We start from the raw sequence: 60,948 nt of genomic DNA, 5'->3' as shown, positions 1-60,948 counted from the left end.
TCTGGGGCATTGTTCAATGCCACAATATATTTGTTGATATTTTGTTTGGAAGATCTGTCTATTTTTGACAGTGGGTGTTGAAGTCCAATACTATAATTGTGTTGCTGTCAATATCTTTCTTGAAGTCCTCTCACATTTTCTTTATGTATTTGGGTGCTCCTATGTTGGGTGCACATATATTTACAATGTTTATGTCATCTTGATGGATTCTCCCCTTGAGTATTATGAAGTTACCTTCTGGGTGTCTCTTTATGGCCCATTTTTGGAACTCTATTTTGTCTGATATAAGTATTTCTACCCCGGCTTCTTTTTCTTCTTTGTTTGCTTGGAAAATTTATTTCCAGTCTTTCACTTTTAGCCTGTGTATAGCTTTTGTCCTGAGGTGGGTCTCTTGTAGGCAAGATATGTGTGGTCATGCTTTCTTATCCATTCAGCTATTCTATGTCTTTTCATTGGAGCATTTAGTCCATTTAGGTTTAAGGTTATTATTGATAGGTACTTATTCATTCCCATTTTCATACCTGTGTTCCTCTCTGTTTCTCTCCCTTCCTCCCTTTCCTTAAAGCAGTCCCTTTAGCATTTCTTGCAGAGCTGGTTTGGTGGAGGTGTATTCTTTTAGACTTCTTTTGTCTGGGAAGCTCCTCATTTCCCTTCTATCTTGCTTGAGAGCCTTGCTGGGCAAAGTAGCCTTGTTTGCAGACCTCTGGTTCTCATTACTTGGAATATTTCTTGCCATTCTCATCTGGCTTGGAGCATTTCCATTGAGAAGTCAGCTGCTAATTTTATCAGGGCTCCCTTGTATGTTACTTCCTGTTTGTCTCTTGCTGCTTTTAAGATTCTCTCTTTGGTTTGGAATTTTTCCATTTTAATTATGATGTGTCTTGAAGTGGGCTTCTTTGAGTTCCTCTTCACTGGGACTCTCTGTGTTTCCTGGATTTTTGTGACTTTTTCTCTCATCAAATTAGGGAATTATTCCATTATTGCTTTTTCAAGTAGGTTTTCTATCCCTTGCTCTTCTTCTTCTCCTTCTGGTATCCCTTTTGTACGAACATTATTATGCTTCGTATTGTCTTGTATTTCTCTTAATCCCTCTTCATTCTCTCTGAGCCTCTTTTCTTTTTCTTGCTATTTTTTTCCTAGTTTGTCCTTCAGCTCACTGATCCTATTTTCTGCTTTATCACCCTGCTTTTGATTCCTTCTACTGTGTTCTTTAGTTCAGAAATTGTATTCTTCATTTCCTCTTGGTCCTTGTTGATAGTTTCTATTTCCTTTTTCATGCTGATATAGTCTTCAGTGAGTTCATTGTAGCTTCCCTGTAGTTCCTGGTGGCTCATTGTGAGCTCATTGAGCTTTCTGACAATCATTCCTTTGAACACAATATGTGATAGTTGTGTTGCCCCTATTTTATTTAGCATTCTTTCTGAGGCTTCCTCCTTTCCTTTCACTTGGGGATTGTTCCTTTGTCTCAGCATTTTTTCTGAGACTCTTCTTCTTAGCCTCAACTTCTTAAATTCATCTGTTTTAGCTCCCTGGGTTTGTGGTGTGAACTTCTGTGGTAGAATACCAGTGAGTTTCAGTGGTGCAGTTTCCTTGATATCCTGAGCTCAGTGGTCTTGGGCTGTCATTTAAGTAGGCTCTGTGTTTGTCTTTGGGTTTTGGTTGTTGTTGGGTCTTTCTTTGGTGGTTCCTGCCCACCAGCTGGTTAAGTGAGGGTCACTCTGTCCACCACCTATTGTATTTTGTTGTGCTGGCGAGGGCAGGTTTTGTTGAAGCTGATTCTTCCATGTGTATAAGGTTTTGAGGATTCTTTCTTGCTCTGGTTCAGTTGTTTGTACTGGGTACTGTCTCTACCGTTTAGTTGTATTTCCAGATAGGTCCTGGATTGAGGTTTGTGTGGTTTCCACTCCCTCCTTCACCTTCTTCTGTTATCTGTTAGTGGTTCCTTTGTTGTTGGGTTTCCTCTTCCAGTGGGTATCCTGGTGTTCACTGTTTCCACCTGCACTTTTTTTTGTGATCCGTTGGAGGGGGAAGGCAAAACGGTTTAAGACAGCAAGAGAGTATTCTATGATATTTACAGTAGCAGCCAGAAGAGAAGAGATAGGAGATCCTTTGGCTATGTATAGTGTTAACTGTGATCTTCCACCCAGCTAGCTGATTTTTAGAAAGGGTGGAAAGAAGATAAGACCCTTGTTGTGGAAGGAAGGATTGTGAGTTGGATCTAGAAGGCAGGGAGGTTGTGGGAGGTGAGATTCTGAGGTAAGGTGAGAGTAAAGGATAGTAAATAGATGTAGTGTGAGAGAGAATAGAGTTAACCACTACAGTAATAAAGTTCAGGAAATTTTAAAGTGGGCTAAGATCTGGGAGGGGTGTTGTGAAGTATTTACAATTGCATGGAACAGCTACTATTTACAATAGTATTAGAACAACAATCATATGACAGAATCTATGTGATCTGGATAATGAGAATAGGGAGTGTAGGACCTTGAGTAGTGTGCTAATGGGACACAGGTGAGGTGAAGGACAGTACATTAGCAATACACTATGCAAGAGGTATCAGGGGAAACCTGTCAGGTGATACAATATAGCCAGCTTAGCAAAGCAGACTATGCAAAAAGAAGAGGAATACAAAAATAGTATTAAGAAAAAGATGTAAGAATAATGGAAAAATAATAATAATACAAATATGCAATAACTTGTAGGTTCTCTGTAATAGCAGAGTCAAATTTGTCTCACTGTCTTGGCTGTTGGGATGCCCCCTCTTTGGATCCAACTCTGGTCTTTTCACAGATCCTGGTTTTTGTCTCACTTGTGGGTATTTAAAAAAGAAAAAAGCAAAAAAAAGAAACAGAAGAAGGAAGGAAAGAGAGATAAAGTTTGAAAGAAAGGGAGAATGAATAAAACAAGAAAGAAGGAAAGGGAGGATAAAGGAATTGAGAGATAAAAAATAATAAAAAGTAAAAAATAAAAAATGCTTTTAAAAAAGCCTCTTACTGATTTCAAACTGGCCATATGTTTTTTTCTTGTCTTGCTGGCTGCAGCAGGCTGAGGTGCTTTTCTCCCTTCCTGATAGCATTCAGTCAGCCTGGACATTCTCCCCAGGACTACCCTGGGTCTCTCCCCTGGGCCTTCAGTGTGGGATCCAGGCCTTCCTCAGAGAGCTGTCTCCCAGGGTTTTGGGAACGTGTGCTCAGCCAGGCCTCCTCTAGTCCCACATCTTAGGGCATACCCTCTTCCCAGGGCTATGGGTTTGTACAGGGCTTTCTTGGAGCTCTGCCTGGCTGGGTGGGGAGTAGGCCAGAGCGATTGCTGCAGCAGAATTCCCCAAACAGTGTCTCTTTTTTCACTTTTTCTTTTTGAGAAATTCCTCTTACTGAAGCCTGGCACTCCATACAGAGGCCTGGCCTCTCACACAGTCCAATTCTCCAGCCAGACTGGGAACTATTGGGGTCAGGACTTGTCATGGCCCAACTCTCAACTCTCCCCGTCTGGCACCCACAGGCTCAGTGGGTGTTCACAGTCCCTGTATGTCTGCCACTTAGTCCTTATTCCTCTCTCCGTGACTTCAAGCAACTGGGTCTCTCCTGGTGCTGCTCAAACCTTGTTAGCCAGGGAGGAAGCAGTTGACCCAGCTCTCTCCCAAGAACCCAGTGGGCGCCTGGCCTGGGGCTGCAGCCGCTCTGGTCCCTGAGCTGGTCCCTGGGACCTTATTATCCTGAAATACTCTCCCTGCCATCTGGTTTTTCAATGTCCGCTACAATTTTTGGTCCCCTATTTTCATATATGGTGGGGTCTGTTGGCTGTTTGCTCTGTTCCTCCATAGATCAGCTAGGTTTTTCTCCCATGTGTAGGGGAAAGTGGACTCTGCACCCTCCTACCTCGCTGTCATCTTCCTCTCTCTCCTAAGTCTTCTTTAGATGTTCTTTAAAAATTGACCAGTGAAGCCCTGCGGTCCTGAACTCTTCTTTGTAGGACGTTTTTGACTAATAACTCAATCTGTTTACTTGTTATGTGCCTAGTCAGATGCTCAGATCCTTCTTGAGTCAGTTTGTGTCTTTCTAGGAACTTTCTATTTCATCTAGATTTTCTAATTTGTCAGCATACAACTATTCATGGTATTTTCTTATAATTATTTTTATTTCTGTAAGATTGGTAGTGATGTTCACTCTTTCATTATTGATTTTATTAATTTAAGTTTTCTCTCTTTTTATCTTGGTCAATCTAGCTGAAGATTTTCCAATTTTGTTGATATTTTTCAAATAACCAACTTTTGCTTTTGTTCATTTTCTCTATTGTTTATTTTTTACTTAATTCAACTTCACTCTAGTTTTTATTGTTTACTTTCTTTTTGCTTGATTCAGGTTACTTTGCTCTTTTATGCCCCGTTCCTTTCTCCCTTCCTCCCTCCCTCCCTTTCTCTTCATCTGAGGACATGCCTATTGATTTTAGAGAGAGGGAAAGGGAGGGAGAAAAAGAGGGAGAGAAACATTGATGCAAGAGATGAACATCAAACCAGTGTCCTGTCTGGAGACCAAACCTGCAACTTTGGTATGTGCTCTGACAAGGAATTAAACCCACAACCTCCAGTTTATGGGACAATGCTCCATCCAGTTGATCCACAGCAGCCAGGGCTATACCTGGTTTCTCAAAGTGAAAGGTTAGGTTATCAATTTGAGATCTTTCTTCTTTTTTTAATATAAGCATTTATAGGTAATAATTTTCCCACTAAGGACTACTTTGGTTGCAACCCATAAGTTGTGTATGTCATGCTTTTGTTTTTATTACCTCAAAGCATTTTCTGATTTTCTTTGTGACTTCTTCTTGAGCTGCTAGTTATTTAATTATGTTTTACAATTTCTGCATTTATCGATCTGCCAAATTTTCATCTCCTAATGATTTCTAATTTCATTGCATTGTATGTGTATATAATTTGTACATTTTCAATCTTTTTAAATTTATTTATTTATTTTTTTTGGTTCCTGGGTTTTATTCAAGAACTTGGTATAAAATGTGTCAGGTAAATAACTTATAATTCTCATCTTCCTCCTCTTCTTCATCCTGATTTATCTGGAAGTAACACAATTTGTAACTCTCTTTGCTGTTAGCAACTACACACTACTAGTCATATAGATTATTCTTCTTCAAATATTTTTTCACGAGATATTTCAAATACCTTTTGCAAAAGGCACCTCAAAAGTTATAGTGGTCTTACTCTTGCTTCTTTCTATGGTTACAATCCCTCCACCAAGGTTCCCAGCTTTTCCATTCACTTTGATTCTCTCCTAAAAGAACTGCTCAAAATTGGCAGCATCCATGATTCCATCCTCTATAGGGTGGTTGCAGTGAAGGGTGAACTTCAAAACTTGCTTCTTTTTCCCCCCCTCTTCACCATAAGCTTTTTCATGGGAGCCATGGTGGCCACAGAGACATAAAACTTGTTTTATGGTCTAGCATACATTTTATCCTAGAGAATGTTTCATGTGCCCCTGAGAAGAATGTATATTCTGTTGTTGTCAAACAGCATGTTTTACAGAGCCTCTTGGGATTAGCTGACTTACAGTATTGGTGAAGTCTTTATTGGTCTTTTGTATATTTGTTCTATCTACTATTGAAAATAATTGAAGTCTCTGTTATCATTGAATTTTATATTTCTCCCTTCAGTTCTGTTAGTTTTTGCTTCATGTATATAGAGGTTTTGCTTTTAGATTCATATGTATTTATAGCTGTATATTCTTGATGGGTTGATCCTGTTACCATTGTAAGGTCAACTAACAATTCTCTGAAAATGGGGTCTTGAAAGACCTACAACTATGCTCTGACCCTTAGATTGTCTGCTAAGCTGCTTGTTTTATCATTGCTTTTATGGAAGGAAAGATTTTTTTGGAGGTTCTAACTCTGGCATTTCCATGACCTCATTCACTCTTTTTCCTTTCTTCATTTTTAAAAAATCATTTATTTGTTGAAGAATCTGAACTGCTTGACTTGCAGTTTTCCATGTTCAGATTTTACAATGGCATACTCTCTGTGCATTTCAATATGTTCTTTATCTTCTGAAGGTCACAAAATGGCAGCTGAATCCAGAGACCTGCTCTGAATCTGGTCCAGCCCCATTGGTAGGACTTGAGATGGTGTTGTGTCATTCTGCAGAAGGCACAATGTTTGAGTTTCCAGGGCAAATGTATAATGCAGTCAAACTTATTTTCAAGAAGGGTGTCAAATACATTTAATATTTTAAAATTCTTTTAAAAGGCAGAAATTTCATTAATCAAAGCCTAGTTTCTTTTAACTGGTTAATAAATAAGAAAATTCAATATGTTGGTTTGTTAAATCCAGATTTTTAAGATCCAAAGCCACTTATAATAACTACTAATATTTCAGCATAGTATATTAATTCCCTATGCATAATGGGTTAGAGTTGCCCAGAAATAGTCAAAAAAAGTTATTACTCATATAGTACTCATTTGTGTTAAGCACTATCTAACCTCTTTTGTATGTTGTATATATTTTATTTGCCTTTACTTGGCCTGCAGTAAATTGAAAGTATGAATGTATACAGTATATACATTTCCCCCCTTCTATTCACATGTATTGTAAAGTGTTGACTATATGTTCAATATCACTAAGTGCCCAGTTTCAGTCTCTTCATTTTAAGAGTCTAAACAAAAACCTGTGATGAGCAAAATACTATTCTGCTTACTTGTAGCTATTCAAGAAGTGATGTTAGAAGTGATATATCACTACAGGATATATCTGCTGAAGAAGCAGGTATGGCAACCTTAACTATTTCACACACATATATGTGTATTCATGTCACAGTGTCATGTGTCCACATAGGTGCTATCCACGCTCACCTATGACATACCCTGGCTTGTGGGGTCTGCAGTGTTATAGATGAGATGAGACAAATTAACACGGACAACCAGGAACTGTGGAGGAAAAGGGACTGCTTGGCCACTCTCTCAAGAGTGACAGCATGCAAACCCTTGCCTTAACAAGCTTTTATTGCTTTTCTATAGGCACATTATGTTTAGGATGGTCCTCATTTACTATGCACAGGTTCACTTTAGGTGTTTACCTTTTACAGAAAACAAAGGAGAGGATGCTGCTAATCACACCACAGAAGAAGGATATTTGCAAATGCAAAGGGAAAAGTGGTTGAACTGGTTACACTCATCCTAGGAAGGCTTAGCATAGATTTTAGGAAGTTACTTTAAAGATAAGCAATAAACGTTTGCTGCCTCAGTTCAGGGTGAGGGAGTTTTAGCAAAAGGCAAGTCTCAAAATGGCCTAGGTACAATGCAGGCCTGATTCCCCACAGGAGAACCTATCCATGGGCGTGGGTCCTGTACACTGGACCTTACTTTCCACTGGCCTTTCCAAGTGGGAGCTGGGCCCCACCACGCAGAACAGTCACCTATACACCTAGTCTAGTGTAACTCCGCAGTCTGAGAGTCCTTGAATAGAGAAACTGACTAGAGTTTTCTTTTTACATGCATACTCAAATTTATCAGTTCATGCTAATTTATGTTCCAAGATAGTTGGTTAACCAATTTACATTCTCATTTGCAGTATATGAGAGTCTCACTTTCTTCCAGATATTTGCCAACAAGTGGTGGTATTAGACTCCTTTTGTTGTTGTTTTTAATAATTTATTGTGTGTTTTTTAAGGATTTTATTTATTTATTTTTTAGAGAGAGGCAAGGGAAGGAGAAAGAGAGAGAGAGAAGCATCAATGTGTGGTTGCTTCTCATGCACCCAGTACTGGGGACCTGGCCTGAAATCCAGACATGTGCCCTGACTGGGAAGTGAACCAGAGACCCTTTGGTTCACAGGCTGGCATTCAATCCACTGAGCCACATCAGTCAGGTGGTATTGAATTTCTTATTCTTCCCCTTTTAAGTGATATGAAATGATATCTCATTATGTTTTTTTAATTAAACTTTAATATTGAAATACTTGTAGGTTCACATGCAGTTGTAAGAAATAATACCAAGAGATTCCATGTACTTCTTACAAAATTTCCCTCAATAATGACATCTAGCAAAGCTATAGTAAAATATCACAAACAGGATAATGATGTGGATGCTATCACAGATCTAGTTGATTTCCTATTACCTGTACTCATGAGTGTGAGCACACACAGGAATGTTTAGTTTCAGGTAATTTTATCACATATGATGCAGACACCGGCCCACAGTGTCTACATCATTATGGATGAAATGAGACATTCACACATACTACCGAGCCTGGTGAAGGAAAAGGGACAGCATGGCTTTTCTCTCAAGGGGAGCAAAAGCTGCAGCCTCCACCATGACAGGCCTTTTTTTCTATCTCTCAGCACTTTACTTGATGGTTCTCATTTACTGTGCTCAGGTTTGCTTTAGGTGGCTACCTTTTACAGAAAACAAAGGAGCCATTGATGTTAATCACATCACAGAAGAGGGATATTTGCAAATGAAAAAGCAAAAGTGGTTGAACCAGTTACACTCATTCTTGGATGTTGGGAACCACCCTGCCTGGTATCAGAAGCTGTAACCCCCTCCAAGGCTAAGGCTGAGGGAATGAATGACCTTGGACCATAAGCCACCAAGGAGATAGGCTTATCTCCCTGGCAGGAGCACTGCTTCTGCTCCTTTTACTTCATCTATAACTGGCCCCCAATGCTTGATCGGTTAGCCAATGACAGGTAAGATTCCCCAAGGGGTCAACGACCTAAGACAGGCACGATCACGTGGGAGGCCCCCAAGGAAGGACTTTGGGGGCTACAGCAAAAGGGGGTGGTGGACCCTGACCCCTCGGCTTTGACAGAACGTGAGTCCTCATTGTCTTGCGATAAAATCTCCTAATCTCTTGGCTGCCTTAGTTCCCTTACTCCACCTAAGCCTGAAACAATGACAGAGGGTGGTGTAGCCCTGTGCTGGAAAGGGTGGGTTCCCCGGGTGATCAGGCCTAAGTAAGAATATGTAAAATCCTGTGAAGCCTTTGTTTAGAGTGCTCTCAGTGAAATGATAAGAGTTCAAGCAAGAATTAAGTTTGTTCCTCAAAGTTTTACAGCTCTTTAGCTATCTGACCCTGACTCAAAATAGGCCCTCTGAGTTCCTTGTTATCTATTGTTCGATCCTTACTTCCTGGCAATGAGTAATGAGCTTTACCTGAATTCTTATGCAAATGAACCCAATAAATAGCCTGCTCAGGCGGGAGAACGGGGCGTTCTCCCTTAGGGGTGCTCTCCCCTAGGGAAGGTGGCCATGGCGTTCACCACTAGAGAGAGTGGCCGTTCCGTCCCTATTTCCCCACATGACCTGGTTGTCTCTATGTATGTTTTTCTTGTGTCTCGACGAACCATCCACAGCGTTCTGAGGTCACTACCGGCTGGTGGCCGCGACAGTGCAGCCACTGTGGAAAACAGTAAGGAATTTCCTTAGAAAACTAAAGATGGAACTGCCTTTTGACCCAGCAATTCCACTGCTAGGAATATATCCTAAGAACCCTGAAACATCAGTTCAAAAGAACCTATGCACCCCAATGTTCATAGTACCACAACTTACAATAGCCAAATGTTGGAAGCGACCTAAGTGCCCATCAGCAAATGAGTGGATCAAAAAAATATGATACATTTATACAATGGAATACTACACAGCAGAAAGAAAGAAGGAGCTTCTACCCTTTGCAACAAGATGGATGGAAGTGGACAGCATTATGCTAAGTAAAATAAGACAGGCAGTGAAAGACAAATACCATATGATCTCATCTTTAACTGGAACCTAATCAACAAAACAAACAAGCAAGCAAAATATAACCACAGACATTGAAATAAAGAACAAACTGACAAAAACCAGAGGGGAAAGGGGAGGGGATAATGCAGGAAAAGGGGAAGGGTCATCAAGGAACATGTATAAAGGACACACAAAGCAAAGCCAAAAGGGGTAGGTTTGAGGGTGGGAGGCAGGGATTGGTGGGGCAGGAAGCTGTGGTGGGGTGAAAATGGAGACAACTGTACATGAACAACAATTGAAAAAAAAGAAAAGAATGAACTGACAGTAACCAGAGAGGAGAGGGGAGGGGATAACGGGGGAAAAAGGAGGAAGGGTCATCAAGAAATACATATACAAAATGGCCATACTACCCAAAGCAATTTATAGAATCAATGCAATCCCTATTAAAGTATCCATGACATGTTTCACAGACATAGGACAAACATTTCAGAAATTTATATGGAACCATAAATGACCCTGAATAGCTGCAGTAATTTTGAGAAAGAAGAACAAAGTAGGAGGGATCACAATACCTGATATCAAACTGTATTACAAGGCTACTGTAATCAAAACAACCTGGTACTGGCATAAGGACAGGCACATAGACCAATGGAACAGAACAGAGGGCTCAGAAATAAATCCAAGTCTCTATGGTCAATTAATACTCGACAAAGGGGGAAGAAGCATAAAATGAAGCAAAAATAGTCTCTTCAACAAGTGGTATTGGAAGAGCTGCACAGTCACATGCAAAAAATTAAACTTGATCACCAACTTACACCATACACAAAAGTAAATTCAAGGTGGAGAAAAAACTTAAATATAAGTTATAACACCATAAAAGTCCTAGAGGAAAACACTGACAGGAAAATCTCAGACATTGCACGTGGCAACATGTCCTTTAGAGGACATATTTGTCTTCTAAAGCAAGGGGCATAAAGGAAAAAATAAAGAAATAGGACCTCATCAAGTTAAAAAGCTTCTGCAAGGCTAAAGAAAACAGCATTAAAATGAAAAGAGAGCCAACTGTGTGGGAAAACATAGTGGCCAATGACACCTCAGACAAAGGCTTGATCTCCAAAATATGTAAAGAATTCACACAGCTCCACTCCAGGAAGACAAAAAATCCAATTAAAAAATGAGAAAAAGACGTGAACAGACACTTCTCCAAGGAGAACATACAGAGGGCCCAGAAATACATGAAAAGATGCTCAGCATCACTAGCCATCAGAAAGATGCAAATTAAAGCCACAATGAGAAACCACCTCTCACTGGTTAGAATGGCCAACATAAACAAATCAATAAATAAGTGTTGGAGAGGATGCAGAGAAAAGAGAACCGTGGTGCACTGTTGGTGGGGATGCAGACTGGTGCAGCCACTGTGGAAAACAGTATGAAATTTCCTCAGAAAACTAAAAATGGAATTTTCTTTTTACCCAGCAGTTTTGCTGCTGGGATTATACCTTAATAGCCCAGCAATACCAATAAAAAAAAAACCCTATGTACTCCAATGTTCATAGCAGCACAATTTACAATACCCAAATGCTGGAAGCAACCTAAGTGCCTATCAGCAAATGAGTGGATCAAAAAACTATGGTTCATTTACACAATGGAATTCTATGCAGCAGAGAGAAAGAAGGAGCTCCCACCTTCTGTGACAGCGTGGACTGGAGAGGATTATGCTAAGTGAAATAAGCCAGGAAGTGAGGGACAAATACCATATGTTCTCACCTTTAACTGGAACATAATCAATGAAAGAAAAAAGCAAACAAAATATAACCAGAGTCATTGAAATTAAGAACAATATAACAATAGGTGGAGGGGGAGGGGGCAGTGGGGAGAAGGGTTTTCAGAAACTACTATAAATGACACATGGACAAAACCAAGGAGGGGGCGTGGAAGCAAGGGATGGAAGTGGGTTTGACTGGGGTGGGGGCAGGAGGTGGGGAGAAAATACAGACAACTGTAATTGAATGACAATAAAATAATTTAAATTAAAAATAAAAGAAACACATATACCTTTATAGGTATACATGTCTCAAGTTGTTTCTTGAGACTACTGTATTTAAACAATAGTAAAAAAGTAAAATAAAATATGTAAAATTTAAAAAAGGACAGGAAATAAAATGATGTCTTTAAGCCACAGAAGTGGCCCAAAAAAAGTCTGCAGTTTCTTGCTCTTCCTCTTCTTCATCTGGCACCACTATGATTCAGACATTGGAACATTTAAAATTGTCCTAGATATTTCTAAGCCTCTCCTCATTTTTCTGAATTCTTGTTTCTTCGTTCTGTTCCAGTTGAATGTTTAATTCTCCCTTCTGTTCCAAATTGTTGATTTGGGTCTTGGTTTCCTTCCCTTCACTGTTGGTTCCTGGTATATTTTCCTTTATTTAATTTTGCATAGCCTTCACTTTTTCCTTTATTTTGCATCTGCACTCAATCACTTCTGTGAGCATCCTGATTACCAGTGTTTTGAAGTCTCCATCTGCTAGGTTGCCTATCTCCTCAGTGCTTAGCTGTTTTACTGAAATTTTGATCTCTTCTTTCACTTGGGCCATATTTTTTTGTCTAGGTATACTTGTTATATTGTAAGGGGTGGAGCCTTAGGTATATGCCAGGGTGGGACAATCCACTTTGCTATGTCATGGCGTGCATGTGGGGAAGGCATCAGAGAGGGAACAATGCCACTTGCTTGACTCTTACCTCACTTCAGTTACTTCCCCTGCTACCCACAAACAAATTGGGTCCTTGTGGTGCTGATTCCCAGGTAGGTGGGTTTGTGTACATTCCAGGACCCCATAATTCCCTCTAACAGACTCTTCTGTGAGACTGGGAGTTTCTCTCACCACCGCAACCTTCACAGCTTCTTATAGCCAGAGGTTTTGAAGTTTTATTTCTCTGGGCTGGAACCCTGTTTTGTGAAGTCTGTCTCTGTCCCTAGTTGTTACTCCTAGTTTATCTTCATGCAAATGTGGGACCACTTGGTCTTCCAGCTGCCACCTTGCCACAGTTCCTCTCTGCCCCAAGTGCCCACCTCTGCCCCCCTATCAGTCTTGATGAATGTTTTTTCTTTAACTCTTTGGTTGTTGGATTTCCATATAGTTCAATTTTCTGGAAGTTATGGTTGCTTTTTGTTTTTAAATTGGTTGTTATCCTTTATTGGTTGTATGGCGAAACAAAGCATATCTACTTGTGCCTTCATCTTAGCCAGAAGTCATTCTTTTTATCTTCTTTGATTTTATTTATTTATTTAATTTTATAGAGAGGGGTCAGAGAGAGAGAAAGAGAAGGAGAGAAACATTGATGTGAGAGAGAAACATTAATGGGTTGCCTCTCATACATGCCATGATCAGGGACCAAACAGAGTCATGTGCCCAGACCAGGAATCAAACTGGTAACCTTTCACTTTGCAGGACAACACCCAATCAACCGAGCCATACCAGTCAGGGCTATAGTTCATTCTTTTAAATTGCTTAATACTATTTTAGTATACCATGGTTTGCTTAATCATTCAACTATTGAAGATCATCTGTGTTTCCAGTTTTTGGCTATACAAATAGAGCTGCTACAAAAATTCATGTACAGGTATTTGTGTAATCATAAATTTCTATTTCTTTAGGGTAAATACACAAAGTTGTGATTGCTTGGTTGAATGTGAATTACATGTTTACTTTTATAATACATTGCCAAAATACTTTACAAGGTAGTTGTACCATGGCACATTCTCATGAGCATTGTGTGAGTGATCCAATTTCCCTACATTCTCACCAGCATATGGTGTTGTCACAGTTTTTTACTTTAGTCATTCTGCTGGTGTCTAGTAGCATCCTATCATAATTTTTATTTGTATTTCTCTAACTACTAATGATGTTCAACTTCCTTATCATTTGTAAATTCTCTTTGATGAAATGTTTGTCCATGCCTCTGCTCATTTTCTAGTTAGATTGTTTGTTTTCTTATTGATCAGTTTCAAGTGTTTTTTTTAATCTATATAAGTGGGCTTTGTCATATACGTGGTTTCCAAATATTTTCTCCAAGTCTATAGTTTGCCTTTTCATCCTCTTAATAGTGTCTTTCTCAGAGCAAGAGTTTTTAATTTTGATGAGGTCCAATTTTCCATTTTTCCTATGGTTGTGCTTTTGGTGTTGCCTAAGAGCACTTTGCATAGTCTTAGATCCTGAATATTTTCTCCTATTGTTTTGAATCCTCACCTGGTGGAATTTTTTCATTGTTTTTAGAGAGAGGCAAAGGGAGAGAGAAAGGGAAAGAGAAACATCGACATGGGAGACAAACATTAATTGGTTGCCTTCTTGTATGTGCCCCACCGGGGATTGAACCTGCAACCTGGGTATGTGTCCTGAAAAGGAATCTAACCTGTGACCTTTTGGTATACAGGACGATGCTCTAACCAACTGAGCCACACTGGCCAGGGCATATTTTCTTCTTTTAAACAAACACACACAGTTTTATGGTCTACATTATATCTATAATCCATTGTATAGGGTGTATTTTCACTATTTCTTGCAATGACTGTTCTTTCTCCATTGACTTACTATATTGAAATAATAGTCTTAATTAGCCACACCAACCTAGCAAGACTTTTAATACATTCTTTTCTAGTCATGGAGTGTTTAAAAGTAAAAACAACATGTGATATTTTTGTAAGGTTTTTTTAAATTATAGATTCAGAGATTTCCTATTTGAGAATCATAATCTTGTACCTTTGTTTTTTCATTAAAAGGTAGCCTTTGGTGTGGCTATAGAGTTAGAAAAACAGGAAGTTAGAAAAAACACATGAAAACATGTAGAAATATGTAGAAAAATTTAAAAACATATAGGAAAATGTTAAAAATATATAGAAAGTTAGAAAAAAGCAAAATGGGGATATCCAGTCCATAAGTTTCAGACAAAGTTTAAAAAACAAAGAAGAGAAAAGAACAGAAAAGAACAGAAAAGAAAAAAAAAAGAGTGTCTGGACTTCAGCTGCTACTCCATCATTTTTTTTTTAAACCAGGTTTCCTTGTACTGCTTTCCTGTCTGTAGAAGTGGTCAACAGTCTCTTCTTCACAGATTTATTGTGATAAGCAACATCTTACTTACACTTAAACCTTCCTGTTCATTTTCTGCAGCACTGACCTTCTGGCCCCCAGAGAAAGATGGAAGAGAAAGGCTCTTTCTCCTGGGAATTTTTCTGTTCTCCTAAGGCCACAGGAGGTTGATTTTAAAGGCATATGTAGGGAGTTGAGCAGCTGGTGAGTGGAGAGCTTGGATTAACATGCTAGATGGAAAGATGGGGGTGTCATAATGACCTTCCCACCCTTCCCCCAACACAACACCACCCCATGAGCTCTGGTTAAACAAAGATCAGGGAAGTAAAGGATTAGGAAAAGCCTGCCTGGCCTCTTCCTGCTACCACTGTACCTGGGGGCTCCTTGCTGGAGATTAGGGGATGGCAGTTTGTTAGAGGCACAGGCATTTAAATGTCAGCTTTGGTTTAAAGGAGCATTTCTAAGAAGAGAGGGAGAAGAAGAGGAGGGACCAGACTTTTCACCCTCTCCTCCAGCAAAGCATTCTGTTGCTTTTCTGTGAGTCTGTGCCTTTTCAAATCACAGTCCTCGCTATTCCTTCTAGTGATTTTCCCTCTTCAGGCAGGTGTTGTTCACCATTAGAGACAGGTTTGTTACTGGAATCAGATCCAAATTTGCATGTGGCAGCTGGAGACGAAAAGACATGAATCATGTATTAGAGGCAAAAAAAGTTAACTCACTTTCCCAGTTGGAGAGGGGGAGCAAGCAATGGACAACAGCTGGGCATAGGTAGCTCTCTGCAACAGTGCCTACCCAGCTCCAAGGGAGGCACTACTCCCACGATTCCTTTGTTTATTCATTTTTTTATTTACTTAGCCCTTTTTTTTGGAATTTATTTCTTTACTCATTCTCGGAGAATCAGCTAGCCAGCCTAGCCAGCCCTCTAATGAACATCTGTTTAGCTTCTCCTGTGTACCTGTGATTCCCTATGCTTTAGGGGGGCTGGACTGTGACTTGACCAGAGTGGCAAGTACTGGCCCCACCCGTGTTTCTGGAAAGTGCAGGAGCTCTACCACAGGTGTGTCTTTGCAGGCATGAGCCCAGGCTCTGTGACTGTGGCCAGTGCCCTGAAGGCAAGGGGCAAAGCTCTGTCAGAGGAGAAAATCTGGTCTCTCTTGTCCTCGGCTGCTGAGTGGCTCCTGAAACACCTCTGTGAGGGTAAGACAGTTTGTTTGGGACATTTGAGTCATGGGGATGGGGTGTGGCATGATGAATGTAAAGCTTCCCAAACAAATACATTTCTGGGTAATGTTTCTATATCAGCCCAAGGTATTATAATGAGTGGATAATTGGCATCCACCATGGAGCTGCACTGGGAAAGAAAGCCTGGCTTGGACTCATGCCTGCAGCAAAATTAAAGAAAGGCACTGTTTTTGCCTAGTATTGCAGTTTCCTGGGCATGGTAGCTAAAGAGAGAGCACCTGCAGCATTATGGCCCCTTCCAGCACTTGGACAATCCGAACATAATCATAGACAGAGGGCCAGGGCCACCCCCACATTGTCCCCTGCAAGATGCTGCACCAGCTTGTGTCCCATTAGGGACAGAACTAACACAACTCTGTGGTCTAAACAGGAAGGGTAATATAAAGAATCATTAAACTCCAATGGAAGAGTGACTGTAACTCTTTTACACAGGAAACTCTACATGGTCCCCTAGGGCTGAAGGCAGTCCCAGTGGCAGACAAACTTAGGAGGGAATCTACCTCCCCAGGTTGGGATCCAGATCTGCACCAATAGCCCATGATGACAGTGAAGTTTGCTGCTGTCTCTGGACATAGTTGGCCTTTGGTCACTGGACAGCAGGGCAGAGGCAATAGCCAACAGACCATCTCAGTGGTGGCAGGTGCCAGTGAGCCACAGCTCTGGAGCTGTTGCAGATGGGAGGCCTGGAGCTTGCAGCATCAATGTAGACAGAATTACCACTCAGCAAGGCTGAGCCTACAGGGGGCCAAGGGACTGGGCATCCTGAGTAGATGTTGGTGCAAAGCATCACCAGGTGTTTTCGCCCACATGCTGACCCCCATGAAACAGCAATGTCTCTCCACCTATTGAGAAAGCTGTATTCAGTGCTCTCTGTAAAGGTGAGATGCTTAAGGGACTGAGCATGTACTGAAAGATGGATTTGTAGCTGAGACATTAAATTGACAACTTGAACAAACACCGGACCCACACACTAAGATGTAAACTCAGAAGTCACATGTTTGGGCATGGTCAGGCTGCAGTGGACACCCCCACAGGTGATATCAAACATGTGCAGTGTGGGTGAAGTGTGCCAACTTAGAAGAGATGAAGGGAGGCTGTGTACCTACATCTTCAGCCCCATATCTCCCTGATGATGCACCTTCACTCCCTCTTCCCTATCCTGGAGATTCTGATGCCCAGAAAAACAGCTGCCAGGGCTCCTGGCTCACTCCAGAGAACTCGAGCTTGTGCCAGTTTTCAGGTGGACCCAACTTTCTTTACCTTTTGCCTTGAAAATCTTAGGCCACTAAAGAATTTGGATGCAGGTATTGGTCCCAGCTGTTGTCACCTTTTGTAACATGTGCTCCTGTGCATGTACACATCATGATTGAATGTGTTTAATTTCATATTTGTCCTGGGTCAGCTCACAATCTGTCCCAGAGGGGGTATTGTAAGGTATCTACTGGACACAGTCCCACAGATGGCCACTGTCTAGTGGTTCTGTCTCTACACCCCGTTGCTGTTTTGGTTTCAGGCTCCTCGAACTATGTGTTCTGCCCCTGGTCAACCTTGCTTTCTGTGTTTGGAAGTGTTTCTTTCCAAGGCCATGTATCTCACATAGGGGCTACTGCTTTCAAGGCCCCTGAACTTCTACAGAGACAGAGAAAGAACAAACGGCCTGATGCACCTCAGGTAAGGCATGTGGTGGCTGTGTATCCTGCCTGGGCCTGTCCTCTGGGAAAGGCCTGGTTATAGGTCATTGCAGCTCCTAGCTCCCAACTCCCAGCCTGTGGAATTCTGAAGCAGAATGTGTTTAAAGAATGTTATTCCAGAGGGGACCTTGACCAGAGGGGAGAGAGGAGGGAATTTCAGGGGAGAATGGGAAGGGTTTACAGGAACAAATATGAAGGACACATGGACAAAAACTAGGGGGGGTGGAAATGGGAGACAGGTGGGGAGGAATGGGTGCGTGGGCTGGAATGGGAACAAAAGACAGAAAACTGTACTTGAACAATGACTAAAAAAAAAAAAAAAAGAATGTTATTACCAGGCTTTGTTGCCATCAATTTATTAGCTCTTAGAAGGGAATAAGTCAACATCTCTGTGCCCCAATTTCTACACCTGTAAAGTGGGGTTCATATGACCTAATCCATTAGTTTATTGTGAGTATTCAAGAAGTGCTAGAAGAGCTGTGGGTAAATGGCCTGGCATGTTGATAGCATTGGCAGCATGTAGCAAAAACCATAAAAAGGATCCAACAAGTCCTTGACAAGGAATTATCCTAGAGCACAAGTAAAAATTGATTGAGCTACAACATTTATTTTACATTATTGACATTTGTGATAAACTAGAGACATATTAATGTCCAGTGAGAGTGGATATAAAATAAGACAGCATTAAAATAAGTCTGTACGGCTCTTCTGGTCAAGATGGAGGCGTAGGTGGACGCACTGTACCTCCACGCACAACCAAGATAGGGACAACAACAATTTAGAAACAGAATAACATCCAGAAATGACAGAAAATTGATCTGAATGGAAGTCAGACAGCCAAGAAGTTGAATTAGACCCGTGCATCCAGACCAGTAGGAGGGGTGGAGATGAGCAGCCAGGCACAGGTCACAGCAGAGAGCAGTGGGACCAGCACGTAAGACATCCGGGGGTGAGTAAGGCATCTGGGGCATGCAGGACCACAGCGGGTGGACCCTGAGTGTGCAGGCAGCAGCTGGCAGACCCCGACCCAGGGATGGCAACCGGCAACAGGCAGACCTGGTGAGGCGGCGATAGTAAAGCAAGGCAGGGTGCACAACCCAGGATCACAGCGCTGGGAAATAGAACCTCTGGACATTGACTGAGGACATCTGTGGGAATTGAGGCGCATGGAGAGACACACATCCTCACAGAGGATGTCCTTGGAGGGTCCCACAGCGTGCACAAGCCCACCCACATGGGAATTGTCACCAGAGGGGCCCAGTTTACTTGGGGGAAGCAGCAGAGGGGACTGAGGTCCCACGGAGAATGGAGCAACTGCCATTGTTCCCTCTCGACCCGCCCCCACATACAATTTCACAACCCAGTGACTGGGGTGCCCTACCCTGGTGAACACCTAAGGCTCCACCCCTTACTGTAACAGGTGCAACCAGACCAAAAAAAAAATCGCTCAAACAGAAGAACAAATTAAAGCCCCAGAACTCATCCTTTTAAGCAACCAAGAGATAGCTAACCTATCAGATGCACAATTCAAAACACTGGTGATCAGGATGCTCACAGAATTGGTTGATTTTGGTCACAAATTAGATGAACATATGCAGGCAACAATAAGAGAAATGAAGGAAAATGAACAGGAAACCAATAGTGATGGGAAGGAAACTAGGACTCAAAATAATAGAGTGGACCAGAAGGAAGAAAGAAACAAACAGGAAAGAATAGAGAAATAAGAATTCAAAAAAATGAGGAGAAGCTTAGGAACCTCCAGGTCATCTTTAAATGTTCCAACATCCAAATTGTAGGGGTACCAGAAGGAGAAGAGGAAGAGTCAGAAATGAAAACTTATTTGAACAAATAATAAAGGAGAACTTCCCCATTCTGGCAAAGGAAATAGATTTCCAGGAAGTCCAGGAAGCTCAGACAGTACCAGAGAAGTTGGACCCAAGAAGGAACACACCAAGGCACATCATAATTACACTACCCAAGATTAAAGTGAAGGAGAGAATCCTAGAAGCAGCAAGAGATAAGGAGACAGTTACTTACAAAAGAGTTCCCATTAGACTGTCAGCTGATTTCTCAAAAGACTCCTTACAGGCAAGAAGGGGCTAGAAAGAAGTATTCCAAGTCATGAAAGGCAAGGACCTACATCCAAGATTGCTCTATCCAGCAAAGCTTTCATTTAGAATGGAAGGGCAGATAAAGTGCTTCTCAGATAAGGTCAAGTTAAAGGAGTTCATCATCACCAAGCCCTTATTATATAAAATGTTAAAGGGACTTATCTAAGAAAAGAAGATAAAAAAAACATGTATAGTAAAATGACAGCAAACTCACAATTATTTACAACCACAACTAAAACAAAACCAGAAGAAACTAAGCAAACAACTACAACAGGAGCAACCACAGAAAGAGAGATCACATGGAGGGTTAGCAACAGGGGAGTGGGAGGAGGAGAGAGGGGGAAAAGGTACAGAAAATAAGTAGCATAGATGGTAAGTAGAAAATAGACAGGGGGAGGTTAAGAATAGTATGGGAAATGTAGAAGCTAAAGAACTTATGACACATGGACATGAACTAAAGGGGGGAAATGTGGGTGGGAGAGGGTGTACAGGGTGGAGGGGAGTGAAGGGGGAAATGGGACAACTGTAATAGCATAATCAATAAAATATATTAAAAATGAGTTTGTACAAACTAATTTAATTACCTTAAAATAAATATGTGTATATACAATGCATTCTAACTGTACACACACATGCATACACACAGATCTAAAAATATATACACTGAGCTGTCTACAGTGATTATTTCTGGGCAGTTTCAGTGGTGATTTTGTTTTGCCATGAATACACTTCTGAATAGCAAAATGTTGCAATAGACACTACTATCAATTTTAAAGGGAAGAAAATCTAATGAGAGGATGATGGAAGGCAGGCACCAACACTGAGCAGGGCATAGTGGTTGTTTAATTGATGAGTTCTATTTCTTTATCCTTGTCCTTATCCTTCTATTTGGAAAAGTACAGATCTGGAAAGTCTGCTCTTCTCAGGTGCATTATGGAACTGAGGCTGCTTTTCCTTTGGGTTCAGTGAATAGAGTCTTGATGGCTTCTAGGGTTAGTTTGTTTGGGCCCACGTTTCTCCAAGTCAGATCACAACAGTGAAAGCACCAGAGTCCCATTTGCAGTGGCCCTGAATCTGTCACCCCACTGACAGTTGCCCTAGCACTACATGTCCCTGAACCCTTTCCTATACTGCCAGGATCTCATGGGTGAATGTCTGGATCCCATTGTTTAACACAGACTTGAGTGCCTCTTGCAGGGTCCCTCTATTTAGGTCCCTTGGGTGGTGCTTCACCCACACCATGTTACCTCCTACACTCTGAACACAGCTAAGACACCATATCCTGGGCCATGTATCTGACTCTGTGATGCCTACTAAAAGGGCCTGCTGATGAAAGGGGAGCTAAATTCTATGGTGTGAACCTTAACCATTAGAAAATAAAAGGTTGGAAGAAACTGAGAAAGTAAATTCTCCCTTCTTTCTTTCCTCCTGGACTGTTTTGAGTGGGTCACATCTTGCAAACCTTCCAGAGAAACACTGAGTGTTAGATTGTTGGCATGATTACCCTGCATATCACATTTGCCTTTGTCTTCCTTCCCTTTTCTTCTTACCTTCATTGCCCTGGGTTTACAGCTCCTGAATGAAATGTCAGAATTTAATCCTTGTCTTAGGCTCTGCTTTCCACAAGACCTGAGATAAGACAGATCTTGAGTGCTCTTAGGACTATTTCCTGCCCATCTCAGCACTCACTGGTGAGGACCAGACATGACCCTCCTGACTATAGCTTGGCTCCCACTGAGTGACTCATGAAGGTCTAGTTACTCCTTGCTCAGAGTACCTCTCATCTGAGCTGAGCTGGAGAAACCCATCCTCCTTATGTCCTGCACATGCTCCTCCATGCAGAGGAGTGAGGACTCCAAGAGTTCCATTGCTAAAAGGATAGGCCAAGCTAAGACCTGGGGAGGTATACTGACAAAATTCCAGGTCAGGAAGATAAGGTGTGTTTGAACTGGGAGAGGGTCAGTGTCAGGAGGGACAGAATCCTGAATGAATCAAATGATGATTTTTTTGTGGGTGGTTTAACTCTCTGGGCTTATGAAACACAGCACTTGAGAATGGCTTAAGGGAAGAGGCCACCAGCTTCAAAATCCCTGTTCTCTCTCTTATAACATCTCTACTGCTCAGCTCTGTTAATTGCTATTCTCTTTCATGTATCATAGGCTCCTCTCATCATCCAACTTGGCTTGCGTCCTATGTTAGGTAGAGTGGGCATTTAGGAAAGTGATCTCAGGAGGTGCTGTGCCCATACTCCTCTCCCAGTCCTGGGCCCTGTTCTGAGGTTAGGAAGATGTACCCTGGTTCATTTTTTCAGTCCAACATTCAGCTCTAACCAGCATACTGAAACATTCCCCTCCCTGCTTGAAGTGTTAGTCCCAGGTGCAGGTAGAAGGTGTGAGCGATCTCTCACTATAAGTCACACATAGCTATATCACCCAATCTCATGCTTATGGCAGACATCACCAATTGATTATGGTGATCTTCCACACAGATCCAGTAGTGGCCTTCAAAATCCTTCTCACCACCCTTCTTCAGGTAGAGTCTACCAATGGGCTGGATTTGGGATTGGGGATGAAGTCTGTTGTCATTGTGACACTAGACCTTGCCTAGGAACTTTACAATAGAACCCATGGAATCTAGGTAAGTTATCAGGTATGGATTCTCAGATGCTGCTCTGGCATCTGTTGTCAGGATTATTTTCCTGGAAATGAGTGTACAGCTTGTGAACTTCGTGGCAGGTATTTAATCACATTCATCAGAGGCATTGTTGGCTGGTTTAAGGGTACAATTAAAAAAAAAAGTACAGAGTTAATTGGCACATGTGACACTGGACACATGCCCTTGACCTAGAGATGTAAAAACCAAAACCAAACCCATTTGTATTAAATTTAGTGGACTGCTCAAGTAACCATGTATATTTTTACATAACAAGTTTTGGTAATTCAGTATCTCCTTTTCAAAGTCCCAAAAGTCATGTCCTTAAAAGTGAGATGTTGAGAGAAGGAAAATAGCGTCGGAGTAGGAGGGAGCAGATTTGGATTCCCCCTGCACATGGGAGAGAATCCTGGCCGATCTACGGAGTGGAGGAGCAAGCAACAAACACACCTCAGCGTATGTGAAAATAGGGGACCAAGGATTGTGGAGGAACCGAAAAACTAGTCAGTGAGAGGAGTGCTGCAACACAGTAGGGTCCCAGGACCAGTGTGGGGTCGGGGGCGGGGAGGGCATGATGCAGCCCCAGGCCCAGTGCCCACTGCCAGGTTTGCCACAGAGTCCTTGGGAGAGAGCTGGGACAACTGCTCCCTCCCCAGCCAAACAGGGTCTCAGTGGCACTGAGAGGAACCCAGTTGCTAGCAAACCCACAAGGGCTATGAGCACCCTCATAGTCTGTGGACACCAGCGGGGTTGGGTCACACAATGGGCCCTGACTCCCATGGTCACTGGTCTGGCTGGAGAGTTGGGCTGTGGGAGAAGCCACGCCAAGGTATAGAGCGGCAGGCTTGAGTAGGAGGAATTTCTCAAGAGGAAGGAGTGAAAAGACAGACACTGTTTGGGGAATTCTCCTACTGCAATCGCTGGCCTCCCTGCCAGCAAGCCGGGAGGCGATCCCGAGTTTGCACAGAGGGTTGTGCTTGTGTGGAGGACCTGTGCACCCACATAGCGCTGGGAAGGGTGAGGCACTGGCCGAGGGTGAGGGCGCCTGTGCGCGAGGGGGCTTGCAAGTGGGAGCGCATTGCAGCACCCCAGTCCACAGCAGTAACCCTGCAGAAAGAACTGATTCCCACACCAAGGGCACAGAGCCCAGGACACACAGTAGCTCCCCAGACAGTGCACCCCGCAGACCACTGAGCAGCTCGAGTGCAGATTCTGAAGAAAGAAAAGCCATACCAATCACCCCTCAGCCTGCCACAGACAGCAAGACCAGAAAAACAGGTTTGGCTACTTTGAAACCAAGAGACTTTTTAATTTTACTCTATTTTTTTAAACAATTCTTAATTTTAAAATTTTTATTATTTTTATTCTCTTTTAATTTCTTTTTCCTCTCTTTCCTGCTTTCTTGTTTTATTCCTTCCTCCTTTCTTTCCTCCAATTTTATCTCTTCTTCCTTCTTCTGCTTTTTATTTTTAGTTTTTAAATACCCGCAAGTGAGACAAAAACCAGGATCTGTGAAAAGACCAGAGTTGGATCCAAAGAGGGGGCATCCCAACAGCCAAGACAGTGAGACAAATTTGACTCTGCTATTACAGAGAACCTACAAGTTATTGCATATTTGTATTATTATTATTTTTTCCATTATTCTTACATCTTTTTCTTAATACTATTTTTGTATTCCTCTTCTTTTTGCATAGTCTGCTTTGCTAAGCTGGCTATATTGTATCACCTGACAGGTTTCCCCTGATACCTCTTGCATAGTGTATTGCTAATGTACTGTCCTTCACCTCACCTGTGTCCCATTAGCACACTACTCAAGGTCCTACACTCCCTATTCTCATTATCCAGATCACATAGATTCTGTCATATGATTGTTGTTCTAATACTATTGTAAATAGTAGCTGTTCCATGCAATTGTAAATACTTCACAACACCCCTCCCAGATCTTAGCCCACTTTAAAATTTCCTGAACTTTATTACTGTAGTGGTTAACTCTATTCTCTCTCACACTACATCTATTTACTATCCTTTACTCTCACCTTACCTCAGAATCTCACCTCCCACAACCTCCCTGCCTTCTAGATCCAACTCACAATCCTTCCTTCCACAACAAGGGTCTTATCTTCTTTCCACCCTTTCTAAAAAATCAGCTAGCTGGGTGGAAGATCACAGTTAACACTATACATAGCCAAAGGATCTCCTATCTCTTCTCTTCTGGCTGCTACTGTAAATATCATAGAATACTCTCTTGCTGTCTTAAACCGTTTTGCCTTCCCCTCCAACGGATCACAAAAAAAAAGTGCAGGTGGAAACAGTGAACACCAGGATACCCACTGGAAGAGGAAACCCAACAACAAAGGAACCACTAACAGATAACAGAAGAAGGTGAAGGAGGGAGTGGAAACCACACAAACCTCAATCCAGGACCTATCTGGAAATACAACTAAACGGTAGAGACAGTACCCAGTACAAACAACTGAACCAGAGCAAGAAAGAATCCTCAAAACCTTATACACATGGAAGAATCAGCTTCAACAAAACCTGCCCTCGCCAGCACAACAAAATACAATAGGTGGTGGACAGAGTGACCCTCACTTAACCAGCTGGTGGGCAGGAACCACCAAAGAAAGACCCAACAACAACCAAAACCCAAAGACAAACACAGAGCCTACTTAAATGACAGCCCAAGACCACTGAGCTCAGGATATCAAGGAAACTGCACCACTGAAACTCACTGGTATTCTACCACAGAAGTTCACACCACAAACCCAGGGAGCTAAAACAGATGAATTTAAGAAGTTGAGGCTAAGAAGAAGAGTCTCAGAAAAAAATGCTGAGACAAAGGAACAATCCCCAAGTGAAAGGAAAGGAGGAAGCCTCAGAAAGAATGCTAAATAAAATAGGGGCAACACAACTATCACATATTGTGTTCAAAGGAATGATTGTCAGAAAGCTCAATGAGCTCACAATGAGCCACCAGGAACTACAGGGAAGCTACAATGAACTCACTGAAGACTATATCAGCATGAAAAAGGAAATAGAAACTATCAACAAGGACCAAGAGGAAATGAAGAATACAATTTCTGAACTAAAGAACACAGTAGAAGGAATCAAAAGCAGGGTGATAAAGCAGAAAATAGGATCAGTGAGCTGAAGGACAAACTAGGAAAAAAATAGCAAGAAAAAGAAAAGAGGCTCAGAGAGAATGAAGAGGGATTAAGAGAAATACAAGACAATACGAAGCATAATAATGTTCGTACAAAAGGGATACCAGAAGGAGAAGAAGAAGAGCAAGGGATAGAAAACCTACTTGAAAAAGCAATAATGGAATAATTCCCTAATTTGATGAGAGAAAAAAGTCACAAAAAATCCAGGAAACACAGAGAGTCCCAGTGAAGAGGAACTCAAAGAAGCCCACTTCAAGACACATCATAATTAAAATGGAAAAATTCCAAACCAAAGAGAGAATCTTAAAAGCAGCAAGAGACAAACAGGAAGTAACATACAAGGGAGCCCTGATAAAATTAGCAGCTGACTTCTCAATGGAAATGCTCCAAGCCAGATGAGAATGGCAAGAAATATTCCAAGTAATGAGAACCAGAGGTCTGCAAACAAGGCTACTTTGCCCAGCAAGGCTCTCAAGCAAGATAGAAGGGAAATGAGGAGCTTCCCAGACAAAAGAAGTCTAAAAGAATACACCTCCACCAAACCAGCTCTGCAAGAAATGCTAAAGGGACTGCTTTAAGGAAAGGGAGGAAGGGAGAGAAACAGAGAGGAACACAGGTATGAAAATGGGAATGAATAAGTACCTATCAATAATAACCTTAAACCTAAATGGACTAAATGCTCCAATGAAAAGACATAGAATAGCTGAATGGATAAGAAAGCATGACCACACATATCTTGCCTACAAGAGACCCACCTCAGGACAAAAGCTATACACAGGCTAAAAGTGAAAGACTGGAAATAAATTTTCCAAGCAAACAAAGAAGAAAAAGAAGCCGGGGTAGAAATACTTATATCAGACAAAATAGAGTTCCAAAAATGGGCCATAAAGAGACACCCAGAAGGTAACTTCATAATACTCAAGGGGAGAATCCATCAAGATGACATAAACATTGTAAATATATGTGCACCCAACATAGGAGCACCCAAATACATAAAGAAAATGTGAGAGGACTTCAAGAAAGATATTGACAGCAACACAATTATAGTATTGGACTTCAACACCCACTGTCAAAAAATAGACAGATCTTCCAAACAAAATATCAACAAATATATTGTGGCATTGAACAATGCCCCAGATGAAATGGGCTTAACTGATATATATAGAGCCCTCCAACCCAAAGAAGATTAAATACACATTCTTTTCAAATGCACATGGAACATTTTCAAAGATAGAACACATAATAGGACAAAAAAACAAGCCTCAACAAATTCAAGAAATTGAAATCATATCAAACATTTCTCGACCTCAAGGGACTGAAACCAGAAACCAACCACAAGGAAGAAAACCCAAAACACTCAAAATCATGGAGATTGAATAACATGCTATTAAACAATCAGTGGGTTGACAATGAGATCAAGAGGAAATCAAAAAGTTTCTGGAAACAAATGAAAATGAACTCACAACAACTCAAAATTTATGGGACACAGCAAAGGCAGTTCTGAGAGAGAAGTTCGTAGTGATACAGGCCTCCCTAAAAAAGATAGAAACATTTCAAGCAAACAACCTAACCCTACATCTACAAGAACTTGAGGAACAACAACAAAGACAGCCTAGAGCAAGCAGAAGGAAGGAAATAACCGAGATTAGAGCAGAATTAAATGACATAGAGACTAAAAGCACAATTCTAAGGATCAAGGAATTCAGGAGCTGGTTCTTTGAAAACATAAACAAAATCGACAAGACTTTAAGCAGGCTCACCAAGAAAAAAAGAGAAAGGATCCAAAAAAAACACAATCAGAAATGAAAGAGGAGAGATTAGACCTGACACCACAGAAATACAAAGGATTGTGAGAAATTACTGTGAAGAAGTGTATGCCAAGAAATTTGAAAACGTAGGTGAAATGGAAAAATTTCTAGAAAAATATAATCTTCCAAAACCCATTAAAAAAGAAGCAGAAAGCCTGAACAGACCAATAACAGCTAATGAAATTTAAGCTGTAATAAAAAAAATTCCTCACACACGAAAGCCCTGGACCAGTTGGCTTCACAGGAGAATTCTATGAAGCTTTTAAGGAAGAGTTAACACCTACCCTCCACAGACTATTCCAAAAAATCCAAAATGATGGAAGACTCCAAAACTCATTTTATGAAGCCTGCATCATCCTAAGTTGAAAAGCAGATAAAGACACAACAAAGAAAGAAAATTTCAGGCCAATATCACTGATGAACATAGACGCTAAAATCCTCAACAAACTATTGGCAAACCATATCCAATACATTAAAAAGATCACCTACCATGACCAAGTAGGATTCATCCCAGGGGTGCAAGGATGGTACAGATTTTGCAAATCAATAAATGCAATACATCATATAAACAAAAGCAAAGACAAAAATCACATGATCATAGCAATAGATACAGAAAAAGCATTTGATAGGTACAGCACCCATTTATGATAAAAACACTCAGCAAAGTGGAATAGAGGGAGCATTTCTCAACATAATAAAGGCCATATATGAGAGACCTACAGCCAACATTATACTCAATGGGCAAAAACCAAAATATTTTCCACCAAGATCAGGAACAAGACAAGGTTTTCCACTTCCACTGCTTCTATTCAATATAGTACTGAAAATTTTAGCCACAGTACCCAGACAAGAAAAGGAAATAAAAGGCATCCAAATCGGAAGGGAGGAAACAAAACTGTTACTGTTTGCAGATGACATGATAGTGTACATAGAAAATCCTATAGACTCGGCCAAAAAACTGCCTGACCTAATAAATTATTTTGGCAAAACAGTGGGATACAAAGTCATATCCAGAAATCAAAGGCATTTTTGCATACCAACAATGAAACAACAGAAGCAGAAATCAAGAAATAAATCCCATTTGATACAGCAACAAGAAAAATAAAAATACATAGCAATAAATCTAACCAAGGATGTAAAAGACCTGTACTCAGAAAACTACACAGCACTGAAGAAAGAAATTAAGGAAGACAAAAACAAATGGAAATATATACCATGTTCATGGATCAGAAGAATTAACATCATCAAAATGTCCATACTACCCAAAACAATTTATAGATTCAATGCAATATCTATTAATGTACCAATGGCATATTTTCCAGATATAGAACAAACACTTCAAAAATTTATATGTTACCATAAATGACCCTGAGTAGCGGCAGCAACTTTGAGAAAGAAGAACAAAGCAAGAGGGATCACAACACCTGATATCAAACTGTATTACAAGGCCACCATAATCAAAACAGCCTGGTACTGGCATAAGAACAGACACATGGACCAACAGAACAGAACAAAGAGCCCAGAAAGAAACCCAAGTCTCTATGGTCAATTAATATTTCACAAAGGGGAAAGCAGCATATAATGAAGCAAAAAAATAACGTGTTCAACAAATGGTGTTGGAAGAGCTGAACAGCTACATGCAAAAAATGAAACTCAATCACCAACTTACACCATACACAAAAATAAGTTCAAGGTGCACAAAAGACTTAAATGTAAGTCTTGACACCATAAAAGTCCTATAGGAGAACATAGGCAGGAAAATCTGAGATATTCCACACAGTAATATTTTCACTGATATGTCCCTTAAAGCCAGGGGCATAAAGGAAAGAATAAACAAATGGGATCTCATCGAACTAAAAAGTTTCTGCATAGCTAAAGAAAACAGTATTAAAATAACAAGAGAACCAACTGTATGGGAAACATGTGTGCCAATGATACCTCAGAGAAAGGTTTGATCTCCAAAATACATAAAGAACTCACACGAGTTCACTCTAAGAAGACAAGCAACCCAATTAAAAAAGAGGCAAAGGACTTGAAAAGACACTTCACCATGAAGATCATACAGAGGTTCCAGAGACATATGAAAAGATGCTCAGTATTGCTAGCCATCAGAGAGATGTAAATTAAAACCACAATGAGATTCCACCTCTCACCAGTTAGAATGGCCATCATAAACAAATCAACAACAAGCATTGGAGAAGATGCGGAGAAAAGGCAACCCTGGTGCACTGTTGGTGGGATGCAGATTGGTGCAACCACTATGGAAAACAGTATGGAATTTCCTAAGAAAACTAAAAATGGAACTGCCTTTTGACCCAGCAATTCCACTGCTAGGATTTTATCCTAAGAAACCTGAAACACCAATCCAAGAGAACCTATGTACTTCAGTGTTCACAGCAGCACAATTTACAATAGCCAAGTGCTGGAAGCAACCTAAGTGCCCAGCGGTAAGTGAATGGATAAAAAAAAAACTATGGTACATTTACACAGTAGAATTCTACACAGCAGAAAGAAAGAAGGAGTTGCTACCCTTTGGGAGAGCATGAATGGAAGTGGTGAGCATTATGCTAAGTGAAATAAGCCAGGCGGTGAAAGACAAATACCATATGATCTCACCTGTAACTAGAACCTAACCAACACAACAAACAAGCAAGCAAAATATAACCAAAGACATTTAAATTGTGAACAAGGTGACAGTCACCAGAAGGTAGAGGAGAGGGGATGATAGGGGAAAAGGGTGAAGGGTTTATGAGAACAACTATAAAGGACACATGGACAATTACAAGGGGGTGGAAACAGGGGAGGGAGGTGGGGAAGGCTGGGGTAGTAGAGAGTGGGGGGGGGGAGGCAGAAAACTGTATTTGAACAACAATAAAAATCAAAAGTAAAAAAAAATATATTTAGAAGGCAGAAAATAGGGAAAAAATTAAAAAGGAGTGAATAGTAAATGGAGGACACTTAAATATATACATCTAAGTGAAAGAAGCCAATCTAAAAAGGCTACATACTGAGATCTCCTGCCAAGATGGAGTTGTAGGTAGATACACTTTGCCTCCTCCCACAACCAAAAGAAAGACAACAACAGCTTAAAAAAAAAAAAAACAAGCAGAAGTGCCAGAAAAATCAAACTTTATGGAAGTCTAACAACCAAGGAGTTAAAGAAAAAATATTCATTCAGACTGGTAGGAGGAATGGAAACAGGCAGCCAGAGCAGAGAGGATGCAAAGTGGCAAGGCAGCAGCTGGTGGACCAGGTGGTCCCACATATGTATGTGGATAAACCAGGAGGAACAAGTGGAGAGAGAGACAGACCATGCAACACAGGGTTTCAGCATGAAGAAATAAAGCCTCAAAACCTCTGGCCATAAGAACCCGTGAGGGTTGTGGTGGTAGGAGAAACTCCCAGCCTCACAGGAGAATTCGTTGGAGAGATCCACAGGGTCCTAGAATGCATAAAATCCCACCAACTGGGGAATCAGCACCAAAAGGCCCCAATTTGCTTGTGAGTAGCAAAGGAAGTGACTGAAAGTTGCCCAAGAGCCAAGCAAGCAAGATTGCTCCCTCTTGGACACTTACCCCCTATACAGGGAGGAGATGTCCCCCCTATAATGCAGCAATGCAGCAATGTGGGTTGCCTCACCCTGGTGAATACCTGTGGCTCTGCCCCCTCAAAGTAACAAGCATGCCCAAGACAAAAAAAATATGGCCCAAATGAAAGAACAGATCAAAGCTCCGAAAATAGAACCAAGTGATAAAGATACAGCCAGCCTATCAGATGCAGAGTTCAAAACACTGGTAATCAGGATGCTCACAGAAATGGTCACAAAATGGAGGAAAAAGGGAAGACTATGCAAAGTGAAATAAAGAAAAATATACAAGGAACCAACAGTGAAAGGAAGGAAACCAGGACTCAAATCAAGGATTTGGAGCAGAAGGAAGAAATAAACATTCAACCAGAACAGAATGAAGAAACAAGAATGCAAAAAAAAAAAAAGTAATAATAAGGAGAGGCTTAGGAACCTCCAGAACAATTTTAAATGTTCCAATACCTGAATCATAGGTGTGCCATAAGAAGAAGAGGAAGAACAAGAAAATGAAAACTTACTTGAAAAAATTGTGAAGAACTTCCCCAATCTGGCAAAGGAAATACTTCCAGGAAGTCCAGGAAGCTCTGAGAGTCCCAAAGAAGTTGGACCCAAGTAAGCACACACCAAGGCACATCATAATTATGTTACTTGAGTTTAAAGAGAAGGAGAGAATCTTAAAAGCAGCAAGAGAAAAGGAGACAGTTACCTACAAGGGAGTTCCCGTAATTCTCAAAAGAAATCTTGCAGGCAAGAAGGGGCTTGAAAGAAGTATTCCAAGTCATGAAAGGCAAGGACCTACATCCAGGATTACTCTATCCCACAAAGCTATCATTTAGAATGGAAGGGCAGATAAAGTGTTTCCCAGATAAGGTCAAGTTAAAGGAGTTCATCATCACCAAGCCCTTATTATATGAAATGTTAAAGGGACTTATCTAAGAAATAGAAGAAGAGCAAAACTATGAACAGTAAAATGACAACAAACACAACTAACAACATCTGAACCTAAATATATATATATTGCTTGTGAGTAGCAGGGGAAGTTTATATATATATAAATGTTCAAATAGAACAGGAACAGAATCACAGAAATGGAGAATAGAACAGGAACAGAATCACAGAAATGGAGATCACACGGAGGATTATTAGCAGGGAGTGGGAGAATGGGGGAAAAGGTACAGGGAAGAAGAAGCATAAATGGTAGGTACAAAATAGGCAGGGGGAGGTTAAGAACAGTATAGCAAACGGAGAAGTCAGAGAACTTATATGTATGACACATGGACTTGAGCTAAGGGAGAGGGGGAATGCTGATGGGAGGAGATTGCAGGGTGGAGAAGAATAAAGGGGAGAAAAAATTGGACTGCTGTAATAGCATAATCAATAAAATATATTTATAAAACAAAAAATAAAAAGGCTATATACTGTATGATTACAACTTTATGACATTCTGGAAAAGACAGTAAAAAGATAAGTAGTTTCCTGGGGTCGAGGGGAGAAGGATAAATAGATGGAGCTCAGAGGATTTTTAAGGCAGGGAAACTACTCTGTATGATACTCTAATGGTAGATATATGCCATTATAAATTTGTCCTGACCTTCAGAATATGCACCACCAAGAGACCCCTAAAATAAATTATGGACTTTGGGTGATATGGATGTGTCAATGTGGGTTCATCAGTGATAACAGTTCATCCTCCACTCTGAAGAAAGATACTGGTAATGAAGGAGGCTATGACCATGTTGGGGTGGAAGTATATGGGAAATCTCTGTACAATCTCACTCAGTTTCTGCTATAAACCTAAAACTGTTCTAAAAAAGAATAAGGTTCATTACTTTTTTAGAAAAGTTTAATGAGCAAAAGACAAAAAGAGACATTATAGTGAGGTAGATATACACATGGCAAATAAGCTTATGAAGAGATATTCAGTATTAATAGCCTTAAGAGGAAGGAATGAGATATCACTGCCTAACTATTATAAAAAAAAATTGATACTACCGAATGCTGTGAGGATGTGGACAAATTGGATCTCACGTACATTGCCTGTGGGAATATAAGTGTTATAGCCACTCTGGAAAAAACTAAATATACTCTTACCATATGATTGATATCATCTGATCCTGGAAGCTAAGCAGGGTCGGGCCTGGTTAGTACTTGGGTGGGAGACCATGTGATCCAGCAGTTACACTCTTGGGCACTTATTCCACAGAAATGAAAACTGTGTCCACACAAAAACCTGAGCCAGAAACTATTAACAACCAAAATGTCCTTCATCTAGTGAACAGCTAAACAAATTTCAGTATATCTGTACCATGGAATACTACTCAGCAATTAAAATAAAACTAGTAATACTTGTAACAACTTATATGGATCTTGAGGGCATTATGCTGTGTGCTCTAAAAAAAAGAAGGCTATTAAAATAAAATAAAATAAAATAGTAAAATGTGTTTGGAGTAGGCACTAACAAGCCAGGATCCTCCAGATTTTCATTTTGGTCTGATAAGTTTTAGGGCCTTGCATCTAAACTCAACGTTTTCTGCCTGACAACCAATGATGACACATGCATTCTTTTCACAGGTTGAATCCACCAAGGGAGAGGGAAAATGTGAGAGACAGGTTAGTATGTTGGGGGGAAATGATCACTGAATGTCAGTTAGAGAAAAGGGTTCTACTGCCTCCTGAGGGGTCCTGGAGCCAAACAGGCATGGGAGGGTCCACTTTCACAGAGTTTAATCCCTTTTCATCCTATAGTTAGAGCTGGGAATGAAATCTCTGGCAGAGGGGACTCAAACATGGTAGGGCCTTTAGTGGGTTTCCAACCTCATACAGGTGGAAAAGTGGCTCACTCTGTCACAAACTCCAGAAAATGAACTCTTTGCTTAAAAATTTCCTCTAGAAGTGAAGCTGTGTCATTAAGGCAAATATATCCATCCAAAGAAGATCCTTAAAAATAATGCCTAGAAAAGAGATAGTCCTTAACTTCTGTATCAAGCTTAACCCATCAAAGGGGCCTCACTTTAGCATAGAAAAGAAACATGTGAGAACAGCTGAGGGTTGGAGAAATGAAGGCACTTCCTCATGTGACCTTCCAACTGGTTGTAAGGAGAGAACTACAGTCTCAAGACCTTTGCCTGGGCTTCAGTCGCTAGATCCTCTCCTAGGTTCCTGAGCTTAGAAGCTTCTTCCCACTGTGCCATCCATAAAGTTCAGTACAATGAGCTAGAATATGAAGGTCAAGCTGAAAGTGACTAATTTCCATCAAAAGAGAGAAATATCACTAGTTCCCAATACTAGCAGATCAGCAGAAAGTGGGATTAAGAAAAATCATAGAAGAAACTGCAACTCATTATTAAAGCACATGAAAATCTGTCCACCCCTACATGTAATCTAAAAGCTACAGATAGAAACTACCAGGAAGCCCATTTTTCATCCATCAAGTTAATTTCAAAGTTAAGCACTCTCAGTGTTTGAGAGATTGCCATGTAACTGTTCCTCTCAGAAACTCTTCAGGGTATGGCCAATTTGAGAAAGCTGATGTATAAAGCAATTTGACAACACTTATCAGGAGCCAAGCGATGTCCATCCTTCCCATCAAGTCATTTCTTTTCCAGAAATTTATGCTGAGAATTTAATTGACAAAGGTGTACACTCAAAGACATATATATATATATGTCTATATATGTCTATATATGTGTGTGTGTGTGTGTGTGTGTGTATATATATATATATATGGCATTATTTGTAACAATGAACAAATGAAAAGCCAAATGTTGGTGATCTTCTTGCCCAGGCCACTTTTTCCTCTAATCACTCTACACACTCTAAAGTTACCTACTATCAACCCATCACTTCCACTTGTATCTTCAACTCAGACATCTCTCTTGAGCTCTTGCTTGATGCTCCCAGGTCATCTTAGTCATCTTCCCTTCACCTCCTCCTTTTCCAACTCCCTTTCCAAATAAATGGCACTATTATCTACACAGCTACTCAAGCCAAACCTTCAGGTCTTTCTTTTCTCCCATTCTTAACTCCAGATTTTGTTAATCACCATCTCCAAAACCTCTCTCCATCCATTTCTCCCCAGCCCCACTTCTACTGGCCTAGTCTAAGCTACCAGCATTTCCCACCTGAATGACTACTTATTTTCCCAAATTATTTTCTCACACTTAGTCTGACCACTGACCCAATCCATCCTCTATCCTGCAGAGACCTCTTCCTAAAGCACAAATCTGACCATGTTATTCCCTGCACATTAAAATCTTTAGTGGCTTTCTATTCTCCATAGAATCATTCCAGGTTCCCAACTCCTAAACAAGGCTTACAGCTTATGGGATGTCTAGTCCACCCCTCCAGATGATTCCAGGAAAAAGCATAGCTTTTCTCCATGCATCAGATGCACCACTCCCTCTCACCTCCTATCTTTCCCACGAGCTGTGTGGGGACACTCCTGCCTGGAGTGCCTTCTTCCCCATAGGCTGAATGACTCAATAAGCCAGTGAATGAGTACATCAGAAGCTGCCTGTACTCTGTTGACCAACATCATGCAGAAATGACACTGATACATGAAATATAGAGTTCTTTAATGACACTTGTTAAAAATGTCCATTGCATTTCCTATCAAGCCACTTTTTTTTTACAATTTTGTAATCTAAAAAGTAAGTTCTGACAGGTTAGTCTCAAAATATACCACTTGATTGGCATGAGCTCACCACAAGCAGGTCCTTTCCTGTTTGTTTGTTTGTTTGTTTGTTTTCACTGTATACTCTATTTTCAATGACATTGGACTATTACAACTATTTTAGCTCAAGGAAATACAGGGAAAAGGACATCTATAGCCAAAACAAGGTGGGGGATGTCAGTTAGCAATACAGCCATCAGTAACAAAGAATAAAATGAAGAGCAAGACTGGAGAAGGGGACTCAACCAGACAGTCTTAGGGAAAAGAAATCTGGGAGGAAAGCAGCAAAAGACACTGAACTCAGGACAAATAACACTCAGAAGGAAATAAAAATAGCAAAGCATAGTGGTTGAAAGGGCAGATTCTGAGATCAATGTTGGATTGACTCCTGTCTACCTTAGATAAGTTACTTTTTCTCTTTGTTCATCTATAAACATGAGTTATTGTGTCTGACACACAGTAGCTTCTCAATAAATGCTAGCTATTCATAGGAGTAATGTTGAGTATATAGTGATGGAAGGGAGGGACAAACCTGCAAAGCTAGGTTCGAGAGCAGAAATAGATTCACCAATAGAGTTTCTGGTGGCATTGGCCTAGGCTGTATACCCCAATCCTTGCTACTCAAAGTGTAGTCCTTCATTCAGACTCACCATATTGGTATCACCTGGAAACTTGCTAGGAATGTATACCCAGGCTCTTCTCAGGCCTTCTCAGTCAGAATCTGCATTTTAACAAGATCATTGGGTGGTTCTTTAGCACATTACAAGTGACAGATGACACTCCCTTGGTCTCATCAGGTTGTTTGGAAGAACCAGTTAAAGGCAGGCAATGGCTGCAGCCAATTAGAATTTGGAGGCAGAATTGCTGTGTTAGGTGGCCAAGGAGACCCCTAAATAAAGCTGGTCAATGATCCAGGAGACTGGAGTAACTACACTCTTAGATCAGAGGGATGGAATTTAATGGAGGACTTATCACAATATAAGCCAAGGCTTTAAACCAGCACCAGCTGCTCAATGTCTGAGCTTGTGTGACTTGAACACAGACACTGTGAGTGGAAAGTACATAAAAAAGGGGAAGATTATGGGGTGGTGGGAGGGTATGGGGAGCTAGTGATCACCAGAGCCAGAAACTCAGGGGATTGAGAGGAGAGAAATGGTCAACAGGGCTGTTTTTATTTGAGTTCCCATGCAGCCTATGTGCCTGGCCCACACTTCCGTGGCCCTCCAAAAGCACTCCCCTGGTTCAAAAGGCCCCTCTGAGCAGGCACTCTTCTTCCTCCAGAAGCTCCACTCCAATGAGCAGGACAGATGGAGAGGCAGCATTGGCAAGGGGCTACCCCCAAGAGTCTCTCCAAAAAGGCTTACATTGAGTTCCAGATATTCCTTTAGGTTCAAAATACACTTTTTAGAGGGTAGTGTTACATTCATTTTATAGAAGGGTAAAGTAAACATTACTCTAAAAATCAAAGAATTAATGCATAATAACTTAGCCAAAATGAATCCAATTGAGCACCAATGTGCCAAGCCTGACAACTTGAATGCTGGGAATTCAAAAAATAGGACTTTATCTCTATCCCAGAGGGTCTTGTGGACCAACGAATAAGAACCATTCTACAGGCATTTAAAGAAGTCCTATAACCTTCCTTCAAGCCTGCAAAGAGCCCTCATCCTTCTCTGTTCCATATTTAAATGGATAGTCATCTTTTCATATTGGTCTTTTTAAAGAGTCCAGCATTGACTTGCACTCGTGAATCCACTCCTGTGTTTCCTATTTTGGTGAGTGATGTATTTGTCCATAGTGAGAAGTGTGTATTCTTAATTCTTTTCTTTGTCCTTCCTCCTCCTATTTTTACTAATTATATTCCCCATCTCCATCAGATTCTGCCTGTTTAAAACTCTCTTGGATCTTATGATGTGCTGAAGAAGGCTCCTACTGGCCAGTGAGAGCCAATCATTAAATCTTCAGCAATTTTTCAAGCTGGTTGTTAAACATAGCCATTGCAAAAATTAAATTACAAAAACTTCCAATTTAATAAATTATATTAATAATATACCCCAAACTCACCATTTCCTAATTATTTTATTACATTTTTACTGTTGTCTGTGCTCTTGAACTTATTTAAATCAATTAGAAGTATATGGTGGAAATACTATATAATGGTTTACTAGAGCATGGCTCTTCCAAATTTGTGTTCAGTGATATTCATTGGGAGCTTGGAATTGGCCACATTGGTAGTATTTACACCACAGAAATTGGCAAAAGCTACAAATCAGGGCTTGGTTTGTTGTTTTGTTGATTGTTTAGACTTATGAAAATGTTAATAATGCAGATTAAACCTAAGAGTGTTTCATGTCTGTCGCTGCTACATTGTTAATAGCACAAAAATTGAGGAAATACTCTTTCAGAATTAAAATCTATTATCCAGTTCAGCAAAGAAGTCATTAATGTCACTGACAGATGAGTAAAGTTAACACATTCACCATCATTGCTTAACTTCCTCTTGTCAATGTAAATAAAAGTATCAGCCAACATTCATGTTGGAACTATACTCTTTGGTCAATTGCAGACATAGGCTGACAAAGGATATAAGAGTTTAGCAAAAATCAATGAATGCATTCTGTGTGAGTCAACTGGCTATGTGAAATTTTCAATAAAAAGTAAATCTTATTATATATTATGCAATACACATCCTTCAGAGCAATAAAATTTAATGAACTTATACATGTGTATGTTTGAGGTTTTTCACAGTGCTGGCAGTACCTGCTTAGAGGCTATCTAATCCTCACTGTTGTTTCCTTAGGTTAGTAAATCCGTCATCATTCCAAGCTTCACGCCCTCCAATCCCATGCCCATATTACTACCAAAATAATCTTTCTAATATTTAAATGCAATCATGACATGCCCCTCATTAAAATTACCAATGTCTCTCCAGAAGAAATGCAAACCATAGAAGGCCTTCCTTGTTTTGTCCTGTTCACTGTTGTAGCCTCCTTTCTTATCAGATGCCAAGCTGCCCATTATTCCCAGAACATGCTTTGCTTATTCATGCCACGAGGCCTTTGAGTGTGCTTTTCTCAGCCTGGAATGCCTTTCCCCTTCTCCTCCCCTCCCACCCTCTGGAAACCAGCAGAGGGTGCTGGTTTCCACTTAGTATTCAACATGCTTAAACATGCACTTCCAAGAGCCTGTGCCACTTTAACACTTGCTGCTATCGTGAGTTGTATAGGTAGAGCTCTCCAGCTCCCCCACTCACCTGAAAGGTTTTTTGAGCAGAGGGAGTTGTCCCTAGCACTTAGCACCTGGCTTAGCACCAAGAGATATTTAGTCAGTACTTTTTGAAATAATAAACCAACTGATTGGTTTCAGCTATAACCTATAGCAAATAATAGGATTTAGCAGGAGATATATATATGTTTCACCTCTGAATTCAATTGTCCCTTAAAAAAAAAAAGTTGGCCCTGGCTAGCATGGCTCAGTTGGTTGAAGCATTGTCCTATAGATCAAAAGGCTCCGGGTTTGATTCCGGCCAGGGCACATACCCAGGTTAAGGGTTCAAGCCCCAGCCAGGGCACATATAAGAAGGCAGACCACCCTGGCTGGCGTAGCTCAGTGGATTGAGCTCGGGCTGTGAACCAAAGTGTTGCAGGTTCAATTCCCAGTCAGGGTACATGCCTGGGTTGCAGGCCATGACCCCCAGCAAGCGCACATTGATGTTTCTCTCTCTCTCTCTATCTCCCTCCCTTCCCTCTCTAAAAATAAATAAATAAAATCTTTAAAAAATAAAATAAACAGATACCTAAAAGAATGAAAAAAATAAAAATAAAAAAAGAAGGCAAACCAATTGATGTTTCTCTCTCACATCTCTCTCTCTCCCTCCCTCCCTCCCCCCACTCTCTGAAAGCAATGAAAACTGTCCTTGGGTGAAGATTAAAAAAAGTTATTTAAACTGTTGACAAACTCAAATAAGCTTTTTCCTTTATCTAAGCATATGTATAAAACTAGGTGAATCATTGACATTTTTTCCATTGTTTTCTAAAGTCAATAAGACATGGCCTGAAACTCTTTACCTTAAACCACTAATTTTCTTTAAGCAATAACCACAACACTCATTCCTGAAAGTAGTGAGAGCTATCATTTATTGGGCTACTCTTAAGCTCTAAGCATGTATTAATTGTCTTACATATGTTCCCTCATGTACCCTCAATAATGCTGCAATGCAGGCACTATTTCCCCATTTTATAAGTAAGGAAGCTGAGTTTTAGGAAACTTAAAAACATTTGTTTGAATTTAAGCACACACTGAATAACAAAGCTATGGTTCAAACAAATGTTGTTGTCTTTGTTGAGACCATTCTTTACTGCTTAAAAACAAATGCACTGTCTGAATCAGGCCCTACCAGTACCTGGAACAAATAATACTCCAAATCACACCAACAGAGAGCAGCTAGCACAAGGCCTAGCCCAGCTGTGTGATCCTTGTACCCAGACCCAGTGGGTGGGTTTGCCCTTCCCTTGACCAGATTGGTGGGAGAAAAGTGAATGATGTCAGGGAGTACCAGTGTCCTGTGTCAAAGGCTGCAGCCAAAAGTCTCCACAACCTCGTCTAGGCCTTCATCATGGATCATTTTCCAAGAGGAAGCAGGGATCTCTTGCTCCTCACCATTGAGCTGCCTCTGTGGTCTGTGTTGCTGCCTTTGTTTACTATTTGTTACTAAGCACTTAGCTGCCCATTGAGTGAGTCAACAAAGGCCCTTTTCTTCAGTGCTGCTAGTCTCCTGCCCAGGGTCCTGTTCAGGCTGGTTAGCAGGCAGGGCCACCTCGGCAGGCAGTCGGAACACAAAGCCAGTGACTGTGAGACAGCCCATAAGCTGAGCTCAGTTGGATTAGGTGCTGTAGATGACAGTGGGATTGCGGCTTAGCAGGACTTTTACACTGATGTCACTTTATCTACTGTAAGGAACCTTGGGCCAACCAAGAGTGAGGCCTTAATTTCATTAATTTAGCAGCCCTCCGTGCCCTTTGACATGGTCAGACTTCAGACCTGCACCAAACTGAACAGAGAACCATGCAAAGTCATCATGAGGAATGATGGAAGTGCCCGTGTGAAGGAAAGAGGAGTGTGATTGTGACCATTACACAAATGCATACAAAAATAATAATTGTAATAAAAGAGAGGACAGGAGGAAACTTTTTCATATGATGGATATGTTTATGGCATACATTCTTGTGATGGTTTCACAGGTATAAACTTATTTCCAAACTTACCAAGTTGTATACATTAAATATGTACTGTTGTTTGTATATCAATAATACCTCAATAAAATGAATTTTCTTCTTTAAGGAGGGATGTGGTTGGAGAAAGAGGAGGAAAATCTTACACTCTCTGCTACTTGGGCTCAGAAAGAAGTCAGCAGAGGGGCAACAACTAGAATCAGATCATAGCTCTGCAGAGGTAAGGGTGAAAAAATATATCTGAAAGCCTTTAAGTCAATAGCAGTTTCAAAACAGAGAGACACTTTTTAAAAACAAAATAGACATTTTACTTCATATATTGAACCCAAAAATACTGAGGTGTGATGAAACGAAAGGCTGGCAAGGGCATGGTGAATGATGTAGTTCCATATACCCCTAGTGGAAATGTAGATTAATGCAACCTCTCAGAGGGCATTCAGGAATATCCACTGAAACTATAAATGCACATATCATTTGTAAACCCAACTACAAGGAACTGTCCCCAAGAACATTCTTTCAGAAGTTCACCCAAGCATATAAAAAGGGATTCTCATTGCAGGATTTTTTTTTGTAATAGTTAAAAAGTAAAAGGCACCAAAGTGTCCATTAATAGTGGATAGATAAATAAATTGTGGTTCACACATAATGGAGACCCAACTATACAGCCATACAAAGAAGGAAGGTATATCTGTGCATGCTGGCCATCAACAAATGAGAAGAAAATAATTTAAAAAGCAAAAGGTATGGAATTGCCCTGCATCATTCCTCTTACTGTAGATATACAAAATATGTATAAATGTATTCTTTATACATGTTTATATATTCTTACACATATTCTTTATTGAGAAGGAATCACTAGAAACTTAATAGTGGTTGCTTTGGGGAAAGAGTTTTGAGTTATTATTTAGTCATTAGTTTTATTTAGTCCAGGAAATTATTGTCCATTTGGGAGCTTTTACTTTATGTTATGTTGCCTTTAAAAAAAAAAAAAAAAAACCTAATAAACCTTATAAAATGTTTCACAAAATTTATCTTTTTCCTGCTTAAAACTACTCATTCTACACTAACTAGTAAAGCATTTTACAATAATTGAAACCTAATATCTTATGCTTTTTCTCCTAAATTTGTCTACTCATCAGATTCAGACTATAACTTGATAAAACATAGATTCCTTATCACCACCCCAGAACTGCTGAACTGGAATCTCCAAGGGAAAGCCAGGGACATCTGCATTTTAGCAATTTTTATTGTCCCAGGTTATTTAGTAAATTGTTCAGACTAACCATTTACAATTGAAGAAACTGAGTCCAAGAGAAACAAAGTGAACTTCTCCTGCCATATGGCTGCTTCACTGTAGAACAGAGAAAAACAAAATTTGGATTTCCCCTCCATAATAAACACAAGTTTGCTTTAATTTAAAAAAGAGAGAGAGAACAACATGTAAGTCAGTGACACCCAGGCAAAAGCTGGTTTGCCTTCACCTCTTTTATTACAAATGTTAGAACTCAATCTTAATCCTTTTCTATAGTTACCTCTGCTAAGATTTCATTCATTCAAATTAAAGCAAAGAAAATCATAATTATCAAAATATTTTAATTTGCATATTTTTAATTAATTTTTTTCACTTTCAAGAACCATGTTTATTCATAGCTATATAAAGTTCTTGAACAAGATATATAATCAAGTAGAATTCACACTAACACTGACCCCCAATTGTGCCCCTTATCTTATGCTTTATACCAATGTTTATATTGCCATACATTACAATTAATTTAACCTAAAACAATACATTTTTATTATTCTAAACAGAGTCCAAGACCTCTTGTATGTTGCTATTGAGAATGTAAAAACGACACAACTGCCCCAGAAAACAGTTTGACAGCTTCTTAAAAAACTAAACATATTTTTGCCAGTAATTGAATTTCTAAGCATTTATTACAGGGAAATAATAACTTCAGTCCACACAAAAATGTGTACATGATTGTCAGCTTTATTTACAACAGTCAACTGTTAACAACCAAGGTGTCCTACAGTGTATGCATGAATTAACATACTGTGGTACATTCTTACTAGAGAATCCTACTCAGAAAAAAAAAAAAAACAACAAAAAATGAATGAACCATTGGTAAGTGCAACACTGGGATGGACTCAAGGGCATTTTGCTGATGACAAAAGCCAAACTCAAATGGTCACATACAGTATGACTATTTATATAACATTCTGGAAGTCACAAAATTATAAAGATGGAAAACAGATTAGTGGTTTCTAGAGGTTAGGGATGATGGGGGAAGGAATGATTATATAGGAATAGTATGAGGGAGAGTTTTTTGGCGATGGATGAGTTCTGTATTCTGTGTGAGTTGGTGGTTATACAAAGGATTTGTGGCTTTCTCCATCCATGAACTGTTCACTTGACCCTACCTCCTACAGCTTTGGCTCACCTGGCTGCCTCCACAGGGTCCAGGAAGCATCCCCCACACTCCTCTAACCATTTCTCCAACACCATCCCTCTAAAAGCTGAGTCCTTTTGAGATACATGACAAGATGCTTTGCTATCCCTTCTGCCTTCCCTACTGACTCCTAAGAAGTTTTTCACCCAGACATAGGCAAGGAGACCCACCCCACACCCTTCTGAAGACACTTTTCCCCAGTGGGTGAGAAGTCCATGGGCCAAGGGTTCATGTTGACCCAGCCCCTGTGTCCCTCTGTTGGATTTTGTTCCAGGTGCTCTGCTCAGCACCCACTGAACCTATTTCATGGCCTGCACAGATCTCTCCCATGTGTCTGTCTCTCATTGTGAGTATGGATAGAGCTTGGATGTGAGGACTGAACCCCCATACACTATAGGGCAGAGCTGGAAGAAGACTGGCCCACAGCCTATGGCTAGAAAGTCAGGAAAGCTATTCTCATAAAATCCACAGGCAGAATTTTCATTTCAAATTTAGTCTTCCAGGGGTTTATAAAGGCATATCTGTAAAAGTAAGAAGGCAGATATATATTTAAAGCTGGTGGTTTAACCTATAACTTGAATATTTAGACCTAAGGTATATTTAGACCTCCGTTTGTATTCTGACCCTGGGCCCTGCAAAAGTTAAAAAAGACCTGTACCTATTCATTGACAGTGTCAGCTCTAGGCTTTTATGTACTCTATTTTTCAGACTATAAGATGCACCTCCACCCCAAATTTGGGAGGAACAATGGTTGTTAATGCTGCTGTTGTGTTCTGTTTACATTTACATGGGTGAAATATTATGTTATTTATGTTATTGAATATTTTACCACATTTTTTGCTTCAAAAAATTTTTTTTCAAGTGGGGAGGGGTAGGAGGGGGGGCTGGATTGGGAGTAAAAAGGAGAAAACTGTATTTGAACAATGATTAAAATAAAATTAAAAAAATTTTTTTCCTATTTTTCTCCTCTAAAACCTAGGTATGTCTTATGGTCTGTAAAATACAGTAGTTTCTCCTGCCTCAGCATATGCTTGACCACGTCACTTCACCTGCCTTACCAAACCCCAACCATCCACTCCTGTGTTCACACTTTGACCTTTGTCATTATGAATAACTGCATCACCTCCAAAATTTATCTTTCAAACATGTAGACTCAGACAACCCATCAGCTCCTATATTTCCAGCTATTTCTTCAAGTTATCCTCACTCTAACAAATTTTTGTGCCCATTGAAACCTTCCATCCATGAACCCTACCACTTCTTTTTCACTGTTCGTTACCCACCCCCTATACTTCCTTTCCTCATTATCTAGCTTAGAATCCATGGTCTATGTGGCAGAAATTCCTGCTAGCCATCCACTAAAATCTGTTCTCCCTTAGCTTATGGACATACATCCAGACTACATTTCTCAGCCTCCTCTGCAGGTAGATGGAGCCATATGACAGCTCCAACCAATGGAATGTGAATGAATGAGATATGCGCACCCCAATAGAAATGGCAGTGAAGATAACCTCAGGGACCTTGGAAGTAACAGATGAGGCCTCTTCAGCCTGGGACCCAAACATCCACCTATATAGAACACTGTCATTGGAATGTTAAGAAAGAAAAATATATATGTTGTCTGAGCCATTACATTTTGTCATATCAGTTACATTAGTATAGCTTATGACTAAAATCACTCACCTACGTGTGGAAGTATAAGCTACATCAAGGTGTAATAGTTAATGGTAGGATTATAGAGCCATGGCCACCTGGGTTCAAATCCTGGCTTTACCTCATACTAGCTCTGCTACCTGAGCAAGTTACTGACCCTCTCTCTGCTGTGTCTCCCAATCTGTAAAATAGAAATAATGGTACCTACTTCAAAAATCTCAACTCCCATAGCTTTAGCTTTCATCTCCAGGCTAATGAATTCTAAATTCTTATTTATAAAAATTCCCTACTTCTTCAATAAACTGGATTCTTTTATCTAAATTCCCACACATCTCTACTTTGAGGTCTAATAGTCAATTCAAACATAAGTTTATCTGAAAGAGCATTGTTGATTTCTAAATCCTCTCCCCAGAAAAACTAAACCCTACACCCTTCTCAGTTCATTTATCTAAATAAATGCTCCCATCATCCTCCCAATTGCACAGCTCCCAAAAACTTAGAGTCATGTTCGATTCCTCCATGTCTTTCATATCTCACATTTAATCTATGGGCAAGCCTTATTTAAAACATAGTCCTCTTCAGCCTGACAACAAACTAGATATGATAGTTCTCCATCACTACTGCCCCACCCTCCACTGGAGCTATCACTTCTCACCTAAACCACTGAAGTAGTTTCTTGGATTCAACAATCACCCCCTCCTAGCATCGTCTCCACTTAGCAGTCACAGTTGTCTTTTTAAAACCAAAAGCAGATCATGTGATTACCTTATTCAAGATCTTCCAGTGGATTCCCATCACACTAATCCCATAAAATCTGAACATTTTACTATGGCTCACAGAGTGCTACTTAACCCTGGTTAACTCACTTTCCTTCTGATTTCCTGCATTCCAGTCACATGGGCATTTTGTGATTTTTCAAACAGGCCCAGCTCATTCCTGATCCAAGGCCTTTCAAATGCTGTTGCCTTTGGAATGTCCTAACAGATCTTCATGTATTTGCTTCCTCACTTCATTCAAGTCTCTGTTCAAGTGTCACCTTCTCAGAAAGACTGTCCCTTAAGTAGTATGCCTTCATTATTCTGAATCCCCTTGTCCTCTTTAGTTTCCAGCAATTGTCATTTTTTACTTTAATATTATGCGTGTATTTGCTGTCTTGTTTATTTTCTATCTCCCCACTGACAGATGTAAGCTATATGAGGGCAGGGACTTGATTCATCCTGCTTACTGCTTGAAGAATGTTTTCAGTTTTATATGGCAGACAAAATGATTAAAAGTAACTTAAACAATCGAGGACATCTGAGTTTTCACATCAGTATGCATTTAGCAATTCAACAATGTCAGACATCTTTGTTTTTCTCACATTAAAGTCTGGCTGCTGCAACTCCAATCTTCATATCCTGACCCAACCATGTCAGAGCAGAAAGAAAAGACTTTATCCCCTCATGTCTCTGGAATTTTTTTCAGAAGCCTCACCAATTCCCCCTTTTATATAATTATCCAGATGAGGTCAGGGGCCCACTCCTAATGAAAAGTGGAATAAGACGATGGGGATTAGATCTGATCAGTAATGGTTTCTCCTTGGAAAGGAGAACAAGCACATATTTCTGGAGCATATATTTCACTAGTATATGCACAAACTGGGGGCCTGAAATCAAGGAAGGAGGGGTATTGTCTGTTGGGTGAAAAACCAAGAATGTCTGCCACAATGCTATACTTCAGCACCTAGAACAGGACCTGGCTCAGAACAAATGCTCAATATGTACTGACTGAAGGATGGAGTATGTGAGCCTTTGTAGACTAAACGTGATACAGACACAGGACCTGACAACACAAACAATGACACTATAGAAATGTGCTTACTTTGGCAGAGTCTCGCTGTCTCTTATAGCAGCCCTGTGAGGTCAATACCTTTTTTATTGTTTATTAAAGATTAGAGCTCAGAGAGGTTCACTGAACTGGACAAGTTCACTCATCCAAGAAGCAGATAAGGTGATCAATCCATGGAGCAGTTTCAAAAGTACCAGACATTGCTTCAAGAGCAAGGGAGTAATTGATGATGGAAGCAGGACCAGGCCAGGAACACTTGCTTTAATGAAAGCCTACGGTGTGTCAAGGCTTTTAAAAACAGTACATGATTCCTTGTGCACACCTATGTCATTAGGATGTAGAAAGTATTATCCCCATTTTACAAATTAGGAAACTGAGATTCAGAAAAGTCAACTAATTTGCCCAAAGACACATAATTACAACAGATTGTAGAGTTAAGATCTGAACCCAAAACAGACTCCAAAAACTATGACCCACTCAGAAGGAAGAAAAATAAAGGTCTTCGGTGCCAAATGGTTTTCAATAATAATAAAAACACCTGTGAACCCAAAACAGAGTTCAAAACTTGTGTTCCTTCCACCTGAAGAACCAACACAAGGGAAAGGCTTGGAGAGGCAGTTCTTTCTTTGAGGTGGGAGAGAGGGCAAAAGGATGAGTGAGAGGACATAGAAAATTTGAGGCCAATAGGAAGAATTCCAGAAATCTCATGCAGATGACCTCAATCTTTTCAGAAAAGTGGCATCCAGTCATCTGTATGATGAATTTCAAACTTTAAAGTGGAAGCAATTTGGAGTGAACAGCAGGAAAAGTGAGATGGTGATCAATTTGAGAGCAATAATGAAGATAGTGAACTGCAAGTGGGCCCAAGGGGCTGAGGTTTTGCAGAAAGTCAGTGAATCAGGAAGGCCAGTGGGAGATCCAGTGAAGGAGAGGGTGACTGGGACAAGGCAGGGACAAATGCCAAAGACTGGCTCAATGCCTGACACTGCATTTCCTGTTGCTAAGGAGGGCAGAGATTTTTAAAGACCAGATACCCAGGTTTCATATCTGGAGCAATGACATCTGTTTATGGAGAAGAATGAACAGAAAGGAGGTTTTGTATACAAAGGAAGGAGGATCCTGGAAAATATCAAGAGTCTGTTTCAGGGCCAGCCAGTGTGCTAAGCAGGGCAAGGCTAGGCTGAACTGAATCTGTTTATGTGACTGGAAAGGATCCTGGGGGACTCTGGGGAACAGAGCCAACAGGATCTCAGTTGGCTCTGTCCTCAGTTAGACAGAGACTACAGAGACAACTGAGACTGGCAGACCAGCCAGAAATGTTGGGGCAGGGACTGGGACTTGCTGTTTTCCTTACCAGCCTCAGGGCTACAATTTCAACTTCTGTAAAGCTTGTCAGGTGTGTGGTCCAACCTTGGAAGTCATGAGCAGGAGACTGAGAAAAGGTCCTCACAACAATCAGAATCATCCAGCTCAGGGTCAAGTGATGTAGATGCAAACACTTATCCCCTGCCCATGCCAGGTCCAGTAGCTCTCCTTTCAGGGCCAATGAGCTCAATGGTACGCTCTGGCCCAGATGAAAAAGAAGACCAGTCTAGAGTTCTGCGACAAAGCAGCCATGAGTTGGGGCCAGAATCTACTGAAGTCAGCTGTGCAGACAGAGGAGGAGGAGGAAATGAGGGCCCTAAGGATACAGAACAGATAGAAATGGACACAGGGCAAGGCCACCAAGGTGAAGCTTGAAGACCTGAGCTGCTGTGTCCTTTCTAATCATGGCAACATACTTTAGATGAAGTGCTAAAAAGAGACTGATGAACTCTTGAGTGTACAACTGAAAAGGGAAATGCAAAATTCAGGAAAATGGCCCATTCTTTGATGGTTTCTCTTCCCTGAGGAGAGATTTGACAGGGTAGACCCTTTGTGATTGTTCCTTTCAAATTACAGGGAGCAGTAGACCCTTACATTTGCTTAGTAATTAAGGGACCAACACACTATCTTCCCACCATTTTTTCACCCAAGTATTTTCCTTGATTAATGAGACGGCTTTAATTCATAAATGGCCCATGATGGCTTTGAGACATACTTGTGCCAAGCTGAAAGTGCTGCTGTTGGTCATTACATGAGAAGGTGGTGCTTTACCACGTCACCTTGCTGCATACCCCATCCCAGATACTCCCCACCAGACCTTTGATAGCCTGTGCATCTGGGGAGGAGAAACTCTGCTCCTGGTCTTTCCTCTGCTCCTCTGTGGCTGCACCATTCTGCCTGACTTTTCCTTTCACAGACTTAGGTGGGCCTTGAACATAACAACAATGAAGTTTATCTCCATCATTCAGTCACTCATTTACTCACCTATCCTACCACTGAATGGCTGCAGGAATTTAGATGAGCTACTTTATCTCTCTGTTAAAACAGAATGATGTGAGAATTAAATCAGCAAAAGCATGGATGTAAATTAATCATTGTTATTTGCTAAAACATTTACTGAACTCAACTCTGGCAAGATACTTTACAGAGTGCAAAGAAGAATGGTACGTGAGATCTGTGTTTAAACTGTTTGGTGCTGGAGAGGTCTGCAGCACTGCCCCTCTGTATTTACCTCTACAGTTTATTACCTGTAAAAAAAAATATTTTTAATTAAAGCATTTCTTCTAGAAATCTAGGAATTCTTTCTATTCTCTTGAGTCAATATGACTTCTTTTTCCCTTGGATAAAAGTGTTTTTCCAAACGTGGAGAGGAACACGTAATGAAAGGAGTGGTGCTCATTGTCTAGGGTGTTTTTCCCTTCAAGTTGTTGAAAAGAAAGTCTTTCTAAGAACAATGACAGGGCAGTCCCAGCTTTAACTATGCAGACCCAGGGTGCTATATCTGACCAGAGATGGTGACATCTGCTGGCCATCTATGGAACTACACCCAACCTTCGCAGTCATGAAATTGCCATTTTTTTTTTTTTGTCAGAGTGACCTTGAGGGCTACTCGGTGAGCAACCCAAAATAAGGTGACTGTTTCTTAGAAATTAAAGAGAAAAACAACACATTTTTTTAAAAGACAGCATGGAGTAGTGATTAGAGCCATACCTGAGTTTCAATTCCAGACTCTGCCATTGAGAAGCTGGGTATTCTTGGGCAAATTATTTAGCCCCACTGAACAGATTTCCTCATGTGAATAGGAATCCTGATATTACTCCTCATACAGCCAAATGAAGATGATGTGAAATTCTGGATGTGCTAGCTTGGTATGTGGCCAGTAACTGGCACATCACATACACAAGGGATAGTGTTGTAAAATACAATTTCCCTTCTGAAATGAGTAGTTCCTTCTACACTGTTGTCAAAATGGAATTCTTATTCAAACAGCAGGAAAAAATATAAGGTACCAAAATATATACATCTTTTTCCTTTAAAATATTTTACTTATGAAATGTAATAGGAGTAATGATAATTCATGAGTAATAGCAAAAAATTAGTTTTGGTGTTATTTTATATTATCTATATTTGGTATAATAGTTTTATATAATAAAATATTATATGTTTATTATATAAAAATTTTATTGATATGATATCTTGATTGATCATAATATTTTTGTAGCTCATTTTGCAAATTCATTTGTCAGGTCATCAAAATTTATAGTTAACTTCTAAAAATCAATTTTTAATTGAAAGTGACATCAATTGCTCTTGGCAAGATCACAAATAATTTTGACAATTATAAATTTTGATAAGGATCTTTCTGCTGATATAACTGTTACTAGAGCTAAGACTATTTTAAAGGTTGTGATAACATAAGGATGAATTTTTCATAAATTATTTCAGAATATAAGTTGTAGTACATCTACAAGTGACAATTCTTAAGGAACAATTTTTTAACTTTATTTTTATCATTTACACTATCACAGATACTCCCATTTTCCCTCTTTACCCACCTCCCTGCTCCCCTTTCCCTCAGGCCAACACCACACTGACGTCTGTGTCTATGGGCTATGCGTATATGTTTTTTGGCTAATCCCTTCACCTTATTTTATCCAGTCACTCCTCCCTCTTCACCTCTGACAGCTGTTAGTCTGTTCCATATGCCCATGTCTTGTTTCTATTTTGTTCATCAGTTTATTTTGTTCATTAGACTCCACATGTAAGTATGATCATATAGTATTGTCTTTCTCTGACTGGCTTATTTAATTTAGCAAAATAATCTCCAGGTCTATTCCTGCTGTTGCAAAAGGTAAGAGTTCCTTCTTTTTTAAGGCCATGTAGTATTCCACTTTGTAAATATACCACAGCTTTTTTTACCCACTTGGGCTGTTTCCAGATATTGGCTATTATAAATAGCACTGCTATGAATGTAGGGGCACATAAATTCTTTCAAACTGGTGTTTCAGGATCCTTGGGATCCTCCTAGAAGTGGAATCAGTGGGTCAAAAGACAGTTTCATCTTTAATTTTTTGAGGAAACTCTGTAATGTTTTCCACAGTGACTGCACCAGTCTATGTTCCCACCACCAGTACATGGTTCCCTTTTCTCCATATCCTCACCAAGATTTGCTGTTTCTTGATGGTAGCCATTCTGGTAGGTGTGAGGTCACATCTCATTATGGTTTTAATTTGCATGTCTCTGATGTTTAGTGATGTTGAGCATTTTTTCATATGTTTGTTGGCCATATGTATGCCCTCTTTGGAGAAGTGTCTATTCAGGTTCTTAGCCCATTTTTAATTGAATTATATGTCTTCCTGGTGTTGAGTTGTATAAGTTCTCTATATTTTGGAAATTAACCACTTATCAGATATATCACTGGTGAATAAGGTTCTCCCACAAAGTGGGTTCCCTTTTCATTTTGTTAATGCTTTATTTTGCTATACAGAGGCTTTTTAATTGGATGTAATCTCATTATTTTTTTCCTTTGTTTCCCTTGCCTTAGGAAATATATCAGAAAAAGATATTGTTATGTAAGATGTCTGAGGTTTTACTGCCTATGTTTTCTTTCATGATTTTTATGGTTTCATGACTTAATATTTAAGTCTTTTATCCATTTTGAGTTTATTTTTATGTATGCTGTAAGTTGGTGGTCTAGTTTCATTTTTTGCATGTACCTCTCCAATTTTCCCAACACCATTTATTGAAGAGATTGTATTTACTCTATTATGCTCTTGCCTACTTTGTCAAATATAAATTGACATATTGGTATAAGTTTATTTCTGGGCTATTTCTGTTCTATTCCATTGACCTATATGCCAGTTCTTATGCCAGTACCAAGATGTTTCGATTACAATGGCCTTGTAATATTGTTTGATATTGTGATCTCTCCAACTTTCTTCTTCTCTTTCAGGAGCTAAGGTTATTTGGGGTCATTTTTGGTTCCATATAAATTTTTGGAATATTTGTTCTAGATCTGTGAAATATGCCATTGGTATTTTAGTAGGAATTGCACTGAATCTATATATTGCTTTGGGTACTAAGGACATTTTAATGATGTGACTTCTTCCAATCCATGAACACAGTATTTGCTTCCATTTATTTGTATTTTCCTCAATTTTGTTCTTCAGTGTCTATAGTTTTCCAAGTACAGGTCTTTTACTTTCTTGATTAAATTTGTTCCTAGGTACCTTAGGGTTTTTTTTTTTTATGCAATAGTAAATGGGATCGTTTTCGTAGTTCCTCTTTCTGTTATTTCATTATTGGTGTATAAAAGAAACACTTTTTGTAAAAAGATTTAACTCTTTTTTAAGAGAAATTTTTATTTTTATTTTTATTTTTAATATATTTTATTGATCATGCCATCACAGTTGTCCCATTTTCCCCCCTCACTCCCCTCCCCCCTGCACACCCTCTCCCACCCATATCCCCCCTTTCATCATGTCCATGTGTCATACTTGTAAGTTCTTTAGCTTCCACATTTCCCATACCACTCCTACCCTCCCCCCATCTACCTTCAACCTACAATCTATGCTATTTATTCTCTGTACCTTTTCCTCCTCTCTCCTCCTCCCACTCCCCTGTTGATAACCCTCCATGTGATCTCCATTTCTGTGGTTCTGTTCCTGTTCTAGTTGTTTGCTTAGTTTCTTTTGGTTTTGCTTTAGGTGTGGTTGTTAATAATTGTGAGTTTGCTGTCCTTCTACTATACACGTTTTTTTCTTTATCTTCTTTTGTTAGATAAGTCCCTTTAACATTTCATAAAATAAGGGCTTGGTGATGATGAACTCCTTTAACTTGACCTTATCTGAGAAGCACTTTATCTGCCCTTCCATTCTAAATGAAAACTTTGCTGGATAGAGTAACCTGGGATATAGGTCCTTGTCTTTCATGACTTGGAATACTTCTTTACAGCCCCTTCTTGCCTGTAAGGTCTCTTTTGAGAAATCAGCTGACAGTTTGATGGGAACTCCTTCGTAGGTTACTGTCCCCTTATCTCTAGCTGCTTCTAGGATTCTCTCCTTCATTTTTACCTTGGCTAATGTAATTATGATATGCCTTGGTGTGTTTCTTCTTGGGTCCAACTTCTTTGGGGCTCTCTGAGCTTCCTGGATTTCCTAGAAGTCTATTTCTTTTGCCAGAATGGGGAAGTTCTCCTTTATTATTTGTTCAAATATATGTTCAATCTGTTGCTTTTCCTCTTCCCCTTCTGGTACCCTTATAATTCAGATGTTGGAATGTTTAAAGATGTCCTGGAAGTTCCTAAGCTTCTCCTCATTTTTCTGAATTCTTATTTCTTCATTCTTTCCTGTTTGGTTGTTTTTTTCTTCCTTCTGGTCCACTCTATTGTTTTGAGTCCCAGTTTCTTTCCCATCACTATTGGTTCTCCGTGCATCTTCCTTCATCTCTTTTATGGTAACCTGCATTTCTTCATGTAATTTGTGCCCAAAATCAACCAATTCTGTGAGCTTCCTGATCACCAGTGTTTTGAACTGTGCATCTGATAGATTGGCTATCTCTTGGTCGCTCAAAAGGATGAGTCCTGGGGCATTGATCTGTTCTTCTGTTTGAGACATGTCTCTCTCTCTCTCTGTCTCTCTCTCTCTCTGTCTCTCTCTCTGTCTCTCTCTCTCTCTCTTTTTTGGTCTGGTCGTTCCTGTTAAGGTGAGGGGTGGAGCCTTAGGTGTTCACTGGGGCTGGGCACCCGAGTGGCTAGATTGTGATGTTGTATGTGGGGGTGGGGGCGGGAGGGAACAATGGCGTTAGCTCTGTTCTCCTGGGACCTCAGTCCCTTCTCTGGGATCCTGGGTTGTGCGCTCTGCCCTGGCCCACAATCGCCTCCTCACTGGGTCCATCAGCTGCCGCTTGTGTACTCAGGGTCCACTCGCTGCGATCTTATGCACCCCAGATGCCTTACGTGCTCCCAGTTGCCTTATGCACCCAACTCTCCCTGTTCTCCGCACCGGGAGCCCGGGCCCGGCTGCTTGTCCCTGCCCCTCCTACCCGTCTGGATGAACGGGTCTACTTCAACTTCTTGTCTGTCCAACTTCCATTCAGATAAATTCTCTATCAGTTCTGGGTGTTATTCTGCCTCTAAATTGTTGTTGTTCTAATCTTGGTTGTGAGTGGAGGTACGGTGTATCCACCTATGCCTCCATCTTGCTGGAAGAAGATTTAACTCTTTGTATAATTCAGTTTTATGTAAGTCTCATAATTTTAAATGTGAACTTATGCAATGGCATTTTTAATATTTGCTCTGACATTTCCTGTAACTTGTACAAATTGAACAAGAAACTCAAAATGACTTCATGGTTTGTGTATAATTCAAGACACCTACTTACGCATTATAAGAAAAAATTATTTTTGAAATTGTGTTCCTTGTTAATAATTGCTTCACTTAAAGCTTCATATGAACATAGGATCCTTTTGTTGAGTTCAACTATCTTTCATCTTAATTTCTATGTCTAAGCCTGTGAATATTTGCTTTGTCATGTTGTCTCAGTTTTCAAAAACAGATATTTTACATGCCTTGAAGAACTTCGATAATGTCTTGATATGCTTTATTGCAATGTCTATTTGCATCTTTATTTTGTAATAAGAGTACACATTTGTAGCAAAGAAAATTACTGCCTGAGTGTGGGCAGTTTTTGTCCTTGAGTTTTGGCCAGAAAGTCCATATTTGTGCAGATGCCACAGGGATGGGGTCTAGAGGCTGTTGAGGAGGTGCTTCACACAGGGGCCCCAGAGCTGTCCTCATGCAGAAGTCATCTCTCTCCTGCATCACAACCAGGCTTCCAACACTGCTGCTTGTACTACTATCACCACTGTTCAAGTTAGTCTTTCAAACCTGGGTACTTTCCATGGCAGCAAGCACTATTAATAATTATACTGGGTAACTGGTGTACATTGGACCTATCCTGTATAGCCTGGGACATCTGGTTAAACTACATGTCAAGCACAAAAGGTTAACAGTTCCTTGACTACTCATTTTGAGTGATTGTTACTTCTGCTTCAGACCAACCATTCACAGTAGTGAACTTAGCTATGAGCTGCTTCATGTCAGAAATTTAAACTACAAGATCTTATCCAGTTCCTCTCTGTCTATATACCTCTTGCATGCCTTCATGTACACTGACAACCATTCTTGATCCTAAAGAACAGAAAGTCCTTACTCCCTATGTGAATGGGGTCCCTATTTACTTGTCCTCTCCCAGCCTCACTGTCCTTCCTGCCTAGATTGGACCCTGAAGTTCTTATCCTGATCCTCTCAAGAACACTTTTATCTTCCTTGCCCTCCATCTCTGCTTTCAACATGCCCAGGGACACCCCAGGTCCCAGATACACACTTCCAAGTATCTCTTTCTCTACTTGGGTTGACAGGGATTCTAGAGAAATGTCCACAATTATGCAATTTTGATTCTATGGCTTTCAATTCCACTGAGGACCACTCAAAACTCCTTGAACTCACTATTTACTCAGCACTCTTAAACATTTTCCCTTGGGCTATATAAGCTATAGAACTGTTTGGAGTGGGGAGAAATCTAGTGCCTTGGCTAATCCCCTCAAGGAGATTTTGTTTCAGTTGGGTGCAGTTGGGTCTTTTGTTTATCTTTTATGATTAAGATCACTGCCCTTGAGCTAAGCTCTTCATATCTGGTTTTCTCTTTGGCTTGCTTCTCTAACCCCTGTCCAGTCTCTTCCCCAGGGCTGCAGACCTTTGAAACAATGGATAAATTCTACTTCCTATGTCCTAATGCCCAAACCTGCTGTGAGTACAGAGTGAACCAAGTACATGCATCCAATGTCAGTTTGTGTGGTCCCATCTCTAAGTATGTGGTATGTGCCCTCACAAGAAGATCCCAATGGGATGGACCCTATGTCTCTGTCACATTATTGTTTGGTAGACCTTGTTTAATTGTTTGATGATAGAAAGAACCTCATGCCATGCTCTGCCTTTGAGAAGACAATATTTGTGACATCCTATTGTTCCATCTGATTTCAAGGGAAGTTCTGTTCTCTGCTCTGCATAAGCTAACACTTACCAAGTGTACTCTGGCTTTCCAAAGAAATAGAAAACTGCAAGGGGCATGGAGATGAGCAGGCCTAGGTCTGGATTTGAAACCTTATCCAGTTTTTATAACTTAGCAGCCTCAGAAATGAGTTCTCCCCTATTTAGCCTGGATTGCTTATCCCTCAAGTCTCAGTTGGAGTGTGGACTATCTCAGGTTCAGGGAAGGAATGTCTTCTCAGTGTAGTTGTCTTTCATTTAAGAGGATCACAACTCAAACAACTTGAAGGGTTTTAGCACTTCCCTCTGTTATCTCCTTAGCCACACAACAAGGCCTGAGCTGGAAAGGCTAATGCAGCTAAGTCGACCTTCATCTGATAATTAATCCTGCTGGGTTTTGGCAAGAAGGGCAATGAAACTTACCTTCAGAGGTAAAGCTGTCTTTGTCTGGGGATCTGTTTCAGGAACAGGATAAAGGAGCTGTTGAAAATTCAGACACCAGAGTGTATATTTAACCTCTGCTTTCTAGAAGCAAGAACATCTTGAGATGATCAAAGGGGCTCAGATCACCTCTGAAGTCAGGGTCATGAGATAAATCCTACCTTGGCAAAGAAGTAGCAAGGGAATGCCTCTCTTAGCAGCACTTTTGCTGTCTGAGAGGCTAAAAATCCTGCCACCTGCAGACAATGACTTTTCACTCTGTGGTGATGCCAAAATCCCCTTCTTTTACCCAATAACACCATATAGAGCCTTTTTAAATGTAGCTGAGAATGGGTAGAGCTTTTGGCAGAGGGAATTCATTGGGTTTTCCCTGCCAAAAGGTTCATTTGTGGAATGCCAGGTAATCTAGCATAACGTGAGCTCTAGTTTTACATCTGAAGGTGGGTGGGGCGCTAAAGCTCTAGAGGTAGAGAGGGAGATGGAGGTAGAGAGAAAATAGATGTGGAGGTAGAGATGGAGATGGGGAAGAAGGTGGAGGTGGAGATAGATTTGGAGATGGAGGTGGAGATGGAGATGGAGGTAGAGACGAAGGTGGAGATGGAGATAGAATTGGAGATTCTAGAATAGGAGGTAGAGAAAGTCCAGTATTGGGGCGCTGTCTTCTCTTCACCATAAGGCCTGGACAAATATTCTGCAGGCCATAAATTGTAAATGGCAAAATTCCACTGCACAGGAAGAAATTCTAGGCTAAGAAATTGTAAATGGGCCAGAGGGCCCATGCTCAGGCCCATGCTGAGAGGTCTGATGGAAAGCCTCCTTCTTAATGTATATTTACTTAAAACAAAAAACAGAACTTTATTTATCAGTTACTTCAGTAACTTATTTTTCCCTCAAATTTAATTCCCAGAAGATAAATATTGAATATCTTCAATATCTGAGTGTGGATGGAGAGAAGATAATTTATCAAAGGTATACCTAAGCTGTGAGAGGTGGATGCAGAACATTGGAAAAAATAGACAATAATGTAAGTAGGAATTAAGAGAGAACTCGAACACAAAAGCTAGTGTGGGGCTTGTTGTCCTGTTCTGTTTGCTGTGAGATTTTTAAAGAACACAAAATATGCTGAATTTCTTAAGACACTTACTCTCAATCTTGGCTACACATCAAAATCATGTGAGGGGTTGTAAAAACCTGCAGAAGCCTGGGCTCCTCTCCAAACCTCTGAAGAAGGATCTTCGGAAGTGGAGTCCAGTGTGAATAGTTTTAAAAGTTCCCAAGGTAATTTGAATGAGCAGGCTAATTTGAGAGCTATGCTCTAGAACAGTGGTCTCAGAGTTGAGTGGTTGCTAGAAAAACAGAAAGACTTCCTTTGATTGCATTTATTTTGTTGAGATTCACAGATGTTGCAGTTTTTACAAATTGAAGTTAAGAACTTCCACCAGCAAAAAGACTACAACTTGCTTTATTGCAGTGATCTGGAACTGAGTCCACAATATATCTGAGGTATGCCTGTTCTTGGCAACCTCCTTAAAACACAAGAGGGCTGGGCCCCATCTCCCAGACTTCTAATTTGGCATGTCTGGAGTAAATCTGAAAATTTGTATCTCCAACAATTTCCTGGGTAATGCTGATGTTGCTGGTCTGGGGACCACAATTTGAAAACCAGTATGTTAGAGGAATAAATGTTGACTGTTCTGTCCATCAAAACATGCATGTGTACTCGATCTACAGACTTGACTAGCTGTTTTTTTCTGTATCTTGTGTGCACCTGGAAACCATGCGCATATGGAGATGAAGGGAAAAAGAAATCTCAAGCAAAGAGTGGGGTGCTACTGGTTCAAGCCAGAGAACCACTCACTTCTATCTCCACTTGTTTTTTTCAAGTTGTGACTGAGCAACTCTGGTCATTTTTAGCCCTGTCCTACTCCTGACAAAATAAGCTGCAGATTTTTGCAGTTAAAAAGATAATTTGCAATATGAGCAATCATTTTTTCTCTGTTTGTGCAACCAGAAACTGGGCTTCCCCCTCTGGAGACAGCAGGCTCTACCCTGAAAAAGCTCCAAAGAGCATCCCAGAGTCAGAGGGTGACTGAGGAGCTAAACCTGTTTTTCCTGTAGGGGGAGAACTAGACTTGATCCAAGGGCATGGGAAACCGGATGGGTTGGCTTGAAAGCAAAGCTAAAGGAGAAGGAGGGTGGTGGAGGGAAAGAAAGGATGTATCTTTGGAGATGTCCTGCTGCAGACCTTAGTCAGTAAGTCCCCTCTCCTCCCCAACCCTGGAGTGAGGTCAGGAAACTAGGATATGAGATAAAGTTTCAACTTTTATTTTCTGCACCCTTGAAGAGCTAGGTATAAGACCCACCTGACTCCTTTGCCAAAGGCTCAGCTCCATCAATGTGAGTGCAGGGTTGTCTGGGGAGAATGACAAGGAATGAAGTGCTCTGGACAGAGTGCAACCTCTTTCTGACCATTCCTCAGGGATCCAGCAGAAAGGGGAGAAGGAGATGCTGCAAGACCCTTAAGCCACTTTCTGCTGGAGCCCTGAGGGATGATCAAGATGAGGTTGCACCACTCTAATCCATTTGTTTCTAAGTACTCCAGGATTTCAAACCTCCTCTTATATTTGATATTATTGATCACTCTTGTCTTCTTGTTTCCCTCTTGCCTTCTGCCTCCCTGGCAGCTCCTTTGCAGGCTTATCCTCTTTATGGCCATTCAATGCTGAAGTTCCTCAAGATTTGCCCCTGGCCTTCTTCTCTTCTTGTTCACTACCCTCTCTCCCTCAGGCCTAAGCTATCTCACCCTTACCCAAGGCTTCAAGTCATAACCATCTGTCGATTCATCTCTATCCACCTGAGCTCAGCTCAGTATACCCAACTACTCGATATCTCTTTTGGGTACGTGAAAAGCCTTCAAACTACCTGCTTTCATGACTTTTTCACTCAAACCCTGTCCTTTTTCCTTTTCAGTGAACCAACACCAACAACCATCCTTTATCCACAAGCAGGAAACCTATGGCTTTTTCTTGATGATTCCCTCTCCTTCACTGTCCACCTAATGCGTCATTACTGTCTGTGCACTGAAACTCCTAAGTAGTCCTCAGAGCCTTCCTCTTACTATTTTCATGACCATCACCTTGGACTAAGCCTCTACCTCTGCCATTTAGGATATTTAAGATGCCATTCTGACATGTCACCTCTTTTGCAGAAGCATGTAAAGGGCTTTCCATTGCACTTAGGATAAAGACAAACTCTTCAACATGGGTAGATGGCTGCACTAGATTTGGTTCTTTTCCATTCTTTCCAAATTCATTTAATAGCTCCTTCTTCTTTGTTCTTCCAGCAGCACTGGCCTTTCTTCAATTTTTCCAACTCACTCAATTCCTTTTTCTTCCACAGGTCCCTTGCACACCAAGTTACCTCTGTTTGAAATATATTCTACTTAGTTAAACTTATTCTCAGCTCAAGAGGAATTCCTTAATTATCAATTTCCTGGCTTTATTAATTATATCAATTGGTTTCACATTACTATGTGTATCCATATCAAGTTCCAGCAATATTATATTCATTGTTCAGCCCTGGTTGGTGTGGCTCAGTGGATTGAATGCCAGCCTGGGAACCAAGGGGGTTGCTGGTTCGATTCCTAGTCAGGGCACATACCTGGTTTGTGGGCCAGGTCCACAGTAGGGAGCACTCAAGGGGCAACCACACAGTGATGTTTCTCTCCCTCTCTTTCTCCCTCCCTTCTCCTCTCTCTAAAAATATATTCATTGGTCATTTTGCATTTGTTACTGCTATTATCTGCATACCGCAACGGTTAAGTCTGTAAGCTCCATTGTGCTGCTAGTACTAGCACAATACCTGGCACAGAATCAAGCTAGAGATAATTATTCAGATAAAGAAATAAAGGAAATAAAGAAGCCTGAGAGGGAGCAAGGGAATGGAGAGAGAATAAATAAATGAATGCTCACATCCATGTTCCACTTCAGAATCACTGGAAACTGGCCAGCCCAACATGACACGGGAAGATTCAAGGGTGTCCAACCGGTGGCCCACTGGCCACATGCAACCCAGGATGGCTATGAATGTGGCCCAACACAAAATCGTAAATTTACTTAAAACAGTATGAGATTTTTTTTGTGTGATTACACGTTGCAATGTATTTAATGTGCGGCCCAAAACAACTCTTCTTCTTCACTGTGGCCCAGATT

At 40.5% G+C, this 60,948-nt stretch overlaps 1 pseudogene; it reads right to left on the bottom strand.

Annotated features, from left to right (window-relative positions):
• Nucleotides 1-5,010: 5,010 nt before the first annotated feature.
• LOC123821132 lies at nt 5,011-5,410 on the bottom strand (annotated as a pseudogene).
• Nucleotides 5,411-60,948: the final 55,538 nt, after the last annotated feature.

The sequence above is a fragment of the Phyllostomus hastatus genome, unplaced genomic scaffold (assembly GCF_019186645.2).
Source record: "Phyllostomus hastatus isolate PE091 unplaced genomic scaffold, TTU_PhHast_1.1 phas_contig_38, whole genome shotgun sequence".
In the NCBI taxonomy this organism is placed as follows: Eukaryota; Metazoa; Chordata; class Mammalia; order Chiroptera; family Phyllostomidae; genus Phyllostomus; species Phyllostomus hastatus.
The sequence above is the reverse complement of the archived record's forward strand: the minus strand, read 5'-3'. Positions and strand labels throughout refer to the sequence as shown.